The sequence below is a fragment of the Coregonus clupeaformis genome, unplaced genomic scaffold (genome assembly GCF_020615455.1).
Source record: "Coregonus clupeaformis isolate EN_2021a unplaced genomic scaffold, ASM2061545v1 scaf1156, whole genome shotgun sequence".
NCBI lineage: Eukaryota > Metazoa > Chordata > Actinopteri > Salmoniformes > Salmonidae > Coregonus > Coregonus clupeaformis.
The window spans coordinates 54,615-115,562 of NW_025534610.1; the positions used below are offsets into that span (position 1 = coordinate 54,615).

Below are 60,948 nucleotides of genomic sequence, written 5' to 3' on the forward strand. Positions count from 1 at the left end.
TAGGTCTATGTTGTTAGGTGAAGTTATGGGTCCTACAGTAGGTCTATGTTGTTGTTAGGTGAAGTTATGGGTCCTACAGTAGGTCTATGTTGTTAGGTGAAGTTATGGCTCCTACAGTAGGTCTATGCTGTTAGGTGAAGTTATGGGTCCTACAGTAGGTCTATGTTGTTAGGTGAAGTTATGGGTCCTACAGTGGGTCTATGTTGTTGTTAGGGTGAAGTTATGGGTCCTACAGTGGGTCTATGTTGTTGTTAGGTGAAGTTATGGGTCCTACAGTAGGTCTATGTTGTTAGGTGAAGTTATGGGTCCTACAGTAGGTCTATGTTATTGTTAGGTAAAGTTATGGGTCCTACAGTAGGTCTGTGTTGTTAGGTGAAGTTATTGGTCCTACAGTAGGTCTATGTTATTGTTAGGTAAAGTTATGGGTCCTACAGTAGGTCTATGTTGTTAGGTGAAGTTATGGGTCCTACAGTAGGTCTATGTTGTTAGGTGAAGTTATGGGTTCTACAGTAGGTCTGTGTTAATGTTAGGTGAAGTTATGGGTCCTACAGTAGGTCTGTGTTGTTAGGTGAAGTTATGGGTCCTACAGTAGGTCTATATTGTTAGGTGAAGTTATGGGTCCTACAGTAGGTCTGTGTTGTTAGGTGAAGTTATGGGTCCTACAGTAGGTCTATGTAGTTAGGTGAAGTTATGGGTCCTACAGTAGGTCTATGTTGTTAGGTGAAGTTATGGGTCCTACATTAGGTCTATGTTGTTAGGTGAAGTTATGGGTCCTACAGTAGATCTATGTTATTGTTAGGTGAAGTTATGGGTCTTACAGTAGGTCTATGTTGTTAGGTGAAGTTATGGGTCCTACATTAGGTCTATGTTATTGTTAGGTGAAGTTATGGGTCCTACAGTAGGTCTGTGTTGTTAGGTGAAGTTATGGGTCCTACAGTAGGTCTGTGTTGTTAGGTGAAGTTATGGGTCCTACAGTAGGTCTGTTTTGTTTTAAGGTGAAGTTATGGGTCCTACAGTAGGTCTATGTTGTTAGGTGAAGTTATGGGTCCTACAGTAGGTCTATGTTGTTAGGTGAAGTTATGGGTCCTACAGTAGGTCTATGTTGTTAGGTGAAGTTATGGGTCCTACAGTAGGTCTATGTTGTTAGGTGAAGTTATGGGTTCTACAGTAGGTCTATTTTATTGTTAGGTGTTAAGTTATGGACCAATTTGGCATTTTATTGTGTTTTATTCTTGTAAGTACACATGTGGAATTGTATAAAATTAGTTTTTTACTATTTTGTTTCAAATCATTTTGAAATGTTGATCCTAATGTCACAGATTGTCCCCTTTATTAATGGAAAGACCCATATATATATATAATTAAGTCCAAAAATGGATGTACCCTTCCTGGATCGCCCCTTTAAATGGGCATTCTACAGATTTGACAGATCAAAGTTCAGAAGGAATGAAAAGTTTATAACACTATATACTTTTGTCATGAAGTCTGATCTTGTTTATTGATTGTGACCATTAGACATCCTAGATTTACCAGGTTATTACTTCTAAACAATAAACACATTTTGGGGTTGTCATAGGCTGACAATTGTTGTTTTGATTATTGCTTGAACAGTCGCTAAGATAATATTTGGTTGTGATAATTGCAAAATACGTATTTTGGATGCAGCACTTGTTAGCTTGAATGCCACATTCTACAGATTTGAGTTATCAAAGTTCAGAAGGTATGGACAGTTTATAACACATAAGTCTGGCTGCACGACCGATTGGCAAACGTACTGCAAATTGAGAAATCATGTGTCTAAACTGAATAAAAAGAAGAAGAAACTACACTATGAAACAAAGATAAATTACAAAGAATGATAGTAAACAGCTTTGGAACAGCTTAAATGACATTTTGGACAAAAAATACAAATTGATGTTAAAAAGATTGTTGGGGCTGTTTTGTTAGACTTCAGTACGGCTTTTGACATTATTGATCATAGTCTGTTGCTGGATAAACGTATGTGTTATGGCTTTACACCTTTACACTTTATAAATGATATAAAGAATGATAGTAAAAAGCTTTGGAGCACCTTCAATGAAATTTTGGGAAAAAAGGCAAACTCAGCTCAATCATTCATTGAATCAGATGGCTCATTCATCACAAAACCAATTGATATTGCCAACTACTTTAATGATTTTATCATTGGCAAGATTAGCAAATTTAGGCATGACAGCAACAATTGCTGACACTACACATCCAAGTATATCTGACCAAATTATGAAAGACAAGCGTTGTAATTTTGAATTCCGTAAAGTGAGTGTGGAAGAGGTGAAAAAAGTATTGTTGTCTATCAACAATGACAAGCCACCGGAGTCTGACAACATGGATGGAAAATTACTGAGGACAATAGCGGACGATATTGCCACTCCTATTTGCCATACATTCAATTTAAGCCTACTAGAAAGTGTGTGCCCTCAGGCCTGGAGGGAAGCAAAAGTCATTCCTCTACCTAAGAATAGTAAAGCCCCCTTTACTGGCTCAAATAGCCGACCAATTAGCCTGTTACCAACCCTTAATAAACGTTTGGAAAAAATAGTGTTTGACCAGATACAATGCTATTTTACAGTAAACAAATTGACAACAAACTTTCAGCACGCTTATAGGGAAGGGCATTCAACAAGCACAGCACTTACACAAATGACTGATGATTGGTTGAGAGAAATTGATGAAAAAAAGATTGTGGGGGCTGTTTTGTTTTGCTTTTGACATTATCGCTCATAGTCTGTTGCTGGAAAAACGTATGTGTTATGGCTTTACACCCCCTGCTATATTGTGGATAAAGAGTTACCTGTCTAACAGAACACAGAGGGTGTTCTTTAATGGAAGCCTCTCCAACATAATCCAGGTAGAATCAGGAATTCCCCAGGGCAGCTGTCTAGGCCCCTTACTTTTTAAACAATTGGAAAATAGCGACACAGAGCTTAATGTGAGTTTCCTTGAGTAGCACTCCGATCTTCCTCTGATAATGTGTGGTAATATTCAGAATACATTGTGAAGAACTAAAATCTAAGCTCACCATTTTTGCTCCACACAGATATACTACATCCATAACTAGCGGTTTCCGCATTAGCATGTAGGAGTTTCTGCAGCCAAATTGTGTGCGCATCACCCTCGTGCATCACCCTTTAGTAAACACAGAAAGGGGCCTATATTGGTCACCAAATGTCGTCTGGCCACTGTTTAGGAATTCAGCAACTAATAACTTATTTCTAGCCTAGAATCATCAACTTTACTACTAATGTGAATTTTATTTTACAAAATATGGCAATTGTTGCTCACTTGACTGTCAAGACAATTGTCAAAAAAAGTTTGTAAAAGCATTTAAACATTAATTACAGACGTCAATTGTTGTACAACATCATGGGTAAACTCAAGGCATCAACTTTACCTCAAATAAACAGTGGATTTCTGCTGTTGTGGGCCTTTAACCATCTGTCTGACTTTGTCGTCCACACAGGAGAGAGACGTGACTATCGTGGATCCTCTGGGGAACCTCAACAACAACATGATGCTGACGAGGCAGAGAAAAGTCTCTCCAGATCAGAGTACCTCAAGAAACACCAGCGGAAACCCACAGGGAAGAAACTTCACTGCTCTGACTGTGGGAAGAGTTACTCAAGATCAGATTCACTAAAAGTACACCAGAGAATTCACACCGGAGAGAAACCTCACCATTGCTCTGACTGTGGGAAGAGATTCACCTCTTCAGCAGACCTTAAAAGACACGAGAGAATCCATACAGGAGAGAAACCTTATAGCTGTGATCAATGTGGGAAGAGTTTTACAACATCTAGCCAGCTGACTATACACCAGAGAACACACACAGGAGAGAAACCTTACCACTGCTCTGACTGTGGAAAGACTTTTGTTAAGTCAGGACATTTAAAATCACACCAGAGAACACACACAGTAGAGAAACCCTATAGCTGTAATCAATGTGGGAAGAGTTTTACTCACTCAAGCTGCCTTATAGTGCACCAGAGAACACACACAGGAGAGAAACCTTATAGCTGTGCTCAATGTGGGAAGAGTTTTGTTACATCTAGCCGTCTGACTATACACCAGAGAACACACACAGGAGAGAAACCTTATAGCTGTGATCGATGTGGAAAGAGTTTTACTACATCTAGCCAGCTGATTATGCACCAGCGCACACACAGGAGAGAAACCTTATAGCTGTGCTCAATGTGGGAAGAGAGAGAAAATACATACAGGGGGGTGTTCTACTAAGCTATATAGAATTGTTTTAAGAAGGTCATACCAAGGATCATTTAGCTATTTGATTTAGAATTTTAAGACCCCTTGAAGTATCCAAAAATATGTAAAAAAATTATTTCATGAAACATTATTTGGGGACTTAACTGCTATTGGCCCATACAAACGCATTGAATGACGGATTCACTACATGGAACACAACAAATATCTAAAAGAAGTGTCTGTCCTATATCTGAGAGATAAAATAAAGATCAGGAAACATATTTTTAACCTCATATTTTTGTCATTAAACAGTCTCCATATATACTTCCATTCATTATATTTACCTGACATCACACTTATACATTGTAATTTTCGATTTACCGAATATAGTCGGATGTCTGCAGATGCGTTGTCTTCTAGCCAAGATATGAAATGCAATCATAACATTGACTGTAGCGCATATAATGCACACACAACAGTTACCGGTGGTTCCATGATGACTGAAAACTCAACAGTGGGAAGAACGAGTGACACATTTCCGTGCAAGAGCGGGTCCATTTAAAATGAATTCATTCTTCCCTCGCCCTGCAAGTGTCATCTCGTCAGACGTCATGATACGTCATCAGAAGTGTCCACTTAATTTGATGGCTGAGGTGAGAGGGTGTCTTTGGAAGAAGAAGAAGTAGAAGTAGAAGAAGAAGAAGAAGTAGCAGTAGTAGTAGTAGCAGTGGTAGTAGTAGTAGTAGAAGTAGTAGCAGTAGCAGTAGCAGTAGTAGTAGTAGCAGTAGTAGTAGTAGCAGTAGTAGTAGTAGCAGTGGTAGTAGTAGTAGAAGTAGTAGCAGTAGCAGTAGCAGTAGTAGTAGTATTTTGGTTTGTTGTGGGAGAACTGTTTGGGAGAGACGGTTAGCTAGCTAGCTAAACTCTAGAACGGCAGCTGGAAGAGGAGAACGAATTCGGATGGAGAGAGACGGAAGACAGAGTGGACTACCTGTGGTTGGATCAGAAGAAACGTGTGTTGCGTCTCACCCGATTTGATACGTTTGAAGTGTCGTGTGTGTCTCTTGGGAACAGGGCACCCCTCAAGGGGGTTATATCTGGCGTCTCCTGGGAAGTAGATGTTGAAGAGATTAAAAATATTCCTGGAGTGATTGATACACGTCGGTGTGGTGAATGAAGAAAAAGTGAAGAGTCTATCAGTTATTTTGGTTTTTGATATGGAGTCTCTCCCTACTGAAGTGCAGTTGAGGTATATTAACTACAGAATCAGAGCATTTATCCCAAGACCAATGTGATCATTGTAAAGCTTTTGGTCGTGTTTCAAGTGTTTGCAGAAGAGAGAATCCGAGATGTTCAAGTTGTGGAAAAGACAATATTATGTGTTATAAAAGTGATGAAAATGTGACATGTTGCAATTGTGGTGGGAACCATGAAGCCACGTCTTTCGAACGCCCCACAAATGGTGAAAGAGAATGAGGTGGCCAAAGTCAGGGCTGTCCAGAGCATTTCATATGCAGCAGCTGTTTAAAAGGGTTGAGGGTTTGAATGGTGCTCCTGAAGAGTCCATGGTGGTGGATAGGCCTTCACCGCAGGCTGCAGGGGTTGCCTTTCACCAACAGGATCCTGACATTTGAAAGGTTAAGAAGGTGGACTTCGTGGCCTTTATAGCTATGGTGATAAGTGGCACTGCCAAGGTGGAGAGAAGGTCCAGGAAGATATAAATCATTGTGGATGCGGCGGAGCGGTTCCTGGGGCTGAAAGATTTCTCGGTGAAGGAGTTACATGTAATATTGTCCCAAGCCGTACCACCCTCTCAGGTCAGAGGGAGATATGGAGATTTGAAAGAAGGAAGAGGTGGGAGTTTTTGTTTTGTCAATGTACTATTTTTTTGGGGGTGGATTAAGTTAGTTTCCCTATTAAATATGGATTTTATTTTTTACCTTGTTTTGGTTTCAACCCGTCCAGTTGGTGGCGGCAATACACATTTTTGGGGTTGTAGTCTCCATAAAACCCACAGTTTGGAATGCAGCTAGAAGTGCGAGTCATCTACCCGGCCTTGAACAGACCGTGCTGGGCTTTGTCCCGTGTTCTTGGACATAGGCATTAATTAGCTACGCTTTATTAGTGTTTGTTAACAGAGCTCGCTGACAGTGTAGTGCGTTCCCCTTTTCTACGTAATTAATCAAGCTAAAACCTACGGTGATCAACCTGAATCCGAGTATAGCTTAGTTGTTGTTTCTGTCCAGTTAGTCGCCGGTGCACCGTGGATAGTATCCACTGCCGGTCTGCAAAACAACACATAACACAAGGTTTTTAAAGGAAATGACAGCCAAACCCCCAGCTACCTACCCAGTCTGAGTACCAGTCTCTTCAGCTAACATTCCACTTTCGGCAATCTCAACATGTGCTGGATTTACGGCGGAGTTGCTCTTTGGTTGTTAAATAACGTTCATATTTTCCACGACAACGTGTGGAGCCTCTAAAATGTAATTCTAATTTATAACAAAACATGTCAAACAACAAATAATTTAGCTGTTAGCTTGTTAAGTTGTATCGTGAGGCTTAAAATCAAGACTAGGAAGTTTTTGTGGTTGGAATTGCAGTGTTCAGTTTGAGAATTTAGACATGAGCTAGCAACTTTTGACAGACTGGTTTAAGTCTGGACGAACGAAACACGGTTGCTAAGCAACCGGAAACCAAACGCGTTTCTGTGGAGATTTTTTTTTTTAAGTCGTGGTTCCAACATTTGCATAATCATTGTGATTGGCGGATAGCTGTGAGGGTGATCGAATCAGGATCAAATCCTCTGATGGCAGGAAGCCCAGTACAGGAAGTGGATTAGCTAAAGAGATTGGTACCCAGGACCCATTTCAAGGCAGGAGCTTCATCACAACAACCAACAGCTCTGTGAATTATAGCCCCTCTTTACAACAACAACAACAATAATAATAATAATAATAATAATAATAATAATAATAATAATAATATGCCATTTAGCAGACGCTTTTATCCAAAGAGACTTACAGTCATGTTACCTTCTTCAAACATTCTGAATGGTGAATGCACCAACTTGTAAGTCGCTCTGGATAAGAGCGTCTGCTAAATGACGTAAATGTAAATGTAAAATTCTAGAAAACGGTTACATTTGCTCAAAGCAGTGCATGACTTGGACTGAAATAGGTTCCGGTACTCATTTTGGGTGCTGGTACTATTTTATATATTGGCGCAGGAGCTCCACAATACTTTTGAGCTGATATTTTATAAGAGGAACAGGAGCTCAAGCAGTAGAACATTTGAGGTGCTGGTACTCCGCTCCGGTGAGCTCCTGCCCATGTCAAGCACTGGGGTAAAGGGGGAGTTATCTGGAGTTGAACTAATTCCTTTATGACAGAAAATAGCATTTTTGGGGTTCCCCTCACCATTTGCAATGAGATTGGTATCGTATAACTTGTGTGCGGTGTTCAGTGCCTCTTTGTATGCAGTCTGGTGATATGCCAGGACCTGGGGCATGAGCAGTTAGCTTAGTTTTTCCTCTATATTCTCACTCATTACAAATCTGCACCAATCAGTGAACATATGCTTTCCTTTGTACGTCTCAATACAATAATATGATTTAATTAAATACATTTAAATGAAACTTTTTCTATGGAAATAAAACGCTTTTCTCTCAACTGCGTTTCCCACTCCAGTCGGCAGATGGCGATATGCGTCTTTCAGGCGATGCTACCAGTGTGACGTATAATCTAGTGGACGGGACGTTTCTTCGACAACAACAGCTAGTCAGCCACCTCGGTAGCTTGCTAGCCAACATAGCCGAAATATTGGAGCTCTTTAGACGCTTTCGGCGTATATATTAGCCACTGTGTTTTAAACACACTTCTCGTCGTCTAGCTGTCACCCCGTGTAATTTCATATTTACGTTGTTAGTCATCAAGCTAGCTGGTTAAGTTAGCAGTAACACTAAGCTAGTTGCTAATGCTAGTTAGGTAGCTAGCTAACACCCCTGACAGGAGCTCACTAAACTACTTCCCCCCTGCTAAAGAAAGAGGTCTACTGGATGGAGGAAAAAACTCGAGAAAAGAAGAGAAGGATGTCACAGTAAAAAAAAAAAAAAGTAGAGGGTGAGGCTGTTAGTGAAAGAAGAAGAGAAAGATGTTACAGTGAAAGAAGAGGAAGACGGGAGGAAGGAAGTTACAGTGAAAGAAGAGGAAGACGCGTTCAGGATACAGAAAAAGACAAAAGAGGATGCAGTTTTTGGAATGAAGGAGGAGGAGGAGATGACCGTCACAGTGAAAGAAGAGGGAGACGTTTTTGGAGTTAAGGAGGAAGGGGAGATTACTGTCACATTGGATGAGGAGGAAGAAGAACAGAAGACTGGAGATCTGATTAACACCAGTAAATACAGTGAGTACTATCTTAAAAACAGGGGCACAAACTCTGCAGTTGTTGAACTAATGTGTGGTTTTAAAATGGCATTCTACACCTGAATATGTTTCTGTACTGTAGGAATTGATAAAGCGTGCAGGCGTCAACAAAATATTAATGGATCAAATGCTTCATTTTATTTTTCACAACGTTTTTAAACATCTCTGAATATCTCTCTCTGTAGTGCTTTGCGCAGTCTCTATACTCGACATCCCATGATGCAAAATCGTTATAAAAAAACATGATTTAAGATGATTAAATATCAATGATGTTAGGTCCATAGTTTTTCAGTTATAAGTTAGGCAGACTGATCTGATTTGAAATCTCTTATGATACCATATCATATATTACAGCCAACTCATGTCTGATTTAAAATGATAAAGAGGACAGAACCAAGACAAGGAAGGATTCTTTTGATTTTGATTAAATGTTATAAAAATCCAATTGATATTGATGGTAAAACAGGTTCCAATTGATATTGATGGTAAAACAGGTTCTAATTGATATTGATGGTAAAACAGGTTCCAATTGATATTGATGGTAAAACAGGTTCCTATTGATGGTAAAACAGGTTCCAATTGATATTGATGGTAAAACAGCTTCCTATTGATATTGATGGTAAAACAGGTTCCAATTGATATTGATGGTAAAACAGGTTCCAATTGATATTGATGGTAAAACAGGTTCCAATATATATTGATGGTAAAACAGGTTCCAATTGATATTGATGGTAAAACAGGTTCCAATTGATATTGATGGTGAAACAGGTTCCAATTTATATTGATGGTAAAACAGGTTCTAATTGATATTGATGGTAAAACAGGTTCCGATATTGATGGTAAAACAGGTTCTAATTGATATTGATGGTAAAACAGGTTCCAGTTGATATTGATGGTAAAACAGGTTCATATTGATGGTAAAACAGGTTCCAATTGATATTGATGGTAAAACAGGTTCCTATTGATGGTAAAACAGGTTCTAATTGATATTGATGGTAAAACAGGTTCCAATTGATATTGATGGTAAAACAGGTTCCAATTGATATTGATGGTAAAACAGGTTCCAATTGATATTGATGGTAAAACAGGTTCCTATTGATGGTAAAACAGGTTCTAATTGATATTGATGGTAGAACAGGTTCCAATTGATATTGATGGTAAAACAGGTTCCAGTTGATATTGATGGTGAAACAGGTTCCTATTGATATTGAAGGTAAAACAGGTTCCAGTTGATATTGATGGTAAAACAGGTTCCAATTGATATTGATGGTAAAACAGGTTCTAATTGATATTGATGGTAAAACAGGTTCCCAATTGATATTGATGGTAAAACAGGTTCCAATTGATATTGATGGTAAAACAGGTTCCAATTGATATTGATGTAAAACAGGTTCCTATTGATGGTAAAACAGGTTCCAATTGATATTGATGGTAAAACAGGTTCCAGTTGATATTGATGGTGAAACAGGTTCCTATTGATATTGAAGGTAAAACAGGTTCCAGTTGATATTGATGGTAAAACAGGTTCCAATTGATATTGATGGTAAAACAGGTTCTAATTGATATTGATGGTAAAACAGGTTCCAATTGATATTGATGGTAAAACAGGTTCCAATTGATATTGATGGTAAAACAGGTTCCAATTGATATTGATGGTAAAACAGGTTCCTATTGATGGTAAAACAGGTTCCAATTGATATTGATGGTGAAACAAGTTCCAATTGATATTGATGGTAAAACAGGTTCTAATTGATATTGATGGTAAAACAGGTTCCTATTGATATTGATGGTAAAACAGGTTCCAATTGATATTGATGGTAAAACAGGTTCCAATTGATATTGATGGTGAAACAGGTTCCAATTGATATTGATGGTAAAACAGGTTCCTATTGATGGTAAAACAGGTTCTAATTGATATTGATGGTAAAACAGGTTCCTATTGATGGTAAAACAGGTTCTAATTGATATTGATGGTAAAACAGGTTCCAATTGATATTGATGGTAAAACAGGTTCCTATTGATGGTAAAACAGGTTCTAATTGATATTGATGGTAAAACAGGTTCCAATTGATATTGATGGTAAAACAGGTTCCTATTGATGGTAAAACAGGTTCTAATTGATATTGATGGTAAAACAGGTTCCAATTGATATTGATGGTAAAACAGGTTCCAATTGATATTGATGGTGAAACAGGTTCCAATTGATATTGATGGTAAAACAGGTTCCAGTTGATATTGATGGTAAAACAGGTTCTAATTGATATTGATGGTGAAACAGGTTCCAATTGATATTGATGGTAAAACAGGTTCCAATTGATATTGATGGTGAAACAGGTTCCTATTGATATTGATGGTAAAACAGGTTCCAGTTGATATTGATGGTAAAACAGGTTCCAATTGATATTGATGGTAAAACAGGTTCCAATTGATATTGATGGTGAAACAGGTTCCAATTGATATTGATGGTGAAACAGGTTCCAATTGATATTGATGGTAAAACAGGTTCCAATTGATATTGATGGTAAAACAGGTTCCAGTTGATATAGATGGTAAAACAGGTTCTAATTGATATTGATGGTGAAACAGGTTCCAATTGATATTGATGGTAAAACAGGTTCCAATTGATATTGATGGTAAAAAAGGTTCCAATTGATATTGATGGTAAAACATGTTCCAATTGATATTGATGGTAAAACAGGTTCCAATTGATATTGATGGTGAAAAAGGTTCCACTTGATATTGATGGTAAAACAGGTTCCACTAAGCTACCTGCCGCATGGGCGGCAGGTAGCTTAGTGGTTAAGCGTTATTGCAGTATCGAGGTCGCTGGTTCTAATATAGGTGAAAAATCGCAGATGTGCCCTTGAATAAGGACTTAACCTAATTGATGTAACTCTGGATAAGAGCGTCTGCTAAATGACTAAAATGTAAAATGTAAATGTATATTGATGGTGAAACAGGTTCCAATATAGATTGATGGTGAAACAGGTTCCAATTGATATTGATGGTTAAACAGGTTCCAATTGATATTGATGGTAAAACAGGTTCCAATTGATATTGATGGTAAAACAGGTTCCAATTGATATTGATGGTAAAACAGGTTCCATATTGATGGTAAAACAGGTTCTAATTGATGTTGATGGTGAAACAGGTTCCAATTTATATTGATGGTGAAACAGGTTCCAATTGATATTGATGGTGAAACAGGTTCCAATATATATTGATGGTTAAACATGTTCCAATTGATATTGATGGTAAAACATGTTCCAATTGATATTGATGGTAAAATAGGTTCCGTTTGATATTGATGGTAAAACAGGTTCCGTTTGATATTGATGGTAAAACAGGTTCCATTTGATATTGATGGTAAAACAGGTTCCAATTGATATTGATGGTAAAACAGGTTCCAATTGATATTGATGGTAAAACAGGTTCCAATTGATATTGATGGTAAAACAGGTTCCAATTGATATTGATGGTAAAACAGGTTCCAATTGATATTGATGGTAAAACAGGTTCCAATTGATATGGATGGTAAAACAGGTTTCAATTGATATTGATGGTGAAACAGGTTCCAATTGATATTGATGGTGAAACAGGTTCCAATTGATATTGATGGTAAAACAGGTTCCAATTGATATTGATGGTAAAACAGGTTCCAATTGATATTGATGGTGAAACAGGTTCCAATTGATATTGATGGTGAAACAGGTTCCAATTGATATTGATGGTGAAACAGGTTCCAATTGATATTGATGGTAAAACAGGTTCCAATTGATATTGATGGTAAAACAGGTTCCAATTGATATTGATGGTGAAACAGGTTCCAATTGATATTGATGGTAAAACAAACTCCAAAAAGGCACTAAAATGATGAGGGTAAAAAAGGTGAAATAAACAGTAATAATATGTTTTTTTAATGAACGTCTATCCAATATTAAATCACCTAAATAAGTTCTTCACAAATTTTATTTTTCATACAAAATGTTTCTAACACTTGCAGAGGCAGATAGGTTTATATAAATCCCCTCTGTTACAAACCAACTGACTAGACTAGAAACATGGGTTCAATTGATATTGATGGTAAAACAGGTTCCAATTGATATTTATATAGTACAGAAATCCCTTCTGTTACAAACCAAATGTTAGACTAGAAACAGAACTTAGAACTAGAACTAGAAACATGGGGTAATAATGTCTAGATGATTATTTTCCAGTGGAGATTAGTTTATGAATTGCCCGGCTTGGCTGTGGGACGGTGGATGTGTAGGAGTAATTCAAATAACATGTTAACGTCCATTACCCGGGATTACATTTTTAGTCATTTAGCAGACGCTCTTATCCAGAGAGATTTTACAGTCAGTGCGTTCATCTGAAGATAGCTAGGTGGGACCAACTACATATCACAGCCATAGAAAGTGCATCTGAAGATAGCTAGGTGGGACCAACTACATATCACAGCCATAGAAAGTGCATCTGAAGATAGCTAGGTGGGACCAACTACATATCACAGCCATAGAAAGTGCATCTGAAGATAGCTAGGTGGGACCAACTACATATCACAGCCATAGAAAGTGCATCTGAAGATAGCTAGGTGGGACCAACTACATATCACAGCCATAGAAAGTGCATCTGAAGATAGCTAGGTGGGACCAACTACATATCACAGCCATAGAAAGTGCATCTGAAGATAGCTAGGTGGGACCAACTACATATCACAGCCATAGAAAGTGCATCTGAAGATAGCTAGGTGGGACCAACTACATATCACAGCCATAGAAAGTGCATCTGAAGATAGCTAGGTGGGACCAACTACATATCACAGTTATAGAAAGTGCATCTGAAGATAGCTAGGTGGGACCAACTACATATCACAGCCATAGAAAGTGCATCTGAAGATAGCTAGGTGGGACAACTACATATCACAGCCATAGAAAGTGCATCTGAAGATAGCTAGGTGGGACAACTACATATCACAGCCATAGAAAGTGCATCTGAAGATAGCTAGGTGGGACCAACTACATATCACAGCCATAGAAAGTGCATCTGAAGATAGCTAGGTGGGACCAACTACATATCACAGCCATAGAAAGTGCATCTGAAGATAGCTAGGTGGGACAACTACATATCACAGCCATAGAAAGTGCATCTGAAGATAGCTAGGTGGGACAACTACATATCACAGCCATAGAAAGTGCATCTGAAGATAGCTAGGTGGGACCAACTACATATCACAGCCATAGAAAGTGCATCTGAAGATAGCTAGGTGGGACCAACTACATATCACAGCCATAGAAAGTGCATCTGAAGATAGCTAGGTGGGACCAACTACATATCACAGCCATAGAAAGTGCATCTGAAGATAGCTAGGTGGGACCAACTACATATCACAGCCATAGAAAATGCATCTGAAGATAGCTAGGTGGGACCAACTACATATCACAGCCATAGAAAGTGCATCTGAAGATAGCTAGGTGGGACCAACTACATATCACAGCCATAGAAAGTGCATCTGAAGATAGCTAGGTGGGACCAACTACATATCACAGCCATAGAAAGTGCATCTGAAGATAGCTAGGTGGGACCAACTACATATCACAGCCATAGAAAGTGCATCTGAAGATAGCTTAGGTGGGACAACTACATATCACAGCCATAGAAAGTGCATCTGAAGATAGCTAGGTGGGACCAACTACATATCACAGCCATAGAAAGTGCATCTGAAGATAGCTAGGTGGGACCAACTACATATCACAGTTATAGAAAGTGCATCTGAAGATAGCTAGGTGGGACAACTACATATCACAGCCATAGAAAGTGCATCTGAAGATAGCTAGGTGGGACAACTACATATCACAGCCATAGAAAGTGCATCTGAAGATAGCTAGGTGGGACAACTACATATCACAGCCATAGAAAGTGCATCTGAAGATAGCTAAGTGGGACAACTACATATCACAGCCATAGAAAGTGCATCTGAAGATAGCTAGGTGGGACCAACTACATATCACAGCCATAGAAAGTGCATCTGAAGATAGCTAGGTGGGACCAACTACATATCACAGCCATAGAAAGTGCATCTGAAGATAGCTAGGTGGGACAACTACATATCACAGCCATAGAAAGTGCATCTGAAGATAGCTAGGTGGGACCAACTACATATCACAGCCATAGAAAGTGCATCTGAAGATAGCTAGGTGGGACCAACTACATATCACAGCCATAGAAAGTGCATCTGAAGATAGCTAGGTGGGACCAACTACATATCACAGCCATAGAAAGTGCATCTGAAGATAGCTAGGTGGGACCAACTACATATCACAGCCATAGAAAATGCATCTGAAGATAGCTAGGTGGGACCAACTACATATCACAGCCATAGAAAGTGCATCTGAAGATAGCTAGGTGGGACCAACTACATATCACAGCCATAGAAAGTGCATCTGAAGATAGCTAGGTGGGACCAACTACATATCACAGCCATAGAAAGTGCATCTGAAGATAGCTAGGTGGGACAACTACATATCACAGCCATAGAAAGTGCATCTGAAGATAGCTAGGTGGGACAACTACATATCACAGCCATAGAAAGTGCATTTGAAGATAGCTAGGTGGGACCAACTACATATCACAGCCATAGAAAATGCATCTGAAGATAGCTAGGTGGGACCAACTACATATCACAGCCATAGAAAGTGCATCTGAAGATAGCTAGGTGGGACCAACTACATATCACAGCCATAGAAAGTGCATCTGAAGATAGCTAGGTGGGACAACTACATATCACAGCCATAGAAAGTGCATCTGAAGATAGCTAGGTGGGACAACTACATATCACAGCCATAGAAAGTGCATCTGAAGATAGCTAGGTGGGACCAACTACATATCACAACCATAGAAAGGGCTTGTTTCCTCTATAAAGTAGAGTCAGTACTAGAAGGGTGGCGGTGCAAGTGTAAGTGCATTGTTTTTGTTTTTGGTCGAGGTGAGGAGGATAATTATTTAAGATACTGTTTAAAGAGGTAGCGTTTCAGATGTTTTCAGAAGATGGGGCTGGGGGGACCCTGCTGTCCTAGCTTCAGGGGGAAGCTGGTCCCACCATTGGGATGCCAGGACAGAGAAGAGCTGGGACTGGGCTGAGCAGGGGAGCTGCCCTCCCTTAGGGGGTGGGAGGGCCAAGTAGACCTGAGGTGGCAGAACGGAGTGCTCTGGTTGGGGTGTAGGGTTTGAGCATAGCCTGAAGGTAGGGAGGGGCAGTTCCTCTTGCTGCTCCGTAGGTAAGCACCATGGTCTAGTAGTGGATGTGAGCTTCGACTGGAAGCCAGTGGAGTGTGTGGAGGAACGTGGTGACATGAGAGAACTTGGGAAGGTTGAAAACCAGGCGGGCTGCAGTGTTCTGGATAAGTTGCAGGGGTTTCATGGCACAAGCAGGGAGCCCAGCCAAGCAAGTTGCAGTAGTCCAGATGGGAGAGGACAAGTGCCTGGATTACGACCTGCGCCGCTTCCTGTGTGAGGTAGGGTCGTACTCTACGGATGTTGTAGAGCATGAACCACCTGCAGGAGCAAGTCACTGCTTTGATGTTTGTAGAGAATGACAGGGTGTTGTCCAGGGTCATACCAAGGTGCTTTACACCCTGGGAGGGCGACACTGTGGAGTTGTCAACCGTGATGGGGAGGTCTTTGAGCGGGCAGGCCTTCCCCGGGAGGAAGAGCAGCTCCGTTTTGTTGAGCTTGAGGTGGTGGGCCGACATCCAAGTTCAGAAATCTGCCAGGCACGCAGAGATGTGTGTCGCCACCTGGTTATCAGAAGGGGGGAAGGAGAAAAGTAGTTGAGTGTCATCCGCATAGCAATAATGGGAGAGACCATGTGAGGATATGACGGAGCTGAGTGACATGGTGTATAGAGAGAAGAGGAGAGGGCCTAGAACCGAGCCCTGGGGGACACCAGGGCTACGCGGTGCAGACACAGATCCTCTCCACGTCGCCAGGTAGGAGCGGCCTGCCAGGTTTGATGCAATTCAAGAGTGTGCAGAGCCTGAGACGCTCAGCCCTGAGAGGGTGGAGAGGAGGATCTGATGGTTCACGGTGTCGAAGGCAGCGGATAAATCTAGGAGGATGAGAACAGATGAGAGAGAGTCAGCTTTGGCAGTGCGGAGAGCCTCTGTGACACAGGGAAGAGCAGTCTGAAGCCTGACAGGCTAGGGTCAAGAAGATAGTTCTGAGAAAGATAACGAGAAAGTTGATCAGAGACAGCACGCTCAAGTGTTTTGGAAAGAAAATAAAGAAGGGATACAGGTCTGTAGTTTTTGACGTCAGATGAATCGAGTGTTGGTTTCTTGAGTAGGGGAGCAACTTGGGGATTTTTGAAGTCAGAGGGGACGCAGCCAGTGGTCAGGGATGAGTTGATGAGGGAAGTGAGGAATGGGAGAAGGTCTCCAGAGATGGTCTGTAGAAGGGAGGAGGGCATGGGGGCGAGCGGGCAGGTTGTCGGGCGGCCAGACCTCTCTAGTCTCAGGATTTCATCTGGAGGGAGAGCGGAGAAAGAGGTCAAAGTGTAGGGTAGTTCAGTGAAAGGATGATAGGACCTCCGGAAATGTAGTTTTCCTCCATTTTTGTTCAGCTTCCTGTTCTGTAAGCTCGCAATGAGTCACTCAGCCATGGAGCAGGAGGGGAGGGCCGAGCCGGCCGGGAGGAAAGGGGACAGTGTGAGTCATAGGAGGCGGAAATGGAGGAGAGTAGGGTCAAAGTGACAGAATCAGGAGACAGGAGGGAGAAGGATTTAGCAGAAGGGAGAGATGATAGGATAGAAGAGGAGAGAGTAGTGGGAGAGAGAGAGTGAAGATTGTGATGGCACATGACCATCTGGGTAGGGGCTGAGTGGTTAGGGTTGGAGGAAAGGGAGACAGAAAAGGAAACAAAGAAGTGATCAGAGACCTGGAGGGGGGGTTGCTGTGAGATTAGTAGGAGAACAGCCTCTAGTAAAGATGAGGTTAAGCGTATTGCCTGCCTTGTGACTGGGAGGGGATTGGAAAAGGGTGAGGTCAAAAGAGGGTAGGAGGGGAAAGAGAGAGTTGGAAAGAAATTAGTTGAAGGCAGATGTTGGGAGGTTGAAGTCGCCAAGTACGAAGAGGTGTGAGCCATCGTAAGGGAAACTCCACTTAGGAGAAATGAGTAGACCCGTGCAACCACCGCGACGACCAGATGCTCTTGGACTCTGAGAGAAAACGTAGTCAGATTAAGAAAGAGCAGCTGGAGTAGCAGTGTCCTCTGGGGTCATCCATGTCTCCATCAGGGCCAAAAAGTCAAGGGACTGAAGGGCAGCATAGGCTGAGATGAACTCTGCGTTCTTGACCAAAGATCCGCAGTTCCAAACGCTGCCAGAGATCCGGAATTCCACGCAGGGTACACTAAATTAGAAGGGTTGCAGCCAAGGGGGTGGGGAGCGTCTGTAAAGCCTACAGGGGGAGGAGCCAACAGGTATAGAAAACACACACATAGTTGACAAAGTTACAAAAGAGCAAAATGAGATCATCTGTAGATAACGAGGGAAGATACTCCAGTGAGAGAGTGGTGTGAAGCCTTCCTCTCTTTCCTTCCTTAGGACAACTTGGCAGAATCGTCTTTGTTTTCGCCGACGGTCTTAGTTATAATTAGTAGTAGTAGTAGTAGTTATAATAGTAGTAGTAGTAGTAGTAGTAGTAGTAGTAGTAGTAGTAGTAGTAGTAGTAGTTATAATAGTAGTAGTAGTACTTAGTTTTGCGACAAAACCGGCACTTACTAACGGCTATTAACAAATCAGAATCCAAATATCCAGTTTTATAATCTAGTCCGGATTAAACCTGGTAGGAAGACCGTTTTATCATGTGGAGGTTTCATTCAGCTCTCAGTTTAACCAAATACTCTGTTTGTCTTTGGCAGGAGAGAGACCAGACTCTCACTCTGACAGCGGGAAGAGTCCTTCAGAGGAACCAGACCCTGAGACGCCCAAACCAACGAGACGCCACCACTGTTCTCAGTGTAATAAGAGTTTTAAGTGGTTATGGAAACTGAAAATCCATGATATAAAACACACAGGAGAAAAGCCTTACCACTGCTCTCTGTGTGGAAAGGATTTTACCAAGCTAGGGAACCTAAAAAAACATACAAAATTACACACAGGAGAGAAGCCTTTCCAATGCTCCCAGTGTGGAAAGGGTTTTACACGGTTAGGGAATCTGAAGGACCATAACAGAATACACACTGGAGAGAAGCCTTTCCAATGCTCCCAGTGTGGAAACGGTTTTACCCAGTTAGGGAACTTGAAAAAACATGAGAGAACACACACAGGAGAGAAGCCTTTCCAATGCTCCCAGTGTGGAAACAGTTTTACACGGTTAGGGAGCCTGAAGGTGCATGAAAGGACACACACAGGGGAGACATCTTACCATTGCTCTCTGTGTGGAAAGGATTTTACCAAGCTAGGGAACCTAAAAAAACATGAAAAATTACACACAGGAGAGAAGCCTTTCCAATGCTCCCAGTGTGGAAAGAATTTTACACGGTTAGGGAATCTGAAGGACCATAAAAGAATACACACTGGAGAGAAGCCTTTCCAATGTTCCCAGTGTGGAAAGAGTTTTACACGATTAGGGAATCTGAAGGACCATAAAATAATGCACACAGGAGAGAAGCCTTTTCAATGTTCCCAGTGTGGGAAGGGTTTTACCCAGTTAGGGAACCTGAAAAGGCATGAGAGAACACACACAGGAGAGAAGTCTTTCCAATGTTCCCAGTGTGGAAAGAGTTTTTCCCAGTTAGGGAGCCTGAAAGAACATACAATAGCACACACAGGAGAGAAGCTTTTCCAGTGCTCCCAGTGTGGAAAGGGTTTTACCCTGTTAGGGAACCTGAAAAAGCATGAGAGAATACACACAGGAGAAAAGCCTTTCCAATGCTCCCAGTGTGGAAAGAGTTTTACACGGTTCGGGAGCCTGAAGGAGCATGAAAGAACACACACAGGGGAGACATCTTACCATTGCTCTCTGTGTGGAAAGGATTTTACCAAGTTAGGGAACCTAAAAAAACATAAGAAATTACACACAGGAGAGAAGCCTTTCCAATGCTCCCAATGTGGAAAGGGTTTTACACGGTTAGGGAATTTGAAGGACCATAAAAGAATACACACAGGAGAGAAGCCTTTCCAATGTTCCCAGTGTGGAAAGGGTTTTACCCAGTTAGGGAACCTGAACAGGCATGAGAGAACACAATGTCTTAACAACGGACCCCAGGAGTTGGAACCAGTTCAGTGAACAGAAACAGAAAACTGCAGAAGAAAGAAATTATTGAGGAACAGAAACGGAACCGGTAAAGAAAGTGATCTCTAACTCAAAATTAGGAAAGTGTTCTTAATGTTTTGTCCACTCTGCGTGCATCTACACTATGTATTGTAACACCATGTAGGAGCAGTGTAGACCTAGTCTGTTCATTATATATTTTTTAATACTACAGTTGAAGTCGGAAGTTTATCTACACTTAGGTTGGAGTCATTAAGGTTGTGGTCCTCTGTAGCTCAGCTGGTAGAGCACGGCGCTTGTAACGCCAAGGTAGTGGGTTCGATCCCCGGGACCACCCATACACAAAAAAAATAAAATAATGTATGCACGCATGACTGTAAGTCGCTTTGGATAAAAGCGTCTGCTAAATGGCATATTATATTAAAACTCGTTTTTCAACCACTCCACACATTTCTTGTTAACAAACTATAGTTTTGGCAAGTTGGTTAGGACATCTACTTTGTGCATAACACAAGTAATTTTTCCAACAATTGATTACAGACAGATTATTTAACTTATAATTCACTGTATCACAATTCCAGTGGGTCAGAAGTTTACATACATTAAGTTGACTGTGCCTTTTAAACAGCTTGGAAAATTCCAGAAAATGATGTCATGGCTTTAGAAGCTTCTGATAGGCTAATTGACATCATTTGAGTCAATTGGAGGTGTACCTGTGGATGTATTTCAAGGCCTACCTTCAAACTCAGTGCCTCTTTGCTTGACATCATGGGAAAATCAAAATAAATCAGCCAAGACCTCAGAAAACAAATTGTAGACCTCCACAAGTCTGGTTCATCCTTGAGAGCAATTTCCAAATGCCTGAAGGTACCACGTTCATCTGTACAAACAATAGTACGCAAGTATAAACACCATGGGACCATGCAGCCGTCATACCGCTCAGGAAGGAGACGCGTTCTGTCTCCCAGAGATGAACAAACTTTGGTACGAAAAGTGCAAATCAATCCCAGAACAACAGCAAAGGACCTTGTGAAGATGCTGGAGGAAACTGGGACAAAAGTATCTATATCCACACTAAAACAAGTCCTATATCGACATAACCTGAAAGGCCGCTCAGCAAGGAAGAAGCCACTGCTCCAAAACCGCCATAAAAAAGCCAGACTACGGTTTGCAACTGCACATGGGGACAAAGATCGTACTTTTTGGAGAAATGTCCTCTGGTCTGATGAAACAAAAATATAACTGTTTGGCCATAATGACCATTGTTATGTTTGAAGGAAAAAGGGGGAACTTGCAAGCCGAAGAACACCATCCCAAACGTACATTTGAAACCCCACCTCTTTAAGGAATACCTGGGATAGTAATAATAATAATAATAATAATATGCCATTTAGCAGACGCTTTTATCCAAAGCGACTTACAGTCATGCGTGCATACATTTTTACGTATGGCTGGTCCCGGGGATCGAACCCACTACCTTGGCGTTACAAGCGCCGTGCTCTACCAGCTGAGCTACAGAGGACCACTAGGATAAAGTAATCCTTCTACCCCCCCCAAAAAATTGTAAAGTGGTTATCCCACTGGCTATAGGGTGAATGCATCAATTTGTGAGTCGCTCTGGACAAGAGCGTCTGCTAAATGATGTAAATGTGCCCTTGAGCAAGGCACTTAACCCTAATTGCTCCTGTAAGTCGCTCTGGATAAGAGCGTCTGCTAAATGACTAAAATGTAAATGTAAATGTGAAGCACGGGGGTGGCAGCATCTTGTGTGGGTGTGCTTTGCTGCAGGAGGGACCGGTGCACTTCACAAAATAGATGGCATCATGAGGAAGGAAAATTATGTGGATATATTGAACTTCAGTCAGGAAGTTAAAGCTTGGTCACAAATGGGTCTTCCAAATGGACAATGACCCCAAGCATACTTCCAAAGTTGTGGCAAAATGGCTTAAAGACAACAAAGTCAAGGTATTGGAGTGGCCATCACAAAGTCCTGACCTCAATCCTATAGAACATTTGTGGGCAGAACTGAAAAAGCGTGTGCGAGCAAGGAGGCCTACAAACCTGACTCAGTTACACCAGCTCTGTCAGGAGGAATGGGCCAAAATTCACCCAACTTATTGTAGGAAGCTTGTGGAAGGCTACCTGAAACGTTTGACCCAAGTTAAACAATTTAACGGCAATGCTACCAAATACTAATTGAGTGTATGTAAACTTCTGACCCACTGGGAATGTAATGAAAGAAATAAAAGCTGAAATAAATCATTCTCTCTACTATTATTTTGACATTTCACATTCTTAAAATAAAGTGGTGATCCTAATTGACCTAAGACAGGGATTATTTACTAGGATTAAATGTCAGGAATTGTGAAAAACAGAGTTTAAATGTATTTGGCTAAGGTGTATGTAAACTTCCGACTTCAACTGTATCTGTTTGTTTGACTGACGGAATCAATAAGAAATTGCCTTAAATGCAGATGTGTAGTAGATACGTTTGTTTTAAATTCTCACTCATTAAAAATATGCACTAATCAATCAACACTTGCTTCTCTTTGTATGCCTCAATATAATATTGCTAGCTAATTAATTAAATAAATGAAAAATAAACTTTGTCCGGAAACATACACTTCTCTGTCAACTTCCGGGTCAGTAGCATCATTCAAACCTCCCTCACATACACCAACTGACACAAGATTACTGACTCTATTAGCTATATAATATATATATAACTAGGACTCTTAGCTATATAATATATATATAACTAGGACTCTATTAGCTATATAATATATATATAACTAGGACTCTATTAGCTATATAATATATATATATATAACTAGGACTCTATTAGCTACATAATATATATATAACTAGGACTTTATTAGCTATATAATATATATATAACTAGGACTCTATTAGCTATATAATATATATATAACTAGGACTCTCTATATATAATATATATATAACTAGGACTCTATTAGCTATATAATATATATATAACTAGGACTCTATTAGCTATATAATATATATATAACTAGGACTCTATTAGCTATATAATATATATATAACTAGGACTCTATTAGCTATATAATATATATATAACTAGGACTCTCTATATATAATATATATATATATAACTAGGACTCTATTAGCTATATAATATATATATAACTAGGACTCTATTAGCTATATAATATATATATAACTAGGACTCTATTAGCTATATAATATATATATAACTAGGGACTCTATTAGCTATATAATATATATATAACTAGGACTCTATTAGCTATATAATATATATATAACTAGGACTCTATTAGCTATATAATATATATATAACTAGGACTCTATTAGCTATATAATATATATATAACTAGGACTCTATTAGCTATATAATATATATATATATAACTAGGACTCTATTAGCTACATAATATATATATATATAACTAGGACTCTATTAGCTATATAATATATATATATATATAACTAGGACTCTATTAGCTATATAATATATATATATAACTAGGACTCTATTAGCTACATAATATATATAACTAGGACTCTATTAGCTATATAATATATATATAACTAGGACTCTATTAGCTATATAATATATATATATAACTAGGACTCTCTATATATTATATATATATATAACTAGGACTCTATTAGCTATATAATATATATATAACTAGGACTCTATTAGCTACATAATATATATATATATATAACTAGGACTCTATTAGCTATATAATATATATATAACTAGGACTCTATTAGCTATATAATATATATATAACTAGGACTCTATTAGCTATATAATATATATATAACTAGGACTCTATTAGCTATATAATATATATATATAACTAGGACTCTATTAGCTACATAATATATATATATATATAACTAGGACTCTATTAGCTATATAATATATATATAACTAGGACTCTATTAGCTATATAATATATATATAACTAGGACTCTCTATATATAATATATATATAACTAGGACTCTATTAGCTACATAATATATATATAACTAGGACTCTATTAGCTATATAATATATATATAACTAGGACTCTCTATATATAATATATATATAACTAGGACTCTATTAGCTATATAATATATATATAACTAGGACTCTATTAGCTACATAATATATATATAACTAGGACTCTATTAGCTATATAATATATATATAACTAGGACTCTATTAGCTATATAATATATATACAACTAGGACTCTATTAGCTACATAATATATATATAACTAGGACTCTATTAGCTATATAATATATATACAGCTAGGACTCTATTAGCTACATAATATATATATAACTAGGACTCTATTAGCTATATAATATATATACAGTGGGGAAAAAAAGTATTTAGTCAGCCACCAATTGTGCAAGTTCTCCCACTTAAAAAGATGAGAGAGGCCTGTAATTTTCATCATAGGTACACATCAACTATGACAGACAAATTGAGAAAAAAAAATCCAGAAAATCACATTGTAGGATTTTTAAAGAATTTATTTGCAAATTATGGTGGAAAATAAGTATTTGGTCACCTACAAACAAGCAAGATTTCTGGCTCTCACAGACCTGTAACTGCTTCTTTAAGAGGATCCTCTGTCCTCCACTCGTTACCTGTATTAATGGCACCTGTTTGAACTTGTTATCAGTATAAAGGACACCTGTCCACAACCTCAAACAGTCACACTCCAAACTCCACTATGGCCAAGACCAAAGAGCTGTCAAAGGACACCAGAAACAAAATTGTAGACCTTTACCAGGCTGGGAAGACTGAATCTGCAATAGGTAAGCAGCTTGGTTTGAAGAAATCAACTGTGGGAGCAATTATTAGGAAATGGAAGACATACAAGACCACTGATAATCTCCCTCGATCTGGGGCTCCATGCAAGATCTCACCCCGTGGGGTCAAAATGATCACAAGAATGGTGAGCAAAAATCCCAGAACCACACGGGGGGACCTAGTGAATGACCTGCAGAGAGCTGGGACCAAAGTAACAAAGCCTACCATCAGTAACACACTACGCCACCAGGGACTCAAATCCTGCAGTGCGAGACGTGTCCCCCTGCTTAAGCCAGTACATGTCCAGGCCCGTCTGAAGTTTGCTAGAGTGCATTTGGATGATCCAGAAGAGGATTGGGAGAATGTCATATGGTCAAATGAAACCAAAATAGAACTTTTTGGTAAAAACTCAACTCGTCGTGTTTGGAGGACAAAGAATGCTGAGTTGCATCCAAAGAACACCATACCTACTGTGAAGCATGGGGGTGGAAACATCATGCTTTGGGGCTGTTTTTCTGCAAAGGGACCAGGACGACTGATCCGTGTAAAGGAAAGAATGAATGGGGCCATGTATCGTGAGATTTTGAGTGAAAACCTCCTTCCATCAGCAAGGGCATTGAAGATGAAACGTGGCTGGGTCTTTCAGCATGACAATGATCCCAAACACACCGCCCGGGCAACGAAGGAGTGGCTTCGTAAGAAGCATTTCAAGGTCCTGGAGTGGCCTAGCCAGTCTCCAGATCTCAACCCCATAGAAAATCTTTGGAGGGGAGTTGAAAGTCTGTGTTGCCCAGCGACAGCCCCAAAACATCACTGCTCTAGAGGAGATCTGCATGGAGGAATGGGCCAAAATACCAGCAACAGTGTGTGAAAACCTTGTGAAGACTTACAGAAAACGTTTGACCTGTGTCATTGCCAACAAAGGGTATATAACAAAGTATTGAGAAACTTTTGTTATTCACCAAATACTTATTTTCCACCATAATTTGCAAATAAATTCATTAAAAATCCTACAATGTGATTTTCTGGAAAAAATATTCTCATTTTGTCTGTCATAGTTGACGTGTACCTATGATGAAAATTACAGGCCTCTCTCATCTTTTTAAGTGGGAGAACTTGCAAAATTGGTGGCTGACTAAATACTTTTTTCCCCCACTGTATATATAACTAGGACTCTATTAGCTACATAATATATATATAACTAGGACTCTATTAGCTACATAATATATATATATAACTAGGACTCTATTAGCTATATAATATATATATAACTAGGACTCTATTAGCTATATAATATATATATATAACTAGGACTCTATTAGCTATATAATATATATATAACTAGGACTCTATTAGCTATATAATATATATATAACTAGGACTCTATTAGCTATATAATATATATATATAACTAGGACTCTATATATATAATATATATAACTAGGACTCTCTATATATAATATATATAACTAGGACTCTCTATATATAATATATATATAAATAGGACTCTATTAGCTATATAATATATACATAACTAGGACTCTATTAGCTATATAATATATATATATATATATATATAACTAGGACTCTATATATATAATATATATATAACTAGGACCCTCTATATATAATATATATATAACTAGGACTCTCTATATATAATATATATATAACTAGGACTCTATTAGCTATATAATATATATATAACTAGGACTCTATTAGCTATATAATATATATATATAACTAGGACTCTATTAGCTATATAATATATATATATAACTAGGACTCTCTATATATAATATATATATATATATATAACTAGGACTCTATTAGCTATATAATATATATATAACTAGGACTCTATATATATATAATATATATATAACTAGGACTCTATTAGCTATATAATATATATATAACTAGGACTCTATTAGCTATATAATATATATATAACGAGGACTCTCTATATATAATATATACAGTGGGGGGAAAAAATATTTAGTCAGCCACCAATTGTGCAAGTTCTCCCACTTAAAAAGATGAGAGAGGCCAGTCATTTTCATCATAGGTACACGTCAACTATGACAGAGAAATTGAGGAAAAAAAATCCAGAAAATCACATTGTAGGATTTTTTATGAATTTATTTGCAAATTATGGTGGAAAAAAGTATTTGGTCACCTACAAACAAGCAAGATTTCTGGCTCTCACAGACCTGTAACTTCTTCTTTAAGAGGCTCCTTTGTCCTCCACTCGTTACCTGTATTAATGGCACCTGTTTGAACTTGTTATCAGTATAAAAGACACCTGTCCACAACCTCAAACAGTCACACTCCAAACTCCACTATGGCCAAGACCAAAGAGCTGTCAAAGGACACCAGAAACAAAATTGTAGACCTGCACCAGGCTGGGAAGACTGAATCTGCAATAGGTAAGCAGCTTGGTTTGAAGAAATCAACTGTGGGAGCAATTATTAGGAAATGGAAGACGTACAAGACCACTGATAATCTCCCTCGATTGGGGCTCCACGCAAGATCTCACCCCGTGGGGTCAAAATGATCACAAGAAAGGTGAGCAAAAATCCCAGCACCACACGGGGGGACCTAGTGAATGACCTGCAGAGAGCTGGGACCAAAGTAACAAAGCCTACCATCAGTAACACACTACGCCGCCAGGGACTCAAATACTGCAGTGCCAGACGTGTCCCCCTGCTTAAGCCAGTACATGTCCAGGCCCGTCTGAAGTTTGCTAGAGTACATTTGGATGATCCAGAAGAGGATTGGGAGAATGTCATATGGTCAGATGAAACCAAAATAGAACTTTTTGGTAAAAACTCAACTCGTCATGTTTGTTTTTGTTATTGACCAAATACTTATTTTCCACCATAATTTGCAAATAAATAAATTAAAAATCCTAAAATGTGATTTTCTGGATTTGTTTTTCTAATTTTGTCTGTCATAGTTGACGTGTACCTATGATGAAAATTACAGGCCTCTCTCATCTTTTTAAGTGGGAGAACTTGCACAATTGGTGGCTGACTAAATACTTTTGTAAGGGATCGGGGGTTGACTGGGTCTAGACAGAGTCTGACACTTCCCCGATCTACTGAGAGGGGGAGTCATCAGACTCGATCTGGTTCACCTGAGTGCTGAGCACACCTGTCAGTAATTAGGGTAGTATATAAGGTGTGCTCAGAAGTTCAGGCGGTGCGAGGTATTGTTCCTTTGTGACTTGCTAAGCGTTTTGTTCCGAGAGAGAGAGAGAGTTTGTTGTTTTTGATTACCCGTGTATCCGACCTGTGCCTTGTTGTTTGACTCCCCGAATTGCTTAACCCTCTGCTTGTTTATCCCAGTGATTACCGTACTCTGAACCTGTGCCTGTGCCCTCGACTACGACTACGCCCGCTCCCTTGGTACCTCTGCCTGTCTCTGCCTGGCCCGGTTTGGACCACAGCCCGCACGACCACGATTAAGCTATTCCCTTGTCTGTACTCTAATAAAGCATCGCAATTCTGCGATTGGATCTTACCACTCTGTCCGAGTATTCATTACACCATCTAGGGTGATGCAATTGTGGTTGGGAGCGACACCCAATAATGGTTGGCAACTGTTGGATAGGATTAGCTTGCAAATCAGTATATAAACTGAGAGATTTTGTATGCCTATTATTCAGATTGCAATATTAAATACATGTATCAACTCTCCATCTAAGTGTTAAATATCTTCTTGCATATTGAATTCCTTGATTCCAGAGAAACTCATCGTAACGTAAGGTTAATGAAATCAATAACTTGCTAACATCAGATAACGTTCATATACTGGCCATCTCTGAAACTCACTTAGATAATTCCTTTCATGATACAGCAGTAGCAATACAAGGATATAACAATCTACAGAAAAGACAGGAATGCCTGTAGGGGAGGTGTTGCTGTATACGTTCAGAGCCATATTCCTGTAAAGCTTAGAGAGGATCTCATGTCAAATGTTGTTAGTGTTGTGGTTGCAGGTAGCTTAGTGGTTAAGGGCGTTGTGCCAGTAACCGAAAAAGTTGCTGGTTCTAATCCCCGAGCCGACTAGGTGAAAAATCTGTCGATGTGCAAGGCACTTAACCCTAATTGCTCCTGTAAGTGGCTCTGGATAAGAGCGTCTACTAAATGACTCTCTAACTGTAAGTGGCTCTGGATGAGAGCGTCTGCTAAATGACTCTCTAACTGTGAGTGGTCTGGATAAGAGCGTCTGCTAAATGACTAACATGTAAATGTTGTAAAGGTCATCTGCCTCATCTAAAGCCTCTTCTTTTGGGGTGTTGCTAAGGGGAGGAGCTAACAGTCAGTATTTGGATAATATAGGGCCACCAATAGCTAACAGTCAGTATTTGGATCATATAGGGCCACCAGGAGCTAACAGTCAGTATTTGGATAATATAGGGTCACCAATAGCTAACAGTCAGTATTGCTAAAGGGCCACCAGGAGCTAACAGTCAGTATTGCTATAGGATCACCAGGAGCTAACAGTCAGTATTGCTATAGGATCACCAGGAGCTAACAGTCAGTATTGCTATAGGGCCACCAGGAGCTAACAGTCAGTATTGCTATAGAGCCACCAATAGCTAACAGTCAGTATTGCTATAGGGTCACCAGGAGCTAACAGTCAGTATTGCTATAGGGTCACCAGGAGCTAACAGTCAGTATTGCTATAGGATCACCAGGAGCTAACAGTCAGTATTGCTATAGGGTCACCAAGAGCTAACAGTCAGTATTGCTATAGGGTCACCAAGAGCTAACAGTCAGTATTGCTATAGGGTCACCAGGAGCTAACAGTCAGTATTGCTATAGGGTCACCAGGAGCTAACAGTCAGTATTGCTATAGGGCCACCAGGAGCTAACAGTCAGTATTGCTATAGGGCCACCAGGAGCTAACAGTCAGTATTGCTATAGGGTCACCAGGAGCTAACAGTCAGTATTGCTATAGGGTCACCAGGAGCTAACAGTCAGTATTGCTATAGGGTCACCAGGAGCTAACAGTCAGTATTGCTATAGGGTCACCAGGAGCTAACAGTCAGTATTGCTATAGGGTCACCAAGAGCTAACAGTCAGTATTGCTATAGGGTCACCAATAGCTAACAGTCAGTATTGCTATAGGGTCACCAGGAGCTAACAGTCAGTATTGCTATAGGGCCACCAGGAGCTAACAGTCAGTATTGCTAAAGGGTCACCAGGAGCTAACAGTCATTATTGCTATAGGATCACCAGGAGCTAACAGTCAGTATTGCTATAGGGTCACCAGGAGCTAACAGTCAGTATTGCTATAGGGTCACCAGGAGCTAACAGTCAGTATTGCTATAGGGTCACCAGGAGCTAACAGTCAGTATTTGGATAATATAGGGTCACCAGGAGCTAACAGTCAGTATTGCTATAGGGTCACCAGGAGCTAACAGTCAGTATTGCTATAGGGTCACCAGGAGTTAACAGTCAGTATTGCTATAGGGTCACCAGGAGCTAACAGTCAGTATTTGGATAATATAGGGTCACCAGGAGCTAACTGTCAGTATTGCTATAGGGTCACCAGGAGCTAACAGTCAGTATTGCTATAGGGTCACCAGGAGCTAACAGTCAGTATTGCTATAGGGTCACCAGGAGCTAACAGTCAGTATTGCTATAGGATCACCAGGAGCTAACAGTCAGTATTGCTATAGGGTCACCAGGAGCTAACAGTCAGTATTGCTATAGGGTCACCAGGAGCTAACAGTCAGTATTGCTATAGGGTCACCAGGAGCTAACAGTCAGTATTGCTATAGGGTCACCAGGAGCTAACAGTCAGTATTGCTATAGGATCACCAGGAGCTAACAGTCAGTATTGCTATAGGGTCACCAAGAGCTAACAGTCAGTATTGCTATAGGGTCACCAAGAGCTAACAGTCAGTATTGCTATAGGGTCACCAAGAGCTAACAGTCAGTATTTGGGGTGTTGCTATAGGGTCACCAGGAGCTAACAGTCAGTATTGCTATAGGGTCACCAGGAGCTAACAGTCAGTATTGCTATAGGATCACCAGGAGCTAACAGTCAGTATTGCTATAGGGTCACCAAGAGCTAACAGTCAGTATTGCTATAGGGTCACCAAGAGCTAACAGTCAGTATTTGGGGTGTTGCTATAGGGTCACCAGGAGCTAACAGTCAGTATTGCTATAGGGTCACCAGGAGCTAACAGTCAGTATTGCTATAGGGCCACCAGGAGCTAACAGTCAGTATTTGGGGTGTTGCTATAGGGTCACCAGGAGCTAACAGTCAGTATTGCTATAGGGTCACCAGGAGCTAACAGTCAGTATTGCTATAGGGTCACCAGGAGCTAACAGTCAGTATTGCTATAGGGTCACCAGGAGCTAACAGTCAGTATTGCTATAGGGTCACCAGGAGCTAACAGTCAGTATTGCTATAGGGCCACCAGGAGCTAACAGTCAGTATTGCTATAGGGTCACCAGGAGCTAACAGTCAGTATTGCTATAGGGCCACCAGGAGCTAACAGTCAGTATTGCTATAGGGTCACCAGGAGCTAACAGTCAGTATTGCTGTAGGGCCACCAATAGCTAACAGTCAGTATTGCTATAGGGTCACCAATAGCTAACAGTCAGTATTGCTATAGGGTCACCAATAGCTAACAGTCAGTATTGCTATAGGGTCACCAATAGCTAACAGTCAGTATTGCTATAGGGTCACCAGGAGCTAACAGTCAGTATTGCTATAGGGTCACCAGGAGCTAACAGTCAGTATTGCTATAGGGTCACCAATAGCTAACAGTCAGTATTGCTATAGGGTCACCAATAGCTAACAGTCAGTATTGCTATAGGGTCACCAGGAGCTAACAGTCAGTATTGCTATAGGGTCACCAGGAGCTAACAGTCAGTATTGCTATAGGGTCACCAGGAGCTAACAGTCAGTATTGCTATAGGGTCACCAGGAGCTAACAGTCAGTATTGCTATAGGGTCACCAGGAGCTAACAGTCAGTATTGCTATAGGGTCACCAGGAGCTAACAGTCAGTATTGCTATAGGGTCACCAGGAGCTAACAGTCAGTATTGCTATAGGATCACCAGGAGCTAACAGTCAGTATTGCTATAGGGCCACCAGGAGCTAACAGTCAGTATTTGGATCATATAGGGTCACCAGGAGCTAACAGTCAGTATTGCTATAGGGTCACCAGGAGCTAACAGTCAGTATTTGGATCATATAGGGTCACCAGGAGCTAACAGTCAGTATTTGGATAATATAGGGTCACCAATAGCTAACCGTCAGTATTTGGATCATGTGTGTGCAATGCTTGGATAGTGCGTGTGATGTTAACAGAGAGGTCTATTTTTCTGGGTGACCCTGAACATTGACTGGTTAGAAACTAGTTGTCGTCTCAAGAGGAAGCTTCTAACCGTGACTAATGCCTGTAATATGACCCAGGTTACCACTCAACCAACTAGAGTGTATATCAATCGTTTTTTGGATCTGTGACATCCACTTGGATTGATTGATCGTATATATTCACTAATACTGCAGAGCTTTGCTCCAAAGCAATATCAGTTCCCATTGGCTGTAGAGACCATTACAATATCAGTTCCCATTGGCTGTAGAGACCATTACAATATCAGTTCCCATTGGCTGTAGAGACCATTACATTATCAGGTCCCATTGGCTGTAGAGACCATTACATTATCAGTTCCCATTGGCTGTAGAGACCATTACATTATCAGTTCCCATTGGCTGGTAGAGACCATTACATTATCAGGTCCCATTGGCTGTAGAGACCATTACATTATCAGTTCCCATTGGCTGGTAGTGACCATTACAATATCAGGTCCCATTGGCTGGTAGTGACCATTACAATATCAGTTCCCATTGGCTGTAGAGACCATTACACTATCAGTTCCCATTGGCTGTAGAGACCATTACATGATCAGTTCCCATTGGCTGGTAGTGACCATTACAATATCAGTTCCCATTGGCTGTAGAGACCATTACAATATCAGTTCCCATTGGCTGTAGAGACCATTACAATACCAGTTCCCATTGGCTGTAGAGACCATTACAATATCAGTTCCCATTGGCTGGTAGAGACCATTACATTATCAGTTCCCATTGGCTGTAGAGACCATTACATTATCAGTTCCCATTGGCTGTAGAGACCATAATATTGTGGAAATGACAAGGAAAAGCCAAAGGTTGGGCCTGAAGTTATTTATATTGTTACAGTTATTCAAAGCCAGTTGTTGACAGGCACACAGCTGTTGAGAAACTAACCGTGAGAACAGTTAGAGCCCTCTGGATTGATGACGACGAACTGAACAAACGGCATGTTTCAAAGACATGATGCAAAAAGAGGTGGCCAACAAGTCAGGCTGCTCAGCTGATTGGTTGGACACACTGTCAATGGAGACACTTTGTGACTTAAACTCAACAAAAACAAAGAAGAAGAAGAAGAAGAATACATTATATTGCCAAACCAAGATAAATGACATAAAACACAATGGGAAAATACTTTAGACAGAAACCCCAAATTAATCTCCATCATTTACTGAAGTTTATGGGTAATTTATAACAAAACCTTTTGGATATTGCCAATCACTTCAATTACTATTTCACTAGTAAAGTGGGAAAAAAATCCTAGGTAAAATGACAACATTGAACCGTCATATTTTTGTATAAAATATCTAATAATGCAACAGAAGGGTTGCTGTTTTGAATATGGTCAAGTTAATGTAAGAGAGGTGGAAAAACGTACAATTATGAATGTATAACATATAACTGTTTCCTGAAGGAGGGAAAGAAATATCCTACTGCGGGGAGTCATATTCACGGAGTCATATTCACTTTCAGAAAACTGAAATCACGCCAAAACGGGCAAGTGGATGCCGAGCCCGCCCTCGGAAGCCCCGCCTTCCTGGCTATAATACCGGGCCTCGCATCCATTACCTCAATTCAGTGCTGCTCTTCAGCGAGCTTAAATCCCCTGAAGGCGCAGGGCCAGAATATGTTACACCTCCTTCCATCCTTCAGGGAACAGTAGTTATATTCATACCTGTACGTTCCCTTTCAGTCGGTAACTGGGTTTAACATGTTATAGGGGTACCAAACTAGGAGGCCCGTCGGTAACCGGGTATAACATATTATAGGGGTACCAAACTAGGAGGCCCGTCGGTAACCGGGAATAACATATTATAGGGGTACCAAACTAGGAGGCCCGTCGGTAACCGGGAATAACATATTATAGGGGTACCAAACTAGGAGGCCCGTCGGTAACCGGGAATAACATATTATAGGGGTACCAAACTAGGAGGCTGTCGGTAACAAACTAGGAGGCCCGTCGGTAACCGGGAATAACATATTATAGGGGTACCAAACTAGGAGGCCCGTCGGTAACCGGGTTTAACATATTATAGGGGTACCAAACTAGGAGGCCCGTCGGTAACCGGGTTTAACATATTATAGGGGTACCAAACTAGGAGGCCCGTCGGTAACCGGGAATAACATATTATAGGGGTACCAAACTAGGAGGCCCGTCGGTCATGGCAACCCAAACACACACAGGTTCCACTGGCTCCATAAAGGGGTTACAGAAGACACCTTTTTTCCCCTGATACTTACCCGAGAAGACTGACTGAACTGAACTGTCAGAGCCTCATATAGAGAACCAGAACCTGCTGCAACTTGGCTATGGGACACTGACCCGCTGCAGCCCAAATCCATAGGACCCCCCACGGTTCCAAGAACAATACTTACCTTGCGAGTCTGAGATGTCAGAACTCGTACAAGGAACCACGAGTCCAAAAAAACAACAGAACGCCTGTCGTGACTTGGTAAAGCTCATACACACACTGCGTAGCATGGACCAGAGCCGATGAACCACGGCAGCCCTCAAACCCCACAGGAAATTGTGGTAACCCTGATAATGCCCACTTTACGTGCTGCCGCACCCAAGGTAGCCCAAGACTCAAACCCCACAGGAAACTGTGGTAACCCTGATAATGACCACTTTACGCGCTGCCGCACCCCAAGGTAGCCCAGGACTCAAACCCCACAGGAAACTGTGGTAACCCTGATAATGCCCACTTTACGCGCTGCCGCACCCCAAGGTAGCCCAAGACTCAAACCCCACAGGAAACTGTGGTAACCCTGATAATGACCACTTTACGCGCTGCCGCACCCCAAGGTAGCCCAAGACTCAAACCCACAGGGAATTGTGGGCGGCGGGTAGCTTAGTGGTTAAGAGCGTTGTGCCCAGTAACCGAAAGGTCGCTGGTTTCTAATCCCCGAGCCGACTAGGTGAAAAATCTGTCGATGTGCGGTTGAGCAAGGGACTTAACCCTAATTGCTCCTGTAAGTCGCTCTGGATAAGAGCGTCTGCTAAATGACAACAAAAAAAAAAAAGTGGTAACCCGGATAAATGCGCAACCTGCACGCTGCTTAACAACCACAGAACACTGTGAGCCACAACGGGAGCAGCTACAGCCAAGCGATTAAAACTTAACGAAGGTATGTCGGGGAAACCCAACTCGCCGCGGCACAGATATCACCACGCCGCCTCCTGAACAACGCCCAAGCAGCGGCAAACGCCGCCCTAGTGGAGTGAGCCCTCACGCGGCAAGGCAACCCTTTGTCCTTTGCTGTCATACGCCAGGGGAGATCGCCTACACAATCCAATGAGAAAGACGCTGCTTAGAGAGCGCCCTGCTCTGAGCTGGATTAGTGAAACAGATCATTTTATTTGTTACATGAATACAAAAATAAAAGCAGTAAAATAACAGTAGAAATAACAGTAGAGAGGCTATATACAGGAAGTACCGGTACAGAGTCAATGGGAAATAACAGTAGGGAGGCTATATACAGGGGGTACCGGTACAGAGTCAATGGGAAATAACAGTAGGGAGGCTATATACAGGGGGTACCGGTACAGAGTCAATGTGAAATAACAGTAGGGGAGGCTATATACAGGGGGTACGGTACAGAGTCAATGGGAAATAACAGTAGGGGAGGCTATATACAGGGGGCACGGTACAGAGTCAATGTGAAATAACAGTAGGGAGGCTATAGTACAGGGGGTAACTGCACAGAGTCAATGGGAAATAACAGTAGAGAGGCTATATACAGGGGGTACCGGTACAGAGTCAATGGGAAATAACAGTAGGGAGGCTATATACAGGGGGTACCCGTTGTACAGAGTCAATGGGAAATAACAGTAGGGGAGGCTATACAGGGGGTACGGTACAGAGTCAATGGGAAATAACAGTAGGGAGGCTATATGCAGGGGTGGGACCGGTACAGAGTCAATGGGAAATAACAGTAGGGGAGGCTATACAGGGGGTACCGGTACAGAGTCAATGGGAAATAACAGTAGGGAGGCTATATACAGGGGGTACCGGAATGCACAGAGTCAATGGGAAATAACAGTAGGGAGGCTATATACATAGGGGGTACGGTACAGAGTCAATGGGAAATAACAGTAGGGGAGGCTATATACAGGGGTACGGTACAGAGTCAATGGGAAATAACAGTAGGGGAGGCTATATAGCAGGGGGCACCGGTACAGAGTCAATGGGAAATAACAGTAGGAGGCTATATACAGGGGGTACCGGTACAGAGTCAATGGGAAATAACAGTAGGGGAGGCTACATACAGGGGGTACCAAGTACAGAGTCAATGGGAAATAACAGTAGGGGAGGCTATATACAGGGGGTACCGGTACAGAGTCAATGGGAAATAACAGTAGGGAGGCTATATACAGGGGACCGGTACAGAGTCAATGGGAAATAACAGTAGGGAGGCTATATACAGGGGGTACCGGTACAGAGTCAATGTGAAATAACAGTAGGGAGGCTAGTATACAGGGGGGTACCCAGGTACAGAGTCAATGGGAAATAACAGTAGAGGCTATATACAGGGGGTACCGGTACAGAGTCAATGGGAAATAACAGTAGAGAGGCTTATATACAGGGGGTACCGGTACAGAGTCAATGGGAAATAACAGTAGGGAGGCTATAATACAGGGATGCGGTACAGAGTCAATGGGAAATAACAGTAGAGAGGCTATATACAGGGGGTACGGTACAGAGTCAATGGGAAATAACAGTAGAGAGGCTTTGCATACAGGGGTACCCGGTACAGAGTCAATCGGGAAATAACAGTAGAGAGGTATATACAGGGGGACGTACAGAGTCAATGGGAAATAACAGTAGGGAGGCTATATACAGGGGGGTACCGGTACAGAGTCAATGGGAAATAACAGTAGAGAGGCTATGACACAGGGGGTACGGTACAGAGTCAATGGGAAATAACAGTAGGAGGCATATATACAGGGGGGTACCGGTACAGAGTCAATGGGAAATAACAGTAGGAGAGGCATATATACAGGGGGTACCGGTACAGAGTCAATGGGAAATAACAGTAGGGAGGCTATATACAGGGGGTACCGGTACAGAGTCAATGTGAAATAACAGTAGGGAGGCTATATACAGGGTGGAAAGAGTATAACGGATACAGAGTCAATAGAATGGGAAAGAACAGTAGGGAGGCTTATATACAGGGGTACCGGTACAGAGTGAATGAAATAACAGTAGGGAGGCTAGTATACAGGGGGTACCGGTACAGAGTCAATGGGAAATAACAGTAGAGGCTATATACAGGGGGAAATCGTACAGAGTCAATGGGAAATAACAGTAGGGAGGCTATATACAGGGGGTAACGGTACAGAGTCAATGGGAAATAACAGTGCAGGGGAGGCTATATACAGGGGGTATCGGTACAGAGTCAATGTCAACGCTCTCATCCAGAGCCACTAACAGTAGTGAGTCATTTTCCTATTGGTCCCCCGTGGTACAAGGACATTTGTATGGGCGATAGTATCATGTAATGGAAATAGAAGGGAGGAAGCTATGTTGCCTAGGATGGGATACGGGATTGAATTCCTCTTTGAAATTGACGGGGAAAACATGGTACTGGAATGTGTAACGGCTGTATGGTAGAGGAAACGGTTGAACATCTATTATTATTTTTGTGTAATGTATGACGTAGAAAGGGAGAGGTTGTTTGACAGGGTCAGAGAGGTTGGACGGTGAATGGGGATTGGGTGGTATTTTGGGTGTGGGTGATGGGAGTAGTGAAGTTTGTAGGGAATTATTATTTTTTGTTAGAAATGCAGGGTTAGTTAAGAGAATAATTATCGGTGTAGGTAGGTCGTGACCGGCCTCACTCCAGTACAGTAGGTGGCGGTGTATTCACCTCTCGGTTGGTTGCGATCTGCAATAAAAACTCGAAGAAGAAGAAGAAGAAGAAGAAGGAGAAGGAGAACAACAACAGCTCGTCGGCCACCTCCGTAGCTTGCTAGCCAACATAACCGAAACGTTCAATCTTTCGGAGACGCTTTCGGTATAGTTTAGCCACTGTGTTTTAAACCCACTTCTGTCGTCTAGTTAGTTATCCCATTTAATTTCATATTTACTTTGTTGTTATTGGTCAGCTAGCTGGCTGGTTAAGTTAGCACTAGCCTAGCTAGCTAACATCCCCGACCATGAGCTCACTAAGCTACTCTCCTCCTGCTAAAGAAGAGGAGGTCTGCTGGACGGAGAAAGAGGGTCTGTGGCTGAACGTTGTCGTGAAAGAGGAGGAGGAAGAGGAGGATGTTACAGTAAAGAAAGAAGTAGAGGAGGAGGATGTTACAGTGAAAGAAGAGGAAGACGCGTTCAGAGTGAAAGAGGAGGAGGATGTTACAGTGAAAGAAGAGGAAGACGCGTTCAGAGTGAAAGAGGAGGAGGATGTTACAGTGAAAGAAGAGGAGGAGGAAGAGATAGAGGATGATGCAGTTTTTAGAGTGAAGGAGGAGGGAGAGATAACTGTCACATTGAAAGAGGAAGCGGAGACAGGAGATCTGATTAACACCAGTAAGTAACGTTACTGTCTCAAGAACGGAGGCACTTACCCTCTGCAGTTGTTGAACTGATGTGTGATTTTAAAAAAGGGGAAGTCTGCGGTTGTTACATCCATATTCGGACTATAAAGTAATTATATATATTGGGACTTAATTAATGATATAGCCATTGATTATTGAAGATTATAAACTGGGTGGTTAAAACCCTGAATGCTGATTGGCTGACAGCCGTGGTATATCAGGCCGTATACCACGGGTATGACCAAACATTTTTAATTTTTACTACTCTAATAACGTTGGTAACCAGTTTATAATAGCAATAAGGCACCTCTGGGGTTTGTGGTATGTGGCCAATATACCAGGGCTAAGGGCTGTATCCAGGCACTCCACGTTGCATCGGGAAATATTGCTTAAATATAACTTATAAAATGCCTCATGAGCTTAGTTAAAATGTTGGAGACACCAGTTAGACCTCTCACCAAACCCTAATTCATCACACTGTCTGCGTGGGTGGACCATTTCAGTTTGTCAGTGATGTGTACGCCAAGGAACTTGAAGCTTTCCACCTTCTCCACTGCGGTCCCGTCGATGTCCCAATAGGGGGTGCACCCTGCTGTTTCCCTAATTAACCCCAAACTAAATCTAAGTGTTGATATTAGTTGTCAGGGGTAATTTCTGTAATTTCGTGGTCCTCTGTAGCTCAGCTGGTAGAGCATGGCGCTTGTAACGCCAAGGTAGTGGGTTCAAACCCCGGGACCACCCCATACACAAAATTTGTATGCACGCATGACTGTAAGTCGCTTTGATAAAAGCGTCTGCTAAATGGCATATTATTATTATTATTTCCCCCAAACTAAATCTAAGTGTTGATATTAGTTGTCAGGGGTAATTTCCCCCAAACTAAATCTAAGTGTTGATATTAGTTGTCAGGGGTAATTTTCCCCAAACTAAATCTAAGTGTTGATATTAGTTGTCAGGGTAATTCCCCCAAACTAAATCTAAGTGTTGATATTAGTTGTCAGGGGTAATTTTCCCCCAAACTAAATCTAAGTGTTGATATTAGTTGTATGGTAATTCCAAACTAAATCTAAGTGTTGATATTAGTTGTCAGGGGTAATTTCCCCCAAACTAAATCTAAGTGTTGATATTAGTTGTCAGGGGTAATTTTGACACTGGTAGAGCATGGGCTTGTAACGCCAAGGTAGTGGGTTCAAACCCCCGGGACCACCCCCATACACAAAATTTGTAGCAGAGGATGGGAGTTTGATATGGCATATTATTATTATTATATCCAAACTAAATCAAGGATATGAGGGTAATTTGTGGAACAAATCTAAGTGTTGATAGAGTGGGTTCAGACTAATTTTACACACAAATGCTAAATGTAAGTGTGAAAAAGCGTTAAATGGCAGGTAATTTCCCCAAACTAAATCTAAGTGTTGATATTAGTTGTCAGGGGTAATTTCCCCAAACTAAATCTAAGTGTTGATATTAGTTGTCAGGGTAATTTCCCCAAACTAAATCTAAGTGTTGATATTAGTTGTCAGGGGTAATTCCCCCAAACTAAATCTAAGTGTTGATATTAGTTGTCAGGGGGTAATTTTCTCCAAACTAAATCTAAGTGTTGATATTAGTTGTCAGGGGTAATTTCCCCCAAACTCAGGCCGTAGCTCAGTTGGTAGAGCATGGGTTTGTAACGCAAGGTATGGGTTCACCCCGGGACCACCATAAAAATTTGCATGCAGTGTGTAAGGTTGATAAAAGGTTGTATGGATTAATTATTTCCCAAACTAAATCTAAGTGTTGATATTAGTTGTCAGGGGTAATTTCCCCCAAACTAAATCTAAGTGTTGATATTAGTTGTCAGGGGTAATTTTCCCCCAAACTAAATCTAAGTGTTGATATTAGTTGTCAGGGGTAATTTCCCCCAAACTAAATCTAAGTGTTGATATTAGTTGTCATGGTAATTTCTCCAAACTAAATCTAAGTGTTGATATTAGGTGTCAGGGGTAATTTCCCCCAAACTAAATCTAAGTGTTGATATTAGTTGTCAGGGTAATTTCCCCAAACTAAATCTAAGTGTTGATATTAGTTGTCAGGGGTAATTTCCCCAAACTAAATCTAAGTGTTGATATTAGTTGTCAGGGGTAATTTCCCCAAACTAAATCTAAGTGTTGATATTAGTTGTCAGGGGTAATTTTCCCCAAACTAAATCTAAGTGTTGATATTAGTTGTCAGGGTAATTTTCCCCAAACTAAATCTAAGTGTTGATATTAGTTGTCAGGGGTAATTTTCCCCAAACTAAATCTAAGTGTTGATATTAGTTGTCAGGGGTAATTTCCCCCAAACTAAATCTAAGTGTTGATATTAGTTGTCAGGGTAATTTTCCCAAACTAAATCTAAGTGTTGATATTAGTTGTCAGGGTAATTTCCCCCAAACTAAATCTAAGTGTTGATATTAGTTGTCAGGGTAATTTTCCCCCAAACTAAATCTAAGTGTTGATATTAGTTGTCAGGGGTAATTTTCCCCAAACTAAATCTAAGTGTTGATATTAGTTGTCAGGGGTAATTTCCCCAAACTAAATCTAAGTGTTGATATTAGTTGTCAGGGGTAATCCCAAACTAAATCTAAGTGTTGATATTAGTTGTCAGGGTAATTTCCCCAAACTAAATCTAAGTGTTGATATTAGTTGTCAGGTAATTTCTCCAAACTAAATCTAAGTGTTGATATTAGTTGTCAGGGTAATTTCCCCCAAACTAAATCTAAGTGTTGATATTAGTTGTCAGGGTAATTTCCCCAAACTAAATCTAAGTGTTGATATTAGTTGTCAGGGTAATTTCCCCCAAACTAAATCTAAGTGTTGATATTAGTTGTCAGGGGTAATTTCCCCCAAACTAAATCTAAGTGTTGATATTAGTTGTCAGGGGTAATTTCCCCCAAACTAAATCTAAGTGTTGATATTAGTTGTCATGGTAATTTCTCCAAACTAAATCTAAGTGTTGATATTAGTTGTCATGGTAATTTATCCAAACTAAATCTAAGTGTTGATATTAGTTGTCAGAGGTAATTTCCCCCAAACTAAATCTAAGTGTTGATATTAGTTGTCATGGTAATTTCTCCAAACTAAATCTAAGTGTTGATATTAGTTGTCATGGTAATTTATCCAAACTAAATCTAAGTGTTGATATTAGTTGTCAGGGGTAATTTCCCCCAAACTAAATCTAAGTGTTGATATTAGTTGTCAGGGTAATTTTCCCCAAACTAAATCTAAGTGTTGATATTAGTTGTCAGGGTAATTTTTCCCCAAACTAAATCTAAGTGTTGATATTAGTTGTCAGGGTAATTTCCCCAAACTAAATCTAAGTGTTGATATTAGTTGTCAGGTAATTTCTCAAACTAAATCTAAGTGTTGATATTAGTTGTCAGGGTCAATTTCCAAACTAAATCTAAGTGTTGATATTAGTTGTCAGGGGTAATTTCCAAACTAAATCTAAGTGTTGATATTAGTTGTCAGGGGTAATTTCCCCCAAACTAAATCTAAGTGTTGATATTAGTTGTCAGGGGTAATTTCCCCCAAACTAAATCTAAGTGTTGATATTAGTTGTCAGGGGTAATTTTCCCCAAACTAAATCTAAGTGTTGATATTAGTTGTCATGGTAATTTCTCCAAACTAAATCTAAGTGTTGATATTAGTTGTCATGGTAATTTATCCAAACTAAATCTAAGTGTTGATATTAGTTGTCAGGGTAATTTCCCCCAAACTAAATCTAAGTGTTGATATTAGTTGTCAGGGTAATTTCCCCCAAACTAAATCTAAGTGTTGATATTAGTTGTCAGGGTAATTTCTCCAAACTAAATCTAAGTGTTGATATTAGTTGTCAGGGGTAATTTTACCCAAACTAAATCTAAGTGTTGATATTAGTTGTCAGGGGTAATTTCCCCCAACTAAATCTAAGTGTTGATATTAGTTGTCAGGGGTAATTTCCCCCAAACTAAATCTAAGTGTTGATATTAGTTGTCAGGGTAATTTCCCCAAACTAAATCTAAGTGTTGATATTAGTTGTCAGGGTAATTTCCCCCAAACTAAATCTAAGTGTTGATATTAGTTGTCAGTGGTAATTTCCCCCAAACTAAATCTAAGTGTTGATATTAGTTGTCATGGTAATTTCTCCAAACTAAATCTAAGTGTTGATATTAGTTGTCAGGGGTAATTTCCCCAAACTAAATCTAAGTGTTGATATTAGTTGTCAGGGGTAATTTCCCCCAAACTAAATCTAAGTGTTGATATTAGTTGTCAGGGGTAATTTCCCCCAAACTAAATCTAAGTGTTGATATTAGTTGTCAGGGGTAATTTCCCAAACTAAATCTAAGTGTTGATATTAGTTGTCAGGGTAATTTCCCCAAACTAAATCTAAGTGTTGATATTAGTTGTCAGGGGTAATTTCCCCAAACTAAATCTAAGTGTTGATATTAGTTGTCAGGGGTAATTTCCCCAAACTAAATCTAAGTGTTGATATTAGTTGTCAGGGGGTAATTTCCCCAAACTAAATCTAAGTGTTGATATTAGTTGTCAGGGTAATTTTCTCCAAACTAAATCTAAGTGTTGATATTAGTTGTCAGGGTAATTTCCCCAAACTAAATCTAAGTGTTGATATTAGTTGTCAGGGTAATTTCCCCCAAACTAAATCTAAGTGTTGATATTAGTTGTCAGGGTAATTTCCCCAAACTAAATCTAAGTGTTGATATTAGTTGTCAGGGTAATTTCCCCCAAACTAAATCTAAGTGTTGATATTAGTTGTCAGGGTAATTTCCCCAAACTAAATCTAAGTGTTGATATTAGTTGTCAGGGGTAATTTCCCCCAAACTAAATCTAAGTGTTGATATTAGTTGTCAGGGTAATTTCCCCAAACTAAATCTAAGTGTTGATATTAGTTGTCAGGGTAATTTCCCCAAACTAAATCCAAGTGTTGATATTAGTTGTCAGGGTAATTTCCCCAAACTAAATCTAAGTGTTGATATTAGTTGTCAGGGTAATTTCTCCAAACTAAATCTAAGTGTTGATATTAGTTGTCAGGGTAATTTCCCAAACTAAATCTAAGTGTTGATATTAGTTGTCAGGGGGTAATTTCCCCAAACTAAATCTAAGTGTTGATATTAGTTGTCATGGTAATTTCTCCAAACTAAATCTAAGTGTTGATATTAGTTGTCAGGGGTAATTTCCCCCAAACTAAATCTAAGTGTTGATATTAGTTGTCAGGGGTAATTTCCCCCAAACTAAATCTAAGTGTTGATATTAGTTGTCAGGGGTAATTTCCCCCAAACTAAATGTAAGTGTTGATATTATCTGTCAGGGGTAATTTCCCCCAAACTAAATCTAAGTGTTGATATTAGTTGTCAGGGGTAATTTCCCCCAAACTAAATCTAAGTGTTGATATTAGTTGTCAGGGGTAATTTTCCCCAAACTAAATCTAAGTGTTGATATTAGTTGTCAGGGGTAATTTCCCCCAAACTAAATCTAAGTGTTGATATTAGTTGTCAGGGGTAATTTCCCCAAACTAAATCTAAGTGTTGATATTAGTTGTCAGGGTAATTTCCCCCAAACTAAATCTAAGTGTTGATATTAGTTGTCAGGGTAATTTCTCAAACTAAATCTAAGTGTTGATATTAGTTGTCAGGGGTAATTTCCCCAAACTAAATCTAAGTGTTGATATTAGTTGTCAGGGTAATTTCCCCCAAACTAAATCTAAGTGTTGATATTAGTTGTCAGGGTAATTTCCCCCAAACTAAATCTAAGTGTTGATATTAGTTGTCAGGGGTAATTTCCCAAACTAAATCTAAGTGTTGATATTAGTTGTCAGGGTAATTTCCCCCAAACTAAATCTAAGTGTTGATATTAGTTGTCAGGGGTAATTTCCCAAACTAAATCTAAGTGTTGATATTAGTTGTCAGGGGTAATTTCCCCAAACTAAATCTAAGTGTTGATATTAGTTGTCAGGGTAATTTCTCCAAACTAAATCTAAGTGTTGATATTAGTTGTCAGGGGTAATTTCCCCAAACTAAATCTAAGTGTTGATATTAGTTGTCAGGGTAATTTCCCCCCAAACTAAATCTAAGTGTTGATATTAGTTGTCAGGGTAATTTTCACCAAACTAAATCTGAAGTGTTGATATTTTAGTTGTCAGGGTAATTTCCCCAAACTAAATCTAAGTGTTGATATTAGTTGTCAGGGGTAATTTCCCCCAAACTAAATCTAAGTGTTGATATTAGTTGTCAGGGGTAATTTCCCCAAACTAAATCTAAGTGTTGATATTAGTTGTCAGTGGTAATTTCCCCCAAACTAAATCTAAGTGTTGATATTAGTTGTCAGGGTAATTTCCCCAAACTAAATCTAAGTGTTGATATTAGTTGTCAGGGGTAATTTTCCAAACTAGAAAATCTAAGTGTTGATATTAGTTGTCAGGGGTAATTTCCCCCAAACTAAATCTAAGTGTTGATATTAGTTGTCAGGGGTAATTTCCCCAAACTAAATCTAAGTGTTGATATTAGTTGTCAGGGGTAATTTCCCCAAACTAAATCTAAGTGTTGATATTAGTTGTCAGGGGTAATTCCCAAACTAAATCTAAGTGTTGATATTAGTTGTCATGGTAATTTCCCCCAAACTAAATCTAAGTGTTGATATTAGTTGTCAGGGGTAATTTCCCCCAAACTAAATCTAAGTGTTGATATTAGTTGTCAGGGGTAATTTCCCCCAAACTAAATCTAAGTGTTGATATTAGTTGTCATGGTAATTCCCCCCAAACTAAATCTAAGTGTTGATATTAGTTGTCAGGGGTAATTTCCCCCAAACTAAATCTAAGTGTTGATATTAGTTGTCATGGTAATTTCTGCAAACTAAATCTAAGTGTTGATATTAGTTGTCAGGGGTAATTTCTCCAAACTAAATCTAAGTGTTGATATTTTAGTTGTCAGGGGTCTTTACTTCAACATGATTGTGTTTTGATGTATTTCTATTAATACCTTTTAAATATTTTTTTCTGGTCGATGTCTTCCAAGAACCTTTTTTCCATCTGTTTGACAAGAAATCAAAGCCTTTGCTTATTCCTAATTTTTAGGATGGAAAATTGTTGAAAAATCTATATATGCCTTAATAAAAAAAAAAAATATATATATATATATATATATAGACTCTTAGCATTATTCGACAACAGTATCTCCTATGAACTCCACCTGTTGGTGCTCAAGGGACGTATTACATGGAGATGACCAGGTTTAACCAGGGTTTGAGGCTTTACGTTTACAGTTTAGTCATTTAGCAGATGCTCTTATCCAGAGCCACTTACAGTTAGTGAGTGCATACATTTTTCATAGTTATTTTTTTTTCCGTACTGGTCCACCGCGGGTATCGAACCCACAACCCTGAACGTTGCAAGCGCCTATTGAGCTACACGGGATGGGCAACTTGGCCCCCTTTTGAAGGCCCTCAGATCAATCCCCCCCCTCAGTCGGGGTCTCAACTTCTACAACATTATATTAGATCGACCCCCAGACAGGGCTTGATGGATACAGAATGTAAATCTCCCTTAAAAAGGAGAACTTTCCTTTATTTTTTTCAACCAAATCTTTATTTTCTATTTTGTGATTTTGAGAAACGTCCCCCAACCAGCAATCACTTCCTCATCCTGGTTGTGTAGTGGGCTCCTTCCTCATCCTGGTTGTGTAGTGGGCTCCTTCCTCATCCTGGTTGTGTAGTGGGCTCCTTCCTCATCCTGGTTGTGTAGTGGGCTCCTTCCTCCTCCTCGTTGTGTAGTGGGCTCCTTCCTCATCCTCATTGTGTAGTGGGCTCCTTCCTCCTCCTCGTTGTGTAGTGGGCTCCTTCCTCCTCCTCGTTGTGTAGTGGGCTCCTTCCTCATCCTGGTTGTGTAGTGGGCTCCTTCCTCATCCTGGTTGTGTAGTGGGCTCCTTCCTCATCCTGGTTGTGTAGTGGGCTCCTTCCTCATCCTGGTTGTGTAGTGGGCTCCTTCCTCCTCCTGGTTGTGTAGTGGGCTCCTTCCTCATCCTGGTTGTGTAGTAGCTAACTAACCCTAACGCTCCTGAAAAAACATGAACAAAGGCACAAAAAAAGAAGGTCCTTTTAGAAACGGTAAAAGCTCTCGGTATAGTGATGCAGATCTTTAGATGTTGTCATTCCAAAACTTTATCCACAGCCTTATATTCCCCTTTCGTTCCACTCATTTCAAACCAAAAGGTACAGGTGAACCCATTAACACCTGGATGAATGAAGGACAACAGTAGGACAAAGTGCATGACTAGTCGCCCAATAGTCATCTTCTTGTCCCTCATTGGTTTGCTTGTTTGTCCACCACTGAAGGTTCTATCCCTGATATCCTTCAACCCAGGTCTTATTCTTCCCCCTCGGCATCATCCACTTCCTGTCCACTCCAGACGTCTTGGAGACAGCACAGAGCTTCCTGATGGAAGCATACTGGGCTTATTAGCAGCATACTGGCATTATTAGGAGCATACTGGGCTTATTAGGAGCATACTGGCATTATTAGGAGCATACTGGGCTTATTAGGAGCGTACTGGGCTTATTAGGAACATACTGGCATTATTAGGAGCATACTGGCATTATTAGGAGCATACTGGGCTTACTAGGAGAACTGGGCTTATTAGGAGCATACTGGGCTTATTAGGAGCATACTGGGCTTGTTAGGAGCATAGTGGCATTATTAGGAGCATAGTGGCATTATTAGGAGCATACTGGGCTTATTAGGAGCGTACTGGGCTTATTAGGAACATACTGGCATTATTAGGAGCATACTGGGCTTATTAGGAGCGTACTGGGCTTATTAGGAACATACTGGCATTATTAGGAGCATACTGGCATTATTAGGAGCATACTGGGCTTACTAGGAGAACTGGGCTTATTAGGAGCATACTGGGCTTATTAGGAGCATACTGGGCTTGTTAGGAGCATAGTGGCATTATTAGGAGCATACTGGGCTTATTGGGAGCATACTGGGCTTATTAGGAGCATACTGGGCTTATTAGGAGCGTACTGGGCTTATTAGGAGCGTACTGGGCTTATTAGGAGCATACTGGCATTATTTGGAGCATACTGGCATTATTAGGAGCATACTGGCATTATTAGGAGCATACTGGGCTTATTAGGAGCATGCTGGGCTTATTAGGAGCATGCTGGGCTTATTAGGAGCATACTGGGCTTATTAGGAGTATACTGGCATCATTAGGAACATACTGGGCTTATTAGGAGCATACTGGGGCGGCAGGTAGCTTAGTGGTTAAGAGCGTTGTGCCAGTAACCGAAAGTTCGCTGGTTCTAATCCCCGAGCCGACTAGGTGAAAAATCTGTCGATGTGCCCCTTGAGCAAGGCACTTAACCCTAATTGCTCCTGTAAGTCACTCTGGATAAGAGCGTCTGCTAAATGACTAAAATGTAAAAATGTCTAAAATGTAATACTGGGCTTGTTAGGAGCATACTGGCATTATTAGGACCATACTGGGCTTATTGGGAGCATACTGGGCTTATTAGGAGCATACTGGGCTTATTAGGAGCGTACTGGGCTTATTAGGAGCGTACTGGCATTATTTGGAGCATACTGGGCTTATTAGCAGCATACTGGGCTTATTAGGAGCGTATTGGCATTATTAGGAGCATACTGGGTTTATTAGGAGCATACTGGCATTATTAGGAGCATGCTGGCATTATTAGGAGCATACTGGTCTTATTATGAGCATGCTGGGCTTATTAGGAGCAAGCTGGGCTTATTAGGAGCATACTGGGCTTATTAGGAGTATACTGGCATCATTAGGAGCATACTGGGCTTATTAGGAGCATACTGGCATTATTAGGAGCATATTGGGCTTATTAGAAGCATACTGGGCTTATTAGGAGCATACTGGGCTTATTAGGAGCGTACTGGGCTTATTAGGAGCATACTGGGCTTATTAGGAGCATGCTGGGCTTATTAGGAGCAAGCTGGGCTTATTAGGAGCATACTGGGCTTATTAGGAGTATACTGGCATCATTAGGAGCATACTGGGCTTATTAGGAGCATACTGGCATTACTAAGAGCATATTGGGCTTATTAGGAGCATACTGGGCTTATTAGGAGCATACTGGGCTTATTAGGAGCGTACTGGGCTTATTAGGAGCGTACTGGGCTTATTAGGAGCGTACTGGCATCATTAGGAGCATATTCGGCTTATTAGGAGCATACTGGGCTTGTTAGGGACATACTGGCATTATTAGGACCATACTGGTCTTATTAGGAGCATACTGGCATTATTAGGAGCATACTGGGCTTATTAGGAGCATACTGGGCTTATTAGGAGCATACTGGGCTTATTAGGAGCGTACTGGGCTTATTAGTAGCATACTGGCATTATTTGGAGCATACTGGGCTTATTAGGAGCATACTGGGCTTATTAGGAGCGTATTGGCATTATTAGGAGCATACTGGGCTTATTAGGAGCATACTGGGCTTATTAGGAGCGTACTGGGCTTATTAGGAGCGTACTGGGCTTATTAGGAGCATACTGGGCTTATTAGGAGCGTACTGGGCTTGTTAGGAGCGTATTGGCATTATTAGGAGCATACTGGGCTTATTAGGAGCATACTGGGCTTATTAGGAGCGTACTGGGCTTATTAGGAGCGTACTGGGCTTATTAGGAGCGTACTGGGCTTATTAGGAGCATACTGGCATCATTAGGAGCATACTCGGCTTATTAGGAGCATACTGGGCTTGTTAGGAACATACTGGCATTATTAGGAGCATACTGGGCTTATTAGGAGCGTACTGGGCTTATTAGGAGCGTACCGGGCTTATTAGGAGCATACTGGGCTTATTAGGAGTGTACTGGGCTTATTAGGAACGTACTGGGTTTATTAGGATCATACTGGGCTTATTAGGAGTGTACTGGCATCATTAGGAGCATACTGGGCTTATTAGGAGCATACTGGGCTTATTAGGAGCATACTGGGGCGGCAGGTAGCTTAGTGGTTAAGAGCGTTGTGCCAGTAACCGAAAGTTCGCTGGTTCTAATCCCCGAGCCGACTAGGTGAAAAATCTGTCGATGTGCCCCTTGAGCAAGGCACTTAACCCTAATTGCTCCTGTAAGTCGCTCTGGATAAGAGCGTCTGCTAAATGACTAAAATGTAAAAATGTCTAAAATGTAATACTGGGCTTGTTAGGAGCGTACTGGGCTTATTAGGAGCGTACTGGGCTTATTAGGAGCATACTGGCATCATTAGGAGCATACTGGCATCATTAGGAGCATACTTGGCTTATTAGGAGTATACTGGGCTTGTTAGGAACATACTGGCATTATTAGGAGCATACTGGGCTTATTAGGAGCATACTGGGCTTATTAGGAGCGTACTGGGCTTATTAGTAGCATACTGGCATTATTTGGAGCATACTGGGCTTATTAGGAGCATACTGGGCTTATTAGGAGCGTATTGGCATTATTAGGAGCATACTGGGTTTATTAGGAGCATACTGGCATTATTAGGAGCATACTGGCATTATTAGGAGCATACTGGGCTTATTAGGAGCATGCTGGGCTTATTAGGAGCATGCTGGGCTTATTAGGAGCAAGCTGGGCTTATTAGGAGCATACTGGGCTTATTAGGAGTATACTGGCATCATTAGGAGCATACTGGGCTTATTAGGAGCATACTGGCATTATTAGGAGCATATTGGGCTTATTAGGAGTATACTGGCATCATTATGAGCATACTGGGCTTATTAGGAGCATACTGGCATTATTAGGAGCATATTGGGCTTATTAGGAGCATACTGGGCTTATTAGGAGCATACTGGGCTTATTAGGAGCGTACTGGGCTTATTAGGAGCGTACTGGGCTTATTAGGAGCGTACTGGGCTTATTAGAAGCATACTGGCATCATTAGGAGCATACTCGGCTTATTAGGAGCATACTGGGCTTGTTAGGAACATACTGGCATTATTAGGAGCATACTGGGGTTATTAGGAGCGTACTGGGCTTATTAGGAGCGTACCGGGCTTATTAGGAGCATACTGGGCTTATTAGGAGTGTACTGGGCTTATTAGGAACGTACTGGGTTTATTAGGAGCATACTGGGCTTATTAATAGTGTACTGGCATCATTAGGAGCATACTGGGCTTATTAGGAGCATACTGGGCTTATTAGGAGCATACTGGGGCGGCAGGTAGCTTAGTGGTTAAGAGCGTTGTGCCAGTAACCGAAAGTTCGCTGGTTCTAATCCCCGAGCCGACTAGGTGAAAAATCTGTCGATGTGCCCCTTGAGCAAGGCACTTAACCCTAATTGCTCCTGTAAGTCGCTCTGGATAAGAGCGTCTGCTAAATGACTAAAATGTAAAAATGTCTAAAATGTAATACTGGGCTTGTTAGGAGCATACTGGGCTTATTAGGAGCATACTGGGCTTATTAGGAGCATACTGGGCTTATTAGGAGCATAATGGGCTTATTAGGAGCGTACTGGGCTTATTAGGAGCGTACTGGGCTTATTAGGAGCATACTGGCATCATTAGGAGCATACTGGCATCATTAGGAGCATACTCGGCTTATTAGGAGTATACTGGGCTTGTTAGGAACATACTGGCATTATTAGGAGCATACTGGGCTTATTAGGAGCATACTGGGCTTATTAGGAGCGTACTGGGCTTATTAGGAGCATACTGGGCTTATTAGGAGCGTACTGGGCTTATTGGGAGTGTACTGGGCTTATTAGGAGCGTACTGGGCTTATTAGGAGTGTACTGGGCTTATTAGGAGCATACTGGGCTTATTAGGAGCATACTGGCAATATTAGGAGCGTACTGGGCTTATTAGGAGCGTACTGGGCTTATTAGGAGTGTACTGGGCTTATTAGGAGCGTACCGGGCTTATTAGGAGCGTACTGGGCTTATTAGGAGTGTACTGGGCTTATTAGGAGCGTACTGGGTTTATTAGGAGCATACTGGGCTTATTAGGAGTGTACTGGCATCATTAGGAGCATACTGGGCTTATTAGGAGCATACTGGGCTTATTAGGAGCATACTGGGGCGGCAGGTAGCTTAGTGGTTAAGAGCGTTATGCCAGTAACCGAAAGTTCGCTGGTTCTAATCCCCGAGCCGACTAGGTGAAAAATCTGTCGATGTGCCCCTTGAGCAAGGCACTTAACCCTAATTGCTCCTGTAAGTCGCTCTGGATAAGAGCATCTGCTAAATGACTAAAATGTAAAAATGTCTAAAATGTAATACTGGGCTTGTTAGGAGCATACTGGGCTTGTTAGGAACATACTGGCATTATTAGGAGCATACTGGACTTATTAGGAGCGTACTGGGCTTATTAGGAGCGTACTGGGTTCATTAGGAGCATACTGGGCTTATTAGGAGTATACTGGCAATATTAGGAGCTTACTGGGCTTATTAGGAGCGTACTGGTCTTATTAGGAGGGTACTGGGCTTATTAGGAGCGTACTGGCCTTATTAGGAGTGTACTGGGCTTATTATGAGCATACTGGGCTTATTAGGAGTATACTTGCACCATTAGGAGCATACTGGGTTTATTAGGAGCATACTGGGCTTATTAGGAGCATACTGGGCTTATTAGGAGCATACTGGCAATATTAGGAGCATACTGGGCTTATTAGGAGCATACTGGGCTTATTAGGAGCGTACTGGCATTATTAGGAGCATACTGGGCTTATTAGGAGCATACTGGGCTTATTAGGAGCGTACTGGCATTATTAGGAGCATACTGGGCTTATTAGGAGTGTACTGGGCTTATTATGAGCATACTGGGCTTATTAGGAGTATACTGGCATCATTAGGAGCATACTGGGCTTATTAGGAGCATACTGGGCTTATTAGGAGCATACTGGGCTTATTAGGAGCATACTGGCAATATTAGGAGCATACTGGGCTTATTAGGAGCATACTGGGCTTATTAGGAGCGTACTGGCATTATTAGGAGCATACTGGGCTTATTAGGAGCATACTGGGCTTATTAGGAGCGTACTGGCATTATTAGGAGCGTACTGGGCTTATTAGGAGCGTACTGGGCTTATTAGGAGCGTACTGGGCTTATTAGGAGCATACTGGGCTTATTAGGAGTATACTGGCATCATTAGGAGCATACTCAGCTTATTAGGAGCATACTGGGCTTGTTAGGAACATACTGGCATTATTAGGAGCATACTGGGCTTATTAGGAGCGTACTGGGCTTATTAGGAGCGTACTGGGTTTATTAGGAGCATACTGGGTTTTTAGGAGTAAACTGGCATCATTAGGAGCATACTGGGCTTATTAGCAGCATATTGGGCTTATTAGGAGCATACTGGCATTATTAGGAATATACTGGGCTTATTAGGAGCGTACTGGCATTATTAGGCGCATACTGGCATTATTAGGAGCATACTGGGCTTATTAGGAGCATACTGGGCTTATTAGGAGCATACTGGGCTTATTAGGCGCATACTGGGCTTATTAGGCGCATACTGGGCATTATTAGGAGCATACTGGGCTTATTAGGAGCATACTGGCAATATTAGGAGCATACTGGCCTTATTAGGAGCATACTGGGCTTAATTGGTGATTCATGGTAAAAAAGACAATAGTTTAGTCTACTCATAAAATATTTGTAAACCTATGGTTTGGAGGTATAAATATACACTATGGACTCCAATATTATGCTAAATTAGTATTGATCATATTGAACAATATGTATTTAATGCCATGTCCATTCTGTGTAGAAGGAGGGCTTTTTGTCTACTGTACCCTTAAAGCCCACCTGAGATCAATGTCACATTTACAAAAAATGCCTTTGATGTATAACGACGCAAGGTTCATTTTAACAGTAAAATCAGACTAAATGCAGTTAAACATGTGAGCTGTGAGCTGTGAATGCCTGAAATCTATTATCTTCTTGTGGTTCTCCAAGTTACAGTGGGGGAAAAAAGTATTTAGTCAGCCACAAATTGTGCAAGTTCTCCCACTTAAAAAGATGAGAGAGGCCTGTAATTTTCCACATAGGTACACGTCAACTATGACAGACAAATTGAGGGGAAAAAATCCAGAAAATCACATTGTAGGATTTTTAATGAATTTATTTGCAAATTATGGTGGAAAATAAGTATTTGGTCACCTACAAACAAGCAAGATTTCTGTCTTTCACAGACCTGTAACTTCTTCTTTAAGAGGCTCCTCTGTCCTCCACTCGTTACCTGTATTAATGGCACCTGTTTGAACTTGTTATCAGTATAAAAGACACCTGTCCACAACCTCAAACAGTCACACTCCAAACTCCACTATGGCCAAGACCAAAGAGCTGTCAAAGGACACCAGAAACAAAATTGTAGACCTGCACCAGGCTGGGAAGACTGAATCTTCAATAGGTAAGCAGCTTGGTTTGAAGAAATCAACTGTGGGAGCAATTATTAGGAAATGGAAGACATACAAGACCACTGGTAATCTCCCTCGATCTGGGGCTCCACACAAGATCTCACCCCATGGGGTCAAAATGATCACAAGAACGGTGAGCAAAAATCCCAGAACCACACGGGGGGACCTAGTGAATAACCTGCAGAGAGCTGGGACCAAAGTAACAAAGCCTACCAGACGTGTCCCCCTGCTTAAGCCAGTACATGTCCAGGCCCGTCTGAAGTTTGCTAGAGTGCATTTGGATGATCCAGAAGAGGATTGGGAGAATGTCATATGGTCAGATGAAACCAAAATATAACTTTTTGGTAAAAACTCAACTCGTCGTGTTTGGAGGACAAAGAATTCTGAGTTGCATCCAAAGAACACCATACCTACTGTGAAGCATGGGGGTGGAAACATCATGCTTTGGGGCTGTTTTTCTGCAAAGGACTGACTGATCCGTGTAAAGGAAAAAGAATGAATGGGGCCATGTATCGTGAGATTTTGAGTGAAAACCTCCCTTCCATCAGCAAGGGCATTGAAGATGAAACGTGGCTGGGTCTTTCAGCATGACAATGATCCCAAACACACCGCCCGGGCAACGAAGGAGTGGGTTCGTAAGAAGCATTTCAAGGTCCTGGAGTGGCCCAGCCAGTCTCCAGATCTCAACCCCATAGAAAATCTTTGGAGGGAGTTGAAAGTCCGTGTTGCCCAGCGACAGCCCCAAAACATCACTGCTCTAGAGGAGATCTGCATGGAGGAATGGGCCAAAATACCAGCAATAGTGTGTGAAAACCTTGTGAAGACTTACAGAAAACGTTTGACCTGTGTCATTGCCAACAAAGGGTATATAACAAAGTATTGAGAAACTTTTGTTATTGACCAAATACTTATTTTCCACCATAATTTGCAAATAAATTCATTAAAAATCCTACAATGTGATTTTCTGGATTTTTTTTTGTCTGTCATAGTTGACGTGTACCTATGATGAAAATTACAGGCCTCTCTCATCTTTTTAAGTGGGAGAACTTGCACAATTGGTGACTGACTAAATAACTTTTTCCCCCCACTGTATAGATGTCCTGGATGGCAGGGAGCTCGTCCCCAGTGATGTCCTGTATGTTGCTACTGAGAGACTGTGGCACGCAGGCAGGGAAAAACCCAGATTTTTAATTGGCAAGAAATAGTCATTAATGTCCATGAAATATGCTATCATGTGCAATTTTATGTAAAGCCTGATCACTTATCTGAGAAGGTACTGAACATATCTGAAGAATGTGTTTATCTGATGGTAACCTCGACACTAAAGTTTCTTTGCAACTTTGAAATTGGCCACTAGCGGGGAACTATCACAAAACGATCAATAACCTGATAGTAATAAAGCAACTGATTGGCTTAGAATAAAACCTGTTATGGGTACAACAACCAGATGAATTGGTTGAAACATTCAGCAGAACATTTAGTGTTTTTGTATTTTGACTTCAGAGGGAAGTGGGCGTAATGAGTACGTGGGCGGTTTTAATGTGACGCAAAATAGAACGCTTCTAACCGAAAGTCACCTTTTAAATACGTGGGCTGTTTAATGTTACGCAAAATAGAACGCTTCTAACCAAAATTCACCTTTTAAATACGTGGGCTGTTTAATGTTACGCAAAATAGAACGCTTCTAACCGAAATTCACCTTTTAAATACGTGGGCTGTTTAATGTTACGCAAAATAGAACGCTTCTAACCGAAATTCACCTTTTAAATACGTGGGCTATTTAATGTTACGCAAAATAGACGCTTCTAACCGAAAGTCACCTTTAAATACGTGGGTTGTTTAATGTGACGCAAAATAGAACGCTTCTAACCGAAATTCACCTTTAAATACGTGGGTTGTTTAATGTGACGCAAAATAGAACGCTTCTAACCGAAATTCATCTTTAAATATGTGGGTTGTTTAATGTGACGCAAAATAGAACGCTTCTAACCGAAATTCACTTTTAAATACGTGGGTTGTTTAATGTTACGCAAAATAGAACGCTTCTAACCGAAATTCACTTTTAAGTACGTGGGCTGTTTAATGTTACGCAAAATAGAACGCTTCTAACCGAAATTCACCTTTAAATACGTGGGCTGTTTAATGTTACGCAAAATAGAACGCTTCTAACCGAAAGTCACCTTTAAATACGTGGGTTGTTTAATGTTACGCAAAATAGAACGCTTCTAACCGAAATTCACCTTTAAATACGTGGGCTGTTTAATGTTACGCAAAATAGAACGCTTCTAACCGAAAGTCACCTTTAAATACGTGGGCTGTTTAATGTTACGCTGTCTAGACAGTTTTCACATTTATGAGTTAGCAAAATAGAAAGCTTCTAATAATAATAATAATATAATAATAATAAGCCATTTAGCAGACACTTTTATCCAAAGCGACTTACAGTCATGTGTGCATACATTTTTAAGTATGGGTGGTCCCGGGGATCGAACCCACTACCCTGGCGTTACAAGCGCCGTGCTCTACCAGCTGAGCTACAGAGGACCGAAAGTCACCTTTTTAAAATTGATTCAGAACACCAAACGCAATACTGTCATTAACCTGGCTCTTCAATAATTACACATGGCTTATTTTTAAACTTGTTTTTTAAACTATCATCAGCAGATCCAGGAAGTCTTTTTCTGAAGTCAAGTCATAAACAGCACGACATGTAACAACAGCCAAAGTGTCACAAGGAACGTCCAAAATATTTTGGTGTCTCATTCGCTGCTCTGGTAAAGACAGTTATGGTGTGCTCCACGTTGGATCTAATATCTCTAGCAATAAGACAGTTATGGTGTGCTCCACGTTGGATCTAATATCTCTAGTAATAAGACAGTTATGGTGTGCTCCACGTTGGATCTAATATCTCTAGTAATAAGACAGTTATGGTGTGCTCCACGTTGGATCTAATATCTCTAGCAATAAGACAGTTATGGCGTGCTCCACGTTGGATCTAATATCTCTAGCAATAAGACAGTTATGGTGTGCTCCACGTTGGATCTAATATCTCTAGCAATAAGACAGTTATGGCGTGCTCCACGTTGGATCTAATATCTCTAGCAATAAGACAGTTATGGCGTGCTCCACGTTGGATCTAATATCTCTAGCAATAAGACAGTTATGGCGTGCTCCACGTTGGATCTAATATCTCTAGCAATAAGACAGTTATGGCGTGCTCCACGTTGGATCTAATATCTCTAGCAAAAAGACAGTTATGGCGTGCTCCACGTTGGATCTAATATCTCTAGCAATAAGACAGTTATGGCGTGCTCCACGTTGGATCTAATATCTCTAGCAATAAGACAGTTATGGCGTGCTCCACGTTGGATCTAATATCTCTAGCAATAAGACAGTTATGGCGTGCTCCACGTTGGATCTAATATCTCTAGCAATAAGACAGTTATGGCGTGCTCCACGTTGGATCTAATATCTCTAGCAATAAGACAGTTATGGCGTGCTCCACGTTGGATCTAATATCTCTAGCAATAAGACAGTTATGGCGTGCTCCACGTTGGATCTAATATCCCTAGCAATAAGACAGTTATGGCGTGCTCCACGTTGGATCTAATATCTCTAGCAATAAGACAGTTATGGTGTGCTCCACGTTGGATCTAATATCTCTAGCAATAAGACAGTTATGGTGTGCTCCACGTTGGATCTAATATCTCTAGCAATAAGACAGTTATGGTGTGCTCCACGTTGGATCTAATATCTCTAGCAATAAGACAGTTATGGTGTGCTCCACGTTGGATCTAATATCTCCAGCAATAAGACGGTTATGGCGTGCTCCACGTTGGATCTAATATCTCTAGCAATAAGACAGTTATGGCGTGCTCCACGTGGGATCTAATATCTCTAGCAATAAGACAGTTATGGTGTGCTCCACGTTGGATCTAATATCTCTAGCAATAAGACAGTTATGGTGTGCTCCACTTTGGATCTAATATCTCTAGCAATAAGACAGTTATGGCGTGCTCCACGTTGGATCTAATATCTCTAGCAATAAGACAGTTATGGCGTGCTCCACGTTGGTTCTAATATCTCTAGCAATAAGACAGTTATGGCGTGCTCCACGTTGGTTCTAATATCTCTAGCAATAAGACAGTTATGGCGTGCTCCACGTTGGTTCTAATATCTCTAGCAATAAGACAGTTATGGCGTGCTCCACGTTGGATCTAATATCTCTAGTAATAAGACAGTTATGGCGTGCTCCACGTTGGATCTAATATCTCTAGTAATAAGACAGTTATGGCGTGCTCCACGTTGGATCTAATATCTCTAGCAATAAGACAGTTATGGCGTGCTCCACGTTGGATCTAATATCTCTAGCAATAAGACAGTTATGGCGTGCTCCACGTTGGATCTAATATCTCTAGCAATAAGACAGTTATGGCGTGCTCCACGTTGGATCTAATATCTCTAGCAATAAGACAGTTATGGTGTGCTCCACGTTGGATCTAATATCTCTAGCAATAAGACAGTTATGGTGTGCTTCACGTTGGATCTAATATCTCTAGCAATAAGACAGTTATGGTGTGCTCCACGTTGGATCTAATATCTCTAGCAATAAGACAGTTATGGTGTGCTCCACGTTGGATCTAATATCTCTAGCAATAAGACAGTTATGGTGTGCTCCACGTTGGATCTAATATCTCTAGCAATAAGACAGTTATGTAGTGCTCCACGTTGGATCTAATATCTCTAGTAATAAGACAGTTATGGTGGGCTCCACGTTGGATCTAATATCTCTAGCAATAAGACAGTTATGGTGTGCTCCACGTTGGATCTATTATCTCTAGCAATAAGACAGTTATGGTGTGCTCCACGTTGGATCTAATATCTCTAGCAATAAGACAGTTATGGTGTGCTCCACGTTGGATCTAATATCTCTAGCAATAAGACAGTTATGGTGTGCTCCACGTTGGATCTAATATCTCTAGCAATAAGACAGTTATGGTGTGCTCCACGTTGGATCTAATATCTCTAGCAATAAGACAGTTATGGTGTGCTCCACGTTGGATCTAATATCTCTAGCAATAAGACAGTTATGGTGTGCTCCACGTTGGATCTAATATCTCTAGCAATAAGACAGTTATGGTGTGCTCCACGTTGGATCTAATATCTCTAGCAATAAGACAGTTATGGTGTGCTCCACGTTGGATCTAATATCTCTAGCAATAAGACAGTTATGGTGTGCTCCACGTTGGATCTAATATCTCTAGCAATAAGACAGTTATGGTGTGCTCCACGTTGGATCTAATATCTCTAGCAATAAGACAGTTATGGTGTGCTCCACGTTGGATCTAATATCTCTAGCAATAAGACAGTTATGGTGTGCTCCACGTTGGATCTAATATCTCTAGCAATAAGACAGTTATGGTGTGCTCCACGTTGGATCTAATATCTCTAGCAATAAGACAGTTATGATGTTAGCAATAAGACAGTTATGGTGTGGGTCTTTAACCATCTGTCTGACTTTGTCGTTCATACAGGAGAGAGACATGACCTTCGTGGATCCTCTGGGGAGCCTCAACAACAACATGATGCTGATGAGGCAGAGAAAAGCCTCTCCAGATCAGAACACCTCAAGAAACACCAGCAGAGACCCACAGGAACGAAACCTCACTGCTGCGCTGACTGTGGGAAGAGTTACTCAAGATCAGATTCACTAAAACTACACCAGAGAATTCACACAGGTGATAAATCTCACTGCTGCTCTGACTGTGGGAAGCGACTTACCTCTTCAGCAGACCTCAAAAGACATCAGAGAATCCATACAGGAGAGAAACCTTATAGCTGTGATCAGTGTGGGAAGAGTTTTAATGTTCCAAGCAGCCTGAAATCACACCAGAGAACACACACAGGGGAGAAACCTTATAGCTGTTATCAATGTGGGAAGAGTTTTACTACATCTAGCCGTCTGACTATACACCAGAGAACACACACAGGAGAGAAACTTTATAGCTGTGATCAATGTGGGGAGAGTTTTACTACATCTAGCCAGCTAACTATGCACCAGAGAACACACACAGGAGAGAAACCTTATAGCTGTAATCAATGTGGGAAGAGTTTTGCTCACTCACGCAGCCTGATAGCACACCAGAAAATACACACTGGAGAGAAACCTCACTGTTGCTCCGACTGTGGGAAGAGATTCACCTCTTCAGCAGACCTTAAAATACATCAGAGAATCCATACAGGAGAGAAACCTTATAGCTGCTCTGACTGTGAGAAGAGCTTTACAAAATCATCTACATTACAATCACACCAGAGAATTCACACTGGAGAGAAACCTTATAGCTGCGCTGACTGTGGGAAGACCTTTACAAAATCATCTACTTTACAATCACACCAGAGAATTCACACAGGAGAGAAACCTTATAGCTGTTATCAATGTGGGAAGAGTTTTACTGAATCTAGAAGGCTGACTACACACCAGAGAACACACACAGGAGATAAACCTTACCACTGCGCTGACTGTGGAAAGAGATTTGTTTCGTCAGGACATTTAAAATCACACCAGAGAACACACACAGGAGAAAAGCCTTATCGCTGTAATCAATGTGGGAAGAGTTTTACTCACTCAAGCAGCCTAACTATACACCAGAGAACACACACAGGAGAGAAACCTTATAGCTGTGATCAATGTGGGAAGAGTTTTGTTACATCTAGCCAGCTGACTATACACCAGAGAACACACACAGGAGAGAAATATTATAGCTGTGATCAATGTGGGAAGAGTTTTGTTACATCTAGTCGTTTGACTATACACCAGAGAACACACACAGGAGAGAAACCTTATAGCTGTGATCAATGTGGGAAGAGTTTTGTTACATCT

General features: G+C 40.8%; 1 protein-coding gene across 1 annotated transcript; it reads left to right on the top strand.

Annotated features, from left to right (window-relative positions):
• Positions 1–34,635: 34,635 nt before the first annotated feature.
• LOC123486343 (zinc finger protein 501-like) lies at positions 34,636–60,723 on the top strand (the record flags this gene model as incomplete). Its single annotated transcript, XM_045217634.1, has 4 exons — positions 34,636–34,793; positions 38,550–38,671; positions 59,603–60,524; positions 60,609–60,723. Coding segments are annotated over exons 1-4 (1,317 nt in total), but the record flags the coding sequence as incomplete, so codon positions are not given.
• Between the last annotated feature and the right edge of the window lie 225 nt (positions 60,724–60,948).